At 43.6% G+C, this 72,089-nt stretch overlaps 1 long non-coding RNA gene, 1 other non-coding gene and 1 pseudogene across 2 annotated transcripts; all 3 read right to left on the bottom strand.

The window, feature by feature from the left end:
• Window positions 1-38,320: 38,320 nt before the first annotated feature.
• Window positions 38,321-38,425, bottom strand: LOC116563091. The gene has a single exon (XR_004274219.1). It is a non-coding gene; the product is annotated as a U6 spliceosomal RNA (small nuclear RNA).
• A 9,411-nt stretch (window positions 38,426-47,836) lies between these two features.
• On the bottom strand, window positions 47,837-58,060 carry LOC116562669. The gene is made up of 3 exons (XR_004274049.1): window positions 58,050-58,060; window positions 52,569-52,572; window positions 47,837-47,919 (listed from the first exon to the last, which is right to left on the bottom strand). It is a non-coding gene; the product is annotated as an uncharacterized LOC116562669 (long non-coding RNA).
• A 7,607-nt stretch (window positions 58,061-65,667) lies between these two features.
• Window positions 65,668-65,797, bottom strand: LOC116563045 (annotated as a pseudogene).
• Between the last annotated feature and the right edge of the window lie 6,292 nt (window positions 65,798-72,089).

Raw genomic sequence — 72,089 nt, 5'->3', positions numbered from 1 at the left:
GACTGTGATGGTTACTAGAATAATTAGTTAACAGTGAAGCTCCCTAAACTAAAGAGAGGTTTCAAGACAGAGTCATAATCAAATATTACAAACGCAAGCTGGTAAGAAAGCAGACAGTCCAGGGTTCAAATACGGGCAGCACTAGTTTTCTGACTTTGTAATTTTGATAAAGTGACTCATCTCTGTGGGTCCCTGTTTCTTCACGTGTAAATTAGCAACCACGATTATATACAGCGGCCAGGCGCAGGGTCTCACACCTGTAATCCCAGCACTTTGGGAGGCCAAGGTGGGCAGATCACCTGAAGTCAGGAGTTTGAGACCAGCCTGGACAACATGGAGAAACCCCCATCTCTACTAAAAATACAAAAATAAGCTGGAAGTGGTGGCACACACCTGTAATCTCAGCTACTTGGGAGGCTGAGGCAGGAGAATTGCTTGAACTTGGGAGGCAGAGGTTGTAGTAAGCTGAGATCGCACCACTGTGCTCGAGCCTGGGTGGTAGAGCAAGACACCATCTCAAAAAATAATAATAAATAAAAAGATTGTATACATCACAGAAGTGTTGTGACTGTTAAACAGTTCATTAAATGCACCAAGAACAGTGTTGGGCACCTAGCAAGTTCTTAATTAGGGCACAGGCTTGATTATGAATTATTATTAGTTATAGAGTTTCTGGCACATTTACCTTCACAGCTTATTATTGAGAAAGGTATTTGCATAGTGATGGAAGTGTTGGGAAATTATCTTTAAGAAAAGTTGGTAAGACTAACATTTCTCAGCAAGGTCTGGGTGAATTAACACAGCCTAGAGTCTGGCTCTCAGACTTATAGCTCAAAAACCCGATTTTTTTTTCAGTACTCAGGAGAGATCTATCTCTAGAGCAGACTCATACTAACCAAATTTATTAGACCAATGTATTAACCAGATCATAGTCAATTTCCAATGAGAAATACAGCTTTTGAAAGGATCAGAATACTCAGGTTAGAGTGATCATTTTCTCCCTGGGCTCATACCTATTGGGAAGCCAAATCTTCAAAGACAGACTACATATTATAAAACTTAGAGTCAGAGAAGTGAGACTTAGGCGATCTAAATGTAAAGTGCGTTCAGTCTAAGCTAGCCCAAGCCAGACATCTCATATTAGGGATAGCCTTTCCTGCACTGTATGTTGTGAAACTTTAGCCTCTTTGCCAAGCCAAAAATGGAAAACATTCACTGATGATTTCGACTACATAAAAAAATTTTAACTTCTCTACAACCAAAATTCCATAAACAAAGTCAAAAGACAAATGACAAACTAGAAAAATATTTATAACACATAGGTCAATCAAAAGGTTAAAATCAAATATGTAAAGAGCTTTCTTTTAAATTGGTGCAAATTTTTTACGCATCAATTAAAAAAAGACAAACACTGTGTCAGAAAAATGGACAAAAGGTAGGTATGGATAATTTACAGAAAAAGAATACAAATGATTTATCAATTGTGCAAGGAAGCACATTGCACTTATGGTGAAACACTTGATAAACATTGTCAAGCTGATAAGTGGAAATGGTATTTTATTTGTTACAATTCACCAATTTGGTTAATGAAATTTATATGTATATGGCTGTGTATTTGTATGTATATGATATTAAATTTGTAACATGATTAATAAATATTAATATATATTTTATTAATAGCTTCTATCTTTTGCTTATTTTTCTATTGGGCTATTCTTCCTTTTATTGATTAAAACAGCTCTTTATATATTCAGGTATTAATCCATTATGTATGTTAAATAAAGCCTCCTCCCCTTCTCCGGGCTTCTTGAGACAGGGTCATGGGAGAGAAGCAGAAGAGAATTCCCTTTAACTGAACATCCAGTATGCACATGCATTATCTCGTTTGTCCTTATAACATTCCTAGGAAGCAAGTGCTGTGATTCCTACTTTATAGCTGAGGATCCAGAGGCTTAGAGAGACTGACTAACTTGCTTAAGGACACATAGCTATTTGAACTCTGAAACTAAAAATATGCTCTTTCCTCTTGGTCATGCAAGTGCCTTCTCCGAAGGCTCCCAGCTCTTTTGACCATAACCTAATCTCTACCTCAACTGGGGACCCAGTTGAGGTTGCCCCAGCTCATACCTGAACCAATACCAACCAGGCAGGGGCTCCATCAGAAGCAACGGGTAGGTTAAAGTTAGTCATACTGCCCCTGCCCCAGCATCCCGTGTGTTTGGGGTGGAGTCCTGGACACCTGAGTACCCACTGAAACACCATCCCCTCTTATTTTTGGCTTTAGTTTTCCTCTCTGCCTGAGGTCAGACCAAGTTATCCTCCTACACTTAAAAGAAGAAAGGAACTCAAATTAAACAGCAGCAAACCATCGCCTCTCCTTAAGAGGAGAATTGTAATTTAATTGGTGTAAATGCTAGGTGGGATCACTAAAACCATATCCAAGAATAAGGCCTTTTCTTCTGCCTGCTGTCAACATCTGCAGCATTTGCTGTCACGTGCTCATCATATACACTCAATGTGTTAGTCCCACCCGGTTACCTACAGTGCCCCAAACAGCTTTGCTATAATCCGCCTCCATGCCTGTACACCGACTACTCTTTCCCACCTAGCAAATGCTTTTACCTCCTTCAAGTTCCGTCTCACCTCTGCCATGGAGAACCCTCAGACCCTCCCTTCCACTGTGAAGGACCCCCAGACCCTCTTTTGAAAAAGGCAGAGTTAGGTCCTCCTTGTCTGTGCTCCACAGCTCCTGTGCTCACCGCTGGCACTGCCTTGACCCTGTATTTGTTGTTGTTTGTGTTTTAGAGGCAGGGTCTTGCTCTGTCACCCAGGCTGGATTTGGCTCCATCATAGCTGACTGTTGCCTCAAACTCCTAGTCTCAAGCAATCCTTCTGCCTCAGCCTCCTGAGTAGCTGGCACTACATAGACATACTACCACACCTGGCTAATTTATAAGTAAAATTTCAATGCCACAAAAGAAATAGCACTGAAAGATAAGTCCTCTCAGCAAGGCAGTTTATTTCTACAGAAGGTTGCAGCATACGGATGGAACAATGGTGGCTGCACACTTGGACAAAGGGGGAAGGAGTACTTATGCCTGAAGGGGGTCGTCCCTAGTGCTGTGTCGGCCCCCGTTGGCTAGGGTCAGACTGCACAAGCTAGACTAATCCCTATTGGCAATTTTAAAAAGAGCAGGGGTCCTAGCTGGAGAGGCAGGATGGGTGTTTTGGTGGGAAGGATGGTTACAGGAGGGTCAGAGCAGGTAGCCAGGGGGGATCAGGTGACTGGGATGAGTCAGGATGGAGCGGGGGGAGGGGGAGCAGATATGTATTACCAATTAAAACCAGTGGAGAAGGTAGTTTACTGGAATTACAAGGAAGTTAAACTTTAAAATAGAGAATTAAAGAATAAGAGAGCTGAACATACTGACATACTGATTCTTTGAAGAGAAACTTGGGGCTCACTATAACACTTATTTATTTATTTATTTATTTTGTAAAGATGAAGTCTCCCATGTTTCCCAGGCTGATCCTCCTGCCTCAGCCTCCCGGAGCACTGGGATTACAAGCATGAGCCACCGTGCCCGGCCCTTGACCATGTTTTATGGTAGTTTCTGTTTATGTGTCTGGGAGATTTTTCACTGAATTCAAGCAGGGATTTCCTTCAGGGCAGGAGCCATAATCAATCATCTCTGCATCTCCAGTGCCCAGCACAGGGTGATGAATGATGAGGATGCCTCTGAGTCTGAGGTCTCTCCTTCCCACCTACCCTGTGCCCAAGCTCACAGAGCTGCTTTCTGCTTTGGATCTCACTCTGATTTGCTTGTTTGAGTAATTTGCTTCCTTCCCCAGCTCTCTAGAATGATTGATTTCATCTCAATCTTGCTATCAGGGCCCAATATACTTCTTGGTTTGTATCACCTGCCTTCTGGTCTCCTCATCACTATTTCTGGCTACCTGTTGGGAGAATCTTGAACCCTGGGCTTCATTGACAACCCTGCAACCTCTTAAACACTTTCTGAGCTGGCAGAGTTTTCACAGCCCCTGTCCTGCTCCTGGAGTAAGTGCAGGACCAGGCCCTAACCCTCCCAGGCCTCTCTATGATCTTATGGGCATGAGGCCAGGCCTCCTCATGACTGTAAGATCAAACCTTTGTTCTAGCTTCACTCCTATCAGTCTGTCCCTCCTACACCACTCCAGGCATGCAGAAGGCAAATCAGCTGAGTCACTCTCGAGCCAGGAGTCCTGCCGCATCACAAGAGAAATCAACAGAGCAGGAGGAAATTGGCTCATTTCACAGAGAGGCGCTTGGAGCAGCCAGGCAGCCCAAAGCCCCTGAGAAGCCAGGCAGAGGACCACCTCGGTCATAACTGTGTCCTCTCAGCTGTTGTCACTCTTTGGAGAAAAGTGTTTTTAGGACCCAGTTCTCAGACCAGTTCTCAAAGGTGAGCTACTGGATCAAGGGTTAGAGGACTAGTAAGACCGTGTGTCCTAAGTTCTAGGGGAAGAAGGTTTGGAGGTTGTTGCTGCGTTAGTCTTTAGAAACTCACTGACACTCACCCTGGCCAGCTCCAAAGATTACTGAGACATAATTCCTGCCCTAGATGGTTCATGGTCCAGCAGGTGAAGATGTTAAAGCTTTCTAGGTTGTAAAGGAAAGAGAATACAAGTAGAGGCTGGGCACAGTGGCTCACGCCTGTAATCCCAGCACTTTGGCAGGCCGAGGCGGGCGGATCACGAGGTCAGGAGTTCGAGACCAGCCTGATCAACATGGAGAAACTCCATCTCTACTAAAAATACAAAATTAACCGGGCATGGTGGCATATGCCTGTAGTCTCAGCTACTCGGGAGGCTGAGGCAGGAGTATCTCTTGAACCTGGGAGGCAGAGGTTGCGGTAAACCGAGATTGTGCCATTGCACTCCAGTCTGGGTATCAACAGTGAAAGTCTCTCCTGAAAAAAAGAAATTACAAGTAGAGACAGAGAAGTGCAAACAAAGCCCCCTGGTGTGGAGTGTAGTTGAAGGGAGAGTGCATTGGCCAAAGAGTTGGAAGAGCTGATTTCAGTTTTGGAAATCTATATTGAGAAGTTCAGACAGTTGTGGTTCAATAGGAGTAGAGGGAGATGAGGCTGGAGCGGCAGGTTACAAGCGGGGTCTTTGTTTGGAAGACCAGGTCTCTACAGCAGAATACTCACTGAGTTAAGGAACACAGGTCCTTAAAAAAGCAGACCTGTGAGTGGAGATGACATGCTTAGGTTTGCAAAAGTTGAGTCTGAAATGTGGACTGGATTGCGCCCCATTCGCTCCGTGTATTTGCCACATCCTTAGCCTTTCCGAGGAAAGCAACTCTAGACCTATAGGCCTCGTGCAGGATTCTCAGTGAATAGCAATCAGCAGATCTAATCACATCCTCATTTGGGAAGTTTGGATCTAAGAGACAAACTTAAACAGCAGAATGGCCTGGAAGTTGTGAGAAACGCGGAAAAAGGGATCACGCCTGTAATCCCAGCACTTTGGGTGGCTGAAGTGGGAGGATTGCTTGAGTTCAAGATTCGCCTTAGCAACCCAGTGAGACCCTATCGCTACAAAAAATTACTTTTCAAAAAATAGCTAGATGTGGTGGTATGTACTGCCACAGCTACTTGGGAGGCTGAGGCAGGAAGACTACTTGAGCCCTGGAGTTTGAGGCTGAGGTGAGCTATGATCATGCCACTGAACTCCAGCCTGGGTGACAGACTGAGGCCCTGCCTCAAAAAAACAAAGCAAAACAAAACAAACAGAAAAGCTGCCATGTAAGAAATGCCCTTGCTCTTCCTTCACCTTCTGCCATGATTGTAAGGCCTCCCCAGTCATGTGGAACTGTGAGTCCATTAAACCTCTTTCCTTTTTAAATTACCCAGTCTTGGTTATGTCCTTATAGCAGCATGAGAATGGACTAATACAGATACTTAGTAGCTAAAAATAGTAAATATCCTCTTCTGAGATTAGTTAGGTCTCCCTCAAGCCTAGGTAAAATTCTTCACATTATTCAACCGGCACAACCAGAGGCCAGAACCTCAAAGAAAAGAAAGAATGTGCATTTGTTTGGCCTTATTCTCTGGGCTCATATTTCTTTCAAAGGCTTGGGGAGAAGGGATGGGCAGTAGTGGCTGTCGCAGGACAGGTTTCAGGTCTCAGGAATTTTGGGCATCCTCCAAATTTCATTATCCCCAACATGACTCAACTCTTCATAGCTGGCAACCAACCCTGGCCAAGAGAGCTCCAAGCTGAGAACTGAAGGGCCAGTAGCTGTTAGGCAAGTTGGAGGAGGTGGTTAAAATATTCTAGGATATGCAAAGGCTGGGTGCATTTGAGTAACTGAAATTGATTCCATATGGCTGGGAAGGTAAACAAACGAGATACTGGGATGACATGAGCTAGAGAGGAAGGTATCTTAGGGAGTTTGGACTTTATGCTGAGGACAGAGGGATGCCATTGATGTGCTTTAATCTGGTGACAGACATGACAATATCTGTGGTTTAGGAACCATAATTGCCTTCTGTGAGAATATTGGTTCTATGAGGATGAGGGCTTTGTTTTGCTTACTACTATATCCCTAGCACTTCACACTCCATAGGCGCTCAGTAAACAACTGGGAAATGAATGAATGAATGACTGCTGTGTAGAAAATGCACCCAGAATAATCACTGAAGAGGTGACTATGTAATCCAAATATTAAATAATAGGTGACCTGGGCTGTGGGGATGAAGAGAAGTGCCCAGATTCATGGCATGTGAGGGAGCTAGAATAAATTAGCTGCTGGTAGGGGCATACTGATGCTGATGGTGGGAGTGTGGTATCAAGGATGAGATCCGGGTTTCTAACATAACACCTGAATGGCACGAGGTACCATTACCTGAGATACGAATGACCGAACGGGTAGCTCAAGGGTAGAAAGCAACAAATTCGTGTGCCAACACATTTAGTTTTAGCTGTCTGTGGGACATCCAAGTGGAAGCTTCAGCTGTTGCCAGTCTTTGCCCTGGAGAAGCACACCTAGACCCAGATGGATCACAGGTGGAGCTTTAGCCTCCCCTCTGGAGAGCAGTGCCAGGGTTTGTGCCAGCAGGGGCACCTGAGCCCAGCGTGCTGGGACTGTGACCCAGTCTCTGCTCTTGACTCTGCCATTCAATATTTGTGCAATAAGCATTATTGAGGGCCTACTCTGTGCCCTCTCCTGGCAGCCTCCACTCCCCCCACCATTCCTAGGCTCACCATTTCATTACTACTGTAGGAAGGGTGGCCAGCACTGCTTTTATGGGGACTGAGCCTGAACACTGCACCAGAACTGCTTTCTCAGAATTACATAAGCTAGAACAGAATGCAGAAGCCTTGATTTAAGACGGCATAGGCAGAAAATGGAGTTCTCAGACCATGCTTGTCTTGCTTGTGTAGTTAAAATAGCAAAGCTAAACTAAAACAAATCGCCTAACAAAAATGTTTATTTATACGCGTTCTAACACCTTAGATAAGAAAAAGAATCCTGTTTTATCATTGCACTGTTGTCACGTCACTGTGTCACTCCCACTTCTCTGGGCTCTGATGTGAGGCCAGTCTGCCTTACAGTCATCAGCAGCAAGGAAATTACAGAAGAAAAGGCAGCAGGATTGGGGAAGAACTCCATAATTTGTGTTCTTAAGTTACCAAATGGAAACTGCCCTGTTTCTTCTCTCATATCTCTGGGGCCTAGAGGTTTGGAGACACTGGGCACCGCTTCTGCCAGTGAAACCGCAGTTTGGGGGTTACTGTATCCCTTCTCCCTACAAATTTCTGTACAGTTTATGAGTACAAGAACGTGTCATCAACACAAACAGTAAAGAAAGAAACAGGTCTGTTGATTACGTTGAGAGCACGGTCAAGATCAGAGCTTTTCCTAGTCTAGAAAAGGACGTTTCTATTTTAAAAATAGGACGTTCCTATTGTGTTTTGTGTGATAATATCTAATAAGGAATTAAAATTGTGCATACGTTTTGAATCTTGATCTATACATATTACATGCTACTTATTTAAATGCTGGAGTCATTTTATTCTACACATTAAATAATACTTTAGCAAATATAATTTAAATAATGAAGCAAGTACTGTCCGAATTCTGTGTGCTCTCAGATCTGTTCCTTGTCTTCCTTCTGCTTTGCTCTGTGCCACAGTGAGACCGACCTCCAAGACTCCTTTCTCGGGCTCCTCTGCCGGCTGAGTTATAGCTAGCTTGAACATGGGAGGCAAGAGATGGGAGGACAGGAATAAAGAAGAACCCAGGTGTTTCTTCTCCTCCCTCTGCCACAGGTAGCGCCTTCAGCAGTTGCTGCATCTTCTCCTTGATGGCAGCTCTCATCAGACATACTTACCATGGTCCAGTTTGCTCCAGTGACCCTAACCATGAGCACTAGTAACATCACCTCCTTTTGTCCTTACAGCCTAAGGCTGGTAGTGGTTTCTGCTATTGCTAAGCTCTGAGTTGCTTCAGCAACTTTGATTTGGCTTATTAGCTCTTCTGTCACTTGGAAACCCAAATCTCAGCATTAAATTACCTCTTTTCAATACTTAGAATGATTCTGTTTTCCATTCTGTTGAACTGTGCCGGATAAATGCAATGTTATTTAAAAGGGATCATGGACGGAGCGTTTTTGTTGTTTAAACTGAGGATGACCACTTTCTGAAAGAAGATACAAGGAATCAGAAGCTGAAGTTTGCCTGGGTGTTGCAGGAAGGTGGTGGGGGTAGGGGATGAGCTTGAGCCTTCTGGCTCTAAAATTCACAGCTTCAGGGATACCCAGGTGGCAGAGAATGATGGGGAGAGGGCCATCTCTATCAGGTAGTACTCTTTGGTGGCAAGCAACAGAGAGATACTTAGGCTAACATAAGCAAAAAGGGATTTATTGGAAGACTATAAGAAAAGACACAGAATTATAAAGAAGGATGAATAGGTCAGCTTTTGGAAAGAGGAAAAAGGGCATCTCTGGGATCTAGGGAGTAAGAATTAGCAGTCCCTTTAGGAAGCTTGGATGGAGTAGCTGTACTATAAAGTCATCATTTTCATTCCTGGATAATTCTGCTCAAAATCCAGAGAGGGAAAGGGTCCAATGGGTTCAACATAAATTAAGTGCTCACTATTGCCCAGGGGAGAGCAGGACTCCGAGGCTATGTGCAATGCAGGCAGATATTCCCCCACAAAGAGAGAGCAGGTTGAAGGCTGTGTTATTTGCATCCTGGGCCTACCATAAAAATCAGGAGCAGGGAATGAAGAAATGGCCCAAGGCAAGTACAATAATCTTCCTCTATAGCCAAGAAACTAGCCAAGAACCCGAATAGAGGCTAATCTAAGGATCCAGTGGTGGTACCTTCAGTCACTGGCTGGGGCTCAGATGATCCATGTGGACTTGCTTCCACTTTTGGCCAAAGATAGCTCTGCCTGCCTCCAAGTAACTTGGGACCCAACAGGACTAAACCAGTCAATTCTGGGGATAGATGAGACATGGACAGCAGGGGGCGGAGGAAGATTCCCAGACAGTAGGCCAAAGCATAGGGCAGGGATACGACCTACTCACTTTGTTCTTAGGGGATGTTAGAGAATAGCATTTGTTTGTACTCAGAGCTCTTTAGCAAAGAGTTATTTAGCATGTGATGTCATTGTCCCTAAAAGCCACACTCAAGAGGCATCCAAGGGCCCTGGTCAATAAAAAAACTCCATCTTCACTCTCTGTGGTGAAATTGGTGGGTGAAAGCAATGACAGCATGAAAGGGATTACAAATGTTTTACTGGGATAAAGAGGGTATCAGCTGTGCCCACACATGGGGGTATGACATGTCTGGGTATGTCTGTACAGAGCTGTTGAGCTTACCAACCAGACATCAGTTTGCGTAAGGACTTCTTGGGAGAAAACTCACCCTTAACAAAGAGGGAACCAAAGAACAAGGTGACCTAGTAAATTGGGCCCTCATCTTGGGCAATTCTAGTTCAAAGAAGTGGCTTCCATTCCGGTTTGTGTTCAGTAAGCACATATCTGAATCTTAAGATGGTGGTGGAGGAGGGAGACAGGGGAGACAGAAGACACACACACACACATACACACACACACACACACACAGACACACACACACATTCACAGAGAGAGAGAGAGAGAGAGAAAGGGGAGGGATACAATAAATTCTGAAATCTGAAAAATAAGAACATGCTATAAATGGGAAAACTGGAAGAGGTGCTAAACTAGATACTTGGTAAAGCCCTGTCTTCAAGAAGTTCAGCTGTGGATCTTTCATCGGTTCTCAAGGCCTGGCACCTTGTGTATCTCAGCATTGGTGGCAGTGTCTGGAAGAAAAGAGCATAAGTGAGCAGATGCAGCTGTACTCACTGGAGCGTGGGTGGAACCAAAGAAGAATATATTCGCAAACCTTCCAGGATCATCTCCCAGGCTTGTAAATACACGGCCCCCTGAATGATCTGTTGTGAGGCTGTTGTCTAGAAGCACGGGTTTGGAGTTTGAAGCTACGGTCGAGAGCCATCAGAATACAAGGTATTGGAGAAAGAACATTCCAGGTAGAGGGAATGGTAGGGTGTGGAGATATTAATAGTCTGAATACATCTTCTAGTACAGGCCCCATTGCTCTTGTTTGAAAAATAGCCATCTTCATTTCGGTCATGAATCTGCAGTGGAAATACCTTGGCTGGTACTTGCAGCCATGTTAAAGAAGCCCAGTTTCTTAAAGGCTGAGTATGTTGTTCAACCTGGGGGCCAGCTGGCCTGTCTCCCCCTTTCCAAGCGCTTCCCTCTCCTCCTTTGTCTGTGTCCCTTTCTCTTTCCCTCTTTAGGCTTTTTCCTCTATGAGGCCAATGCCTTGCAGTAGCTACTTTCAGGAAAGCTGATGGTTCATGCCCTCCAGGAGAGAAAGTTCACAAATTGCAACATGGTTTTGTTTGTGGTTTTTGTTTTAAAGCTAAGCAGCAGGATCACAGAACCTGCAGGTTTGCTGTCTGCTCAGGACAAAGAGAGCAGAGGGAGGAACATGAAAGCCAAGTGGACCAGAAGAAAGGAAAACATAAAGGAAGCTCATTTAAGGGGGGAGGAGACTTTGCTTAAGATACTAGCTTGGGGGAGGGTGACTTCACTAAGCCTGTGCTGTTTCCAGGGTCCAGATGGTGTCATTTGCCCTGCAAAACAAGTAATAGACAACATGATTTTGATGCTCAGAAATAAATGTGTGAGTAAGTCATTTGGGGAAATGATGCCCGTGGCTGTTATACTTAAAACAGAAGAGATTCGACTACATTTGAAAACAACTGCCCTGCCTTGCTGGCCTCTAGTTCCTTTAAATACTGTGTTTACATTGTTACCAGCTGTATTTGCACAACTAGTACTTTCACCTGTTTGATAATTTACTTAGGGTACATATTGTATTTACATGATATAGGCCAGAGTAGGGAAACTGGTCATACCAGTTTGGGGCTGGAAAGAGCAGCAGCTAACCTGAAATTTTCATCTTGGCAGTCCCACGGCCTTTGCCATAGGTACTGGCACATAGTAAATACTAAATAATAATAATAATAGTTAACTCTGATGGAATGGTTTAAGCTATAGAGAGTTTCCTTAGCTTACCCATGGTTAAACAACTGTTATGTACGAAAGCCAGCATCTGAACCCAGGCGGGATCTGGATGTTTCAGTACTAGTTATTATTCAGCATAAAGACCTCTGGTTCGGTGGGGCACAGTGGCTCATACCTATAATCCCAGCACTTTGGGAGGCCGAGGCAGGCGGATCACCAGAGATCGGAAGTGCAAGACCAGCCTGACCAACATGGAGAAACCCTGTCTGTACTAAAAATACAAAACTAGCCGGGTGTGATGGTGCATGCCTGTAATCCCAGCTACTTGGGAGGCTGAGGCAGGGGAATTCTTGAACCCAGGAGGCGGAGGTTGTGGTGAGCCGAGATGCACCATTGCACTCCAGCCTGGGCAACAAGAGCAAAACTCTGTCAAAAAAAAAAAAAAAAAAAAAAAGACCTCTGGTTCAAGATGGCAGATTGAACAAGTAGAATTGATTACTAACCCTCTCTTCCAAAACGCTACAAAAACAATACTGCAAGAAATTCTAAAATGCTTAAATGTACAAAGACAAAGAGTGTGGGAGAGGAGACATATCCCTATCCCTAAGCAGCAATACAATTTTAGAACCTGGAAAGCAGGGGAATGAATGGTGGCTGACTTCACAGGCCCAGAAAGCTGAATCCTAAACTGCCAGTGAGAAAAGCCAAGAAACAGCAACCTGATTTCATGCAGCAACTCCCCACGGCTCAGGAATTAGTGGCACCAGATGGGGTTGAAACAGGAAGATTGGTTCAGCATCTGATATGTAGACTCCCAGATCCTTTCCTCAACCCCAGCAGAAGATTGCACGTTTATTTTCTGGTGGAGGTAAAAGAGGGCTTCTGCATCGGGGGTGCCAGGTAAAATTGAGGGCTGGGATATTCCCTGATAAGAGTAGAGAAATTAGGTGTAAGTTTGCATACTGACTGTGAGATTCCTACCCTTTTCTTCTCTTACAACTACTAGAATGCTGGTAGCCAGAATTATACCCCTGAGGCTGGAGAGTGGGAGACCCTTCTCTCTGGGAGATATGGCCAGGCTGAGAAGGAGGACCTCACAAATGGACCCAGGAGGATCACCAAACAGTGAGGCCCATAGATCACATGTCCAAGCCAACTGCAAAGAGCTTTTGATCAGGTTTCTAGTGCTTTACTCCTAAGTATGACCAGGCAACCTAAACATTTAAACCTAAGCCTAACCCAAACATCGACTTATCCAAGCAACTATTACAGAGCAAAAGGGGCTTTCTGCCTGATGCACTAGAAGCCATTACTATGATGCTGGGGTTTTGAAAAAAGAAAAGATTTTTATTGTAAGCTGACTAACAAGGAGACGGGAGTCTAGCTCAAACCTGTCTCCCTGTGCTGGCTTTCAGGCAGTCATTTTATTAGAAAAGGTTTAGTGGGTGAGTTCTGGGATTAGCAAGCGATTGATGGAAGAGAAAGGGAGATCTGGACAGTTGTTGAACATGTGCAGTTATCTTTTTATGCTACCTCGTGGAGCACATGTGCAAATTTGGGGGGAGTTAGCATGAAACATGGTGGAATTCAAGCTGCTATCCAGCAAGCTGGTTCTGCGCAGACTCTAGTTGGCCATATTGGTTCCAACTGGTTTCAGCCAGTTTTGTTATCTCATAAGCAGAGAGAAGTTCAGCATTTCAGCAAGTTGTTTCTTTTCTTATCTGTTGTTCTGAAAACTCAAGAATTTCTGTTAGTCATTGAACAGAGAGAGAGAGAGCCAATGGATGGAAATTAGCAAAGAAATAACTGAAATCTATTGAAAATGATTGAAATAGTCCAGAAAAGAAAGGCATGAATCGCCAGATTTAAAGATTCCAGAGAGTGACCTACACAAACTCTGGAGGTAGTTCCACCTTAAGTCACACCTTTCTTTCTTTTTTTCTTTTAGAGACGGAGTTTCACTCCTGTTGCCCAGGCTAGAGTGCAATGGCATAGTCTTGGCTCACTGCAATCTCTGCCTTCCATGTTCAAGCGATTCTCCTGCCTCAGCCTCCTGAGTAGCTTGGATTATAGGCATCTGCCACCATGCCTGGCTAATTTTGTATTTTTAGTAGAGACGGGGTTTCACCATGTTGGCCAGGCTTGTCTTAAACTGACCTCAGGTGATCCACCTGCCTTGGCCTCCCAAAGTGCTGGGATTACATGCATGAGCCACTGTGCCCAGCCCAAGTCTCGTCTTTCAGAATTATCAGATCACTGGTGACAAAGAGAACATGCCCAGGTATTTGAAAAAAGGCTCCAGTGTGGAAGATAAATAGCCACACTACTGCATGCAATTTTGGGGAATTTGGGATGATGTAGGGAGAAGACAATATTAGCCACTGCACCTACGGGAAAAAGACAGGATGTTATAAAAGGGGAGCTGATCATTTCAAAAAAGAGGCTGTTGAAATGAAAACAGCTATAATAGAACAGATGAAACTATTTTCCTTGGATATTTAGTGGATCTTGCCTCATGGTGTTGGGTCTGCCACTTGAGAAGTCTGATGCCATTATGATTTTTGACATTTTCTATGAAAGTTGCTTTTACTCTCTGGAAGCTTTTAGCATATTTTCTTTCTCACCAGTGATCTGATACTTCCGAAAGATGTGACTTGACATGGAAATATTTCCAGAGTTTATGTTGGCCACCATTTGAAATCTTTGAATCTGGAAACTCATGCCTTTCTTTTCTAGAATGTTTTAATTATTCTCAATAGATTTCAGTTATTTCTTTGATAATTTCCTTCCATTGGTTTTCTCTGTTCTTTATTTTTGGAATTCTGATCATTCACTTGTTGTGCCTTCCTTACTGGTGTTTAAGTTCTCTTATATTTAGGCCAGGTGTGGTGGCTCATGCCTGTAATCCCAGGACTTTGGAAGGCTGAGGCAGGTGGATTACCTAAGGGCAGGAGCTCAAGACTAGCCTGGCCAACATAATAAAACCCCTGTCTCTCTTAAAAATACAAAAATTAGCCAGGCATGATAGCAGGTGCCTGTAGTCCCAGCTACTTGGGAGACTGAGGCATGAGAATCACTTGAACCCAAGAGGTGGAGGTTACAGTGAGCCGAGATCACCTCACAGTACCCCAGCCTGCGTGATAAATCTAGACTCCGTCTCAAAAAAAAAATCTCTTATAATTCCTCTCCTAGTGTTTATCCCTTTAGCTTTTTGTCCTCCAAAGAGATTTCCTTATTTCTAGGCCAGTCCTAGAGAAGGAGCCCTAGGAAGTATGGACTGGAAGACCAGGGAGGCAGGCCCTGAAAGGAGACAGTAGCATTCCCTGATGTGACATCCACCCTCCTCTAGTGTTTGAGATGTGGGTGTGGCGAGGTGGCCTTGGAGGGAAATCCTTGCATGCCTCTTGTGCTACGGTAGTCCTGGGACCCTGGAACAATGCTCTTGTCTTCGGCCTCTCCTCAGCTTCCCCATTGTCCAATCCATGCCTTTTCCATTTTACCTCTACAGTGGAATCTAAGGATATAGAATAGGGTAATTGGGGATATGTGATTGTCTTATGAATCCTACCCTATTAATATATTCTTCTAAAGCCACTGTTCCTATTGCCCCAAAGAATGAACTGTATTCCATGTGTGCCCAGCAAATGAATAAAATTCTAATTTAAGCCTTGTCTTCTAAGAGCCAGTACCTGGATAAAAGGCAGAGATCAACCCGATAGGCTCCTATAGCAGTTTAGGGAATGACAACTTGTCAGGAATACAGGACAGCAAGATTTTTGTTAGGCCTCAGGTAACACACCGCTGTCTAGGCCTTGCTGCATCCTGGGATGCCAGAGGACTTGTTTCCTTAGCTACAATAATCATGTGACAGGAACACACAGAGATTTGGAGATGTTGCTTAGCAACCATGCTGCACCTGCTGGGGCTCTGGGCCAGCAGCTTGGGCCAGGGAGCCTGGCTTTGAACTTGGAAACTCCCATAAGGGTTGTCAAAAGGAGAAAGACCTAATTTTGGGAGGCCATTTTGGCCCTGGGCTTTTCCAGAGATGGTAAAGGTACAGAGGGGGAGCTGAGGCAGAGGGAGCTGGCCTTCTCACAGTAATGGAAAAGGGTGGTGGGTGCGGGAAGAGCAGGACAAAATAGGCAAAGACAGACTGTTGGGCTGATGTGGGTAGCAGTTCCCTGCCTGACCTACCCTAGAGAAAATCCTTTTGTCTCAGAGGATGGGTATTCAGAATCCTGAGGAGGGATATGCCTGGCTCAAGAACCAGTTCCATAGGGCTTCTTAGGGACCTGAGTCAAGTCAGAGGATATGGTTTCTAAGAGTCAGTCCAAGGAGAATTCCCTTCTGCAAGGAAGCAGAGTGCTTCACAATGGGTGACATTGATGGTGGCCAGGGAGTGCAAAGCAGTAGTCTCAGAAACTGGGCTGTTCAACCACAGGGCCACTGGGGAGCTGTCCATGGTTTGGGGTAGTCTCCTCACCAGCTCTGGCCGTCTCTCTGACCCTCTGCAAGGGCCTGGTTGACTTGATAGGCTGTGGAATCAAATTGCCTAGATTTGAATTCAACTTCCTCTCCCAAGTGCAAGGGACTAAATTTTGTGTCTGTATACTTTATCTGTCTGTACATTTGGGATGGGGATCTCAAGAACTGTTGTAAGGATAAAATGAGTTAATCACACTTCTTGGCATATATTAAACGCCTGGTAAAACTATCATCACCCTCATACCCACCCCAATCCTCACCCCCAGTTACTGACCCAAGGGGCAAAGTCTATGGCTAGGTATTCTCCAACCTTTCTTGATACCCCTGGAGCACATGAGAATTAATAATGGTGAGAATCTATACCCTCTGTATTTGCAGATAGGAGGAGCATTTCCCTCCCTGCCGAGGAGCTTGCAGAGAGTTTTGAATACCCTTGACCAGTTGACTTTGTTTTAGTGAACCAAGTGCTCCTCCAACCCTTGATGCCCCAAATACCCCAATGTCTTCACTTTGGTGCTGCTCATATTAAAATAGTACACATAGCATGGCACTTTAGGAGGCAGTGAGATCATGGTTTCAGGAGTTGAGCTCAAATCCCAGCTTCTGCTGTATCCTAACTATGAAATCTTGAACAAGATTTATCTCCTCTCTGAGTCTCAGTTTTCTCATCTCTAGTACAGGGAAGGGATAGTACCTAACCTTCTTAGTATGAGTTATGCCCAGCTCTTGATAAATGTCAGCAACGTTACCAAATTTCTCTTTGTGACTTTATGAACTTTAGGAACTGACTCCAAGTGAGAATGTGAGAACCAAGGGGCTTATAGATTCCAACTGGCCCCCTAAAGGGAGAAAGGAGGGAGTTAAAGAAGCTGATGGTTGAGGTGCCCCACCCCCCTCAATACTCCAACATGGGACTAGCAGCTGCAATAGCATCTTTGTCCTCCTGTGTTTGGACACTGACTATGCTGCTGTCTGGTGCTGAGGAAATCCCAGCCAGCCTGCCTTAAGCATTCTCCCTACCCTCCACTCCAGCCAGCCCGAGGTTCCTCAACACCCCTCCTCTCTCTAAGCCATGACAAATGCTGGCGCCTGCTCTTCCTCCTTTCTCAGCTGAGCTTGTTCCCCAGATGACCCTACAGCTGCATGGTTCTAAAATTAGCTGGATTCCGCATTTGACTCTGATAATTAATTACCCAAATAGAGAAAATTGAATAGTTAACTGGTTCACAGGAAGATAATTAGCTTTTCTGAGTCCCTGTTACAGGCAAATAAAGAGGAGGATTGTTTCTCAATTGCCTTCATTAAAGGGAGTCCCTCTCACCCAGGAGCCCTGACCCAGAGGCCCTTGGGGGCCCTGAAGGGTTCTGTAGTGCTCCTGGTGCTTTATCTCAAAATAGAGAGGCAGCTGGTACAGTGTAGCCAACACAGGCTTCGGACTCTAAGCAAGCTTGGGCTCAAGCTCTGCCTCTACCACTGTATTATCTATGAGACCTTGGTATTACACTAAACCTCTCTGAGCCTCCCTTTCCTTATCTGAATATGGGAATAATGCTGTGGAACTCACAGTGGTGTTATAAGCATTGAATTACATAATGTCAGTAAAATGCCCTGTTCTGCACTCATTGATAGATTTTTCACTGATGAAGTTCTTCATAAAGTTTATTGTTCATTGATGAAATGTTTATTGATTGGAAACCATTTTGCCATATCATGATTATAGCTCCCATCACAGCATATGCTCCCCTATCATGGAAACAAGGGAAACACACATGGAAGCCAGGGGAACAGCATCAAGATTAAATCAAGCATCCTATGCTGATTGGTGCAGAGTCGACACAGGGTGGGGAAGAATCATGAAGGTCTTCTTCAGTCTGTTCGACTTGTCTTTGTACTGATATTGGCTGTGCCCTTTGGTCCTAGGCTTTCTGGGTCACTATGTGGCCTTTCCTCTGTCAGCAGCAATCCCTCACCAACCCTCTCTCAAGCACAGAGACTTATCCCTACGTACTTGACTGCAGCCCTTTAAAAATTTTATTTACTCTGCCCAAGCCCAGCTCCCTGGATTGTTTATCACTTTCTGACACTTTCAGTACATATAGATATGTATGTAGAGGTCAAAAGCATGGGCCCTAAGCTAGAGTGCCTGAGTTCAAATTCAGCTTAGGTACCTACTCTGTTACTTACCTTGTGCCTCAGTTTCATCATTATAAATTGAGGTTGATAACAATAGTACCTATTTCATAGAATTATTATGATTAAATACATGTGAAGCATTTGGAGAAGTGCCTTGTAAGGGTTCACATTTGCTATCTATTATTATTATTCAGTTCTGAAGCTGGATTAGGGCAAGAAGAGGTCTACAGATTGAGGGAAGAAGGCCGGGCTGGAGGCCTTCACCTGGCTGTGGACTCAGAGGCAACTGGACCCTCTCCACAGGGACGATTAACTCCTCGGCAGCAATCTCACATTCTCTTAGATAACTATGTCATGCTTCCTTATTTCTTCTTAAACCCTCAACAATTCTTCCCGTAGCTCCACTCTCAGCTGATAACTTTGCATCTTGTTTCACTGAGAAAATATGAGTCATTAGAAAACTTCAAACCTCCCCCACCACATTTTCTTCCTACCAGGGTTCTGTTAGTATATTCGGTTTTCATTGTTAACTACCTGTGTTCTTTTCCGAGGCCAACCTTTTACTTATTGCTAGATCCCATCCTTTCTTGCTTACTCAAGGACATTGCTCCAGCAATTTTCCCTCTCTTTCCTGAATCATCAGTTTTTTTTCCTCTCTACTGGAACATTCTCATCAGCATAAAAACATGCTGCTATTTCTTTATTGTGAAAAAAATAAAGCAAAACTCTTTATGTCACAATGCTTCCAGCTACTACCTCATTGCTTTGCTTCCTTTTGCAGCAAAACCTATGGAAAGAAGTGGTTACTGTTTTTAACAATTGCTGCCTCTAATTCTTCCTCTTTCATTCTTTCTTTTTTCTTTTCTTTTCTTTCTTTCTTTTTTTTCTGAGATGGTGTCTTGCTCTGTTGCCCAGGCTGAAGTGCAGTGGCATGATATCATGGCTTATTGGCTCACTGCAGCCTCAACCTCCCAGGCTCAAGTGATCCTCTGACCTCAGCCCCTTGAGAAGCTGGGACTACAGGCACCCACCACCATGCCTGGCTAATTTATTTATTTTATTTTATTTTTGTAGGGACAAGGTCTCACTATGTTGCCCAGGCTCGTCTTGAACTCCTGAGCTCAAGTGATCCTCCCACCTTAGCTGCTAAAGGACTAGGATTACAGGCATGAGTCACCATACCTGGTCCTCCCATCCTTTCTTGAACCCACTCCAATCAGTCTTTCATATTTACCACTCTAGCAAGACTGAATTATCAAGATCACCAAGTGCCTCCATATTGCTAAATCCAATGGTCAGTTCTCATCTTTCTTGACCATGTGGTAGAGAGAGGTTAGTCGTTTATCAAGTCTCTCTCTTCTTTCTCCTGGGCACCAGCTGGACCACATTTTCCAGACTTATTTGTAGCTGGTGTGGCCATATTACTGGGTTCTGACCAGTGAAGTGTGGGTGGAAGGGATTTATGCAACTTTCAAGCCCAATCCACAAAATCTTCCTGTGCTGGATGTCTGCCCTTCCTCTCTTCACCTTTTCCCACTCTACTCCTGCCTTAGGAGCCTAACCACTAGAGACTTTATCAGTGAGCCCTCTGGTTTCTGATCGGGTTTAGTCAATCAGAGGTATCTGTAGGCGATTGGGAGGAAGAAGGGGATTGGGGTTAGGGTACTTATTCCTTTGGCTTCCTCTCTGTAGGGTTGCTTTGAATTGGCTGTTTCCTCTACTGAAGCTTCAGTTAGGCATCTCACCCCACATAGCTCTTCCTCTCTCCCAGTTCCACTAACCATTACTTTCTCTTGCCTCTTCAGACCCAGGGGTGGTAACATCTCCTACTGTCAACCATCTCTGGGCCATAGCAACATCCTTTGACAGCTTTCCTGCCCCTGCTCACACCTTTGTAAGTTGTCTCTTTATTAAACCTTTCTCAAATTGAGTGTGTCCTCTATTTCTTGCCAGACTCTAACCAATGCATCATCCTCATCTCTCACCTCCATTTACTGGATGGATAGAGTGACCTTGGAAGCCACAAATGGAAGATAAGGGTCAACATAAGAACCTGACTGCTGTCATGGAGTAGAGGGCCGCTGTTTCCCTTCTTTCATCACTCCCCTCTGCTGCTGAATATACTTCACATGAATGAGAAACAAAGTTAGGTTGTTGACACTACTGAGATATGGAGATGTCTCTATTACAGCATCTAACTTGACTCGACTATTCTAATTATACGGTTTTGCTCTCTGTGGCATCCTGTAGAGCTGATGATTCTCTGCTCCTGGAAACACGTTCTGTGCTTAGCATCCATGACATTGCGTTCTTCTGGTTTTCTCTTCACTCCAACAACTACTCTTTCTTAGTCTTCTTTGTTGGTTCTTCCTTATCTCCCCATCTAAATGTTGAATTTCCCCAGGCTCAGTCCTTGGTACTCTTCTCCATATCCAGTTACTTCCTGGTGACTTCATCCAATCCTCGTGGCTTTAAACACTCACCAGTTTAGATCTCCAACCCAGGCTTCTCCCAAGAACTTATGGCTCATATGTCTAACTGCCTGCTTGACATCCTCTTTTAGGTGTCTAATAGCATCTCAAAAAGAGCACGTTGAATTCCAGACTTCTTTAAAATATGCTCATCCGGTATGTTCCCCCATGTCAGCAAATAGCAGCCCATGCTTCCAGATGCTCAGGCCAAAATCTTTGGAGTCACTCATGACCAATCTTTTGGTTTCTCATCCTACATTGAATTTATAAGCAAATTCCATTAGCTTTACCTTCTAAATATCTGACAAGTCTCACCACCTCTACCATTGGTGAGACAAGAAGTAAAAGATAAAGTGCTGTAATTACCAGTAAGACTCTACATGATCTGATTCCAGTACTTCTCTGACCTCATCACCTGCTACTCTTCCCCTCACTCCACTCCAGCCATATTGACCTCCTTGAGTTTCATGAAGATACCAGCATTTTCCAGCCTCAGGGTCTGTGCACTTGCTTTTCTCTATTCTGGAATGCTCTGACCCCAGATAGACATGTGACTCATTCCTTTCACTCCTTTAGGTCTTTGCTCAATGTCAACTCATCAGGGAGAACTTTCCTGATCGTTCTATGGCAAACTTTCCCTTGCAACACTGTCTACCTCTATCTTCTTTTATTATTTTTTATAGCACTGATCACCATTTGATGTGCTGTACATTTTACCTATTTATTGTCTGTCTCTTCTTGCCATGAGAACGCAAGTGCCTTAATTGTAAGGATTTCTGATTGTCATGCTCACTGCAGTATCTGTAGCACACAGAACAATGTCTTGCATATACAAGTATTTGCTAAATAAATGGAGGTATTTCTCTTGAGTCTTATCATGTTAAAAGGGTGTCATCTCCTTCCCAACCTTGACTTCCATGATTTCAGAGCACATTCCAATATCTCAACCTCATGAGATACCAGGCTTTGAGGACAAGGGGGAAAATATGTAAAAGCAAAAACATTCTACCTCATCATAGTCACCATGATTATTACTGAATATCAACCTTGAACTCATTTGAATGTAAAGTCTTCCGAGAGGAAACCTCTTCCCCAAGCCCCCTCCAAATCTGCCTGGTTCCTCTCTCAGACACAGATCTACAGACCAGAACTTTCAGAAAACTTATCCTCTTATCTTAGCAGATGTAAGGCTATCAGGGTCTTCTGTAGGGAACATACGGCAGAGGAATGGGACAAGCACAGTTACTTTTAGGACCATTTGAACTGGCTTTTGGGTGGAGGAAAAACAGTTTTGAGGAAGAAATCTGTACCCCTATGGTCACTGGATCCTCATTTACTTTTGTTTCACTAGAGCAGAAACTAAGTTCTCCCTGGGAGCCCCAAGAACATGTTACTCCTCAGGTAGACAGTCTGCCAATCAAAGGGTGGAGGCAGATGTCCCTGGGAACTTACCTGGGAAGCCTGAATCTTATAGAAGTCAGGGTAGTTCTTTACTGACTCCTAATAACACGTTTTAAGCAGAAGAATGGTATTATTAGATTTGAAATCTAGAAAATATTACTCTGAAACACAAAATGAAAGAAAATAAAAACAAAGCAGAGATGACTGTGGGAGCTGGTGTGAAGAATGGGTTGAAGAGGGACAAGACCGAATAGGAGACCAGGAAGTTGTTTGCAGCAATTCACATCTGTGGAGAGGGTGGACAGGGTGATCCAAGGAAAGGCAATGCAAGTAAGAATGGAGAGAAATGGGTGAGTGAATTCAGGAAATGGTACTTTATTTTCTTTCTAAAAAGTAACCCTAATCTATATAACTCTTTAGTGTATAGTTCTTCCATAGCTGTCTATGTCTACCAGGGTAAAGCACAGTGCTGAGTGTGACTCTTGCTCATTGCCATGTGCACCATAAGCTCCAGCCTTGCTGAAGCTGAAAGGTGTTCAGTATCCCATAAGCACTAGAGGAGCTCAAATATTTGCACAAAAATTTCCCTTGGGCCTGGCTGACCATATTCCCCAATGTTTGTTCTGTGGCTTCTGCCCCTACCATGAAAATACTATCAGTAAGTTTATCAATGACCTTCCTGTTGCTAAATCAAAAACACGTTTTGGAATCCTTATCTTATTTAATCTTAGCTAAACTCAATATTTGGCCATTTCCTCCTTCTTGAAGTATATATATGTATTTTTCATTTTTATAGTATGTGCTTAGCACTATTCTGAAGGTCAGGGACAAGGTGTTGGCAAAGTAGACATTATTCTTGCCCTTAAGTAAGATGTGAAGAGGTCCAATCAAGGATAGATGTGGAGGAACACCAGCAACTGAAGGAGAGGAATAAGAAATAAGAAACATGGGCTGTTAATACTTATCATGGTCTTGGAGGTTCTAGAAAATGCCAAAAAATAAATATGAAATGGCTAATATAAATACTGGAAAGAAAGAGTTAAACCTACTCCCTTTTTTCTGATATTATTAACAAGAAAATGCAAGAGGTTTCAGTCAAAATAAAAGAGAGTATGAATAAGATAATTTGATAAGGCAGCTTGTTAGAAGGTCACTATACAAAAAAGATTCATATATTTTCTTTATTTTATAAATAAATACCTAGAAATGGAATGGGAAAATGTTTATAATAGCCTCAAAAACTACAGAATAGTTAAGAAGATGTTTAACAGGAAAGGCATAGGAAAAACTATATAAAAACTCTACAGTTTATTGAAAGACATAAAAGAGCCCAATAAAAAGTTTATCATGTTCTTGGATGGGAAGGAATAACACAAAAATTTTATATATCAACTTATTGTAATTTCATTTGGAATCCCGTAGGTTTTTGTTTGAATTGAATAAAGTGATCTTGTTCTATGAAGGAATAAATGGATGAGAACTATGAAAAGAAGACATAGGAGTAATATTTTGTCAGATTTGATTAACAGTCTGGGAAAAGAAAATTGAGGTAACACCAGACTGCAAAAAAGTAAAAAGGAGCTATTGCTTGTGGGGATGTGGAGAAGTGTCTCTCATACATTGCTGATGGAAATCTAAGCATTGCAGGCTTTCTGGAAGGCAATCTAGTAATAACTATTAAAATTTAAAATACATACATCCTTCACCCAGCTAGCCTACTCCTGGGATTCTATCTCTTAGAAACAAGAACACCAGTATGCAAGCATGCAGATTTATTGCTTGTTAATTGTGAGGAAAAACAAACAAACAAACTGGAAACAAAGCTAATGCCCACTAATGGGAGAATAGGGCCATACATTTTGATACTTCTTTTGACCCCATCAAAAAACATGAATTAGGCTGGGTGCAGTGGCTCACGTCTGTAATCTCAGGACTTTGCGAGGCTAAGACGGGCAGATTACCTGGGGTCAGGAGTTCAAGACCAGCCTGGCCAACACGGTGAAACCCTGTCTCTACTAAAAATACAAAAATTAGCCAGGGGTGGTGACAGGTGCCTGTAATCCCAGCTACTTGGGAGGCTGAGGCAGGAGAATCGTTTGAACCTGGGAGGTGGATGTGGCAGTGAGCAGAGATTATGTCATTGCACTCCAGCCTAGGTGACAGAGTGAGACTCCATCTCAAAACAAAAAAACAAAAAACAAAAACCATGAATTAGCATTATGCCAATGAACATGGATAATATTTCACGATGTATTGACTGAGGAAAAACAAGATGAAGAGAGGTTTTTTTTTTTTTTTCCTCCCAGAAAACAATGACAGAAAACGTATAAAACTTACGTGTGCCTACATTTGTTTGTATTGGTTTCAACATAATTATATAAGCATGGGCGGAAATATGAAGGGTTGTATCAATAGTATTAGATTCACCTGTGATCAAAGGAAACCCAAAACAACCGTGGCTCAAATAAGATATTTAGTTCATTTGTCTCTCATGTTAAACTCCGTGTTAATCTGGAGCTGATGTGGCGTCCCTCTTTCATGAAAATCCCAGGCACCCAGGCTCCTTCCAGCTTTCTGCTCTGCCATTACTAAAATGTGAACTTCATCTTGAAAGTCCAGCCTGCACACTTTCATCCGCATACTTCGTGTTCCACATAGCAGTATAGAGAAAGAGGTTAGAAGAAGGGGAAAGGATTAAAGATTTCTGAATGCAGCAACAAAATGCTCCCATTGGTCAGAACTTAGTCACATGAACACATCTAGCTGCAAAGGAGAATGGGAAATGTAGTCTTTATTTTGTGCAGCTATGATCCCACCCAAAAATTTCATGATGCTTTGCATGAATGCATTCTTGTAGACAACTTTAGAATCAGTCTTTCAAGTTCCAAAAATAATTCCTTGGGGAGATTGACTGCAACTGCATTAAATCCATAAAATGATTCAGGGAAAGCTAACATTTTTGTACCACGAATTGTGGTATACTTCTCCAACTTTTTCTCTTATTTGGAATATTTTAGAATTTTCTTGATATATATTTTCTATATTTCTGGTTATAGTTACACAGTTATTTACAGTCATTGTTGCAATTATGAATGGAGGTTCTTTTCAGTACAATTTACTAACTGGCTATTATTGGAATATAAGAAAGTCATAGATATGTATTTCTTGCATTGAACCACTTTATTGACCTCTCATTAATTTCAGTAATATTTTCTGTTGAGTTTCAAGGATTTTCTAAGAAGAAAAGACTACAGTCTGAAATACAGATAATTTGCTGTTTCTTTTACTATCTATTCCCTTTATTTTTTTCTTACCTAATGGCACTGTTCTGAGACTCCAGAAACATTTTGATTAATGGCAATAATAGTGAGCATCCCATTTAAAAGGAGTGCCTCCAGTGTTTAAGTTTTACTATAAAGCTTGCTGCTTGTGGCTTCTGATTTTAGAAAGTGTCCCTGAGCCCTCTGTTCTATGCTTACTGAAGTGTTTATCATCATTCTTGTCATCACTGTCATTATTATCATCATCTGAAATGGAGGTTATATTCTAATTAACGCATTTTGGCATATATTGAGACGATCGTATGGTTTTTTCCTTTCACTATCTGATGTATTACAGGATGCTTTGTTCAACAAAGATTTCTTAATGTTGAACCAGTCATTCTTCCTGAAATAAACACTACTGGGTCATGGTACATAATTCTTTTAATATATGCTGGGTATGACTTACTAATATTTTATTTAAGACTTTCATAGCAGCAAGAGCTTGGTTAGATTTTTGTATTATAAAATGAAATTGGATCTTTTTTGATGTTAGTTCAAATATCCAGTTTAAACAACATAGAAATGGTATTTTTAATATGATTTCCTAGAACCTACTCATAAAACCATCTGGGACAGAATTACCTAGGGGCATAGATTATTTACCTTTTCAGTTTTATCAATGGATTTTAGTATATAGGTTCCTTCTGCTTTGTTTTAGTTTTTAGAGGCATGTACTTGCTCTGTTACGCAGAGTGGAGTGCAGGGGCACTATGATAACTCACTGTAGCCTCAAAGTCCTGGGCTCAAGGGATCTTCCTGCCTCAGCCTCTCAAGCAGCTAGGATTGCAGGTGCTTGCCATTATGCCCAACTAATTTTTAAAAACATTTTTTGTAGAGACAGGGTCTCATTGTGTTACCCAGGCTGGTCTTGAACTCCTGGCTTCAAGCAATCCTGCCACCTTGGCCTCCCAAAGTGCTGGGCTTACAGGCATAAGCCACTGCATCCAGCCAATATGTTTCTTAGAATCAATGTTAAGAGCTTATACTTTTATGGCATACTATTCATTTTAGGTAAATTTTCAGGTACATTAACATAAATTTTAACATAACATTTTTGAAGAACTTAATTCTTCTTAATATGTGGAGATAAAGACCCTACTCCTGATCCCTGGCATTACGAGATTTATCTCTCAATTTTTTGCTTATGCTTAACCGTCGTTTTTCCTTTTCTTCTTCATTTCAGTCTTTTTAAAGAACAAGCTTAGTTTTATTTATCAAGCCTGTTTATTTTAACATTTTAGCTTTTATCTTAAAAATTCCTGTCTCCTAAAATATCGATGGTCTTCCCTCATACTTATTGATAGCTCTGCTAAGAGAATTCTAGTTCAAAATTTTTTTTAACAAAGAAATAAAAAAGTCATTGTTCTATTATAATAAGAACTGAGATAAAACTGTTCATATTAGCAATGTGTTAAATACCCAGTGCTGTCAAGTGTGTGAGTAAAAGCCACTTTCAGACACCACTGCTGAGAATACATGTTGGTACAACCATCTGGCAGGCAATTTGACAATATGTATGAAAACTATAAATGGGTATACAATTTGAACAAATAATTCTACTTCTAGTAATTTATGATTAGGAAATTAACTAGATCAGTAAGCAAAGATGTATTTACAATGATATCCTTTAGGGTATTATTTCTAGTGGTTAAAATTGGGAGATTGATCGAATAAATGATGGCATAGCCATATAATAAAATACCATACAGCCATGAAAAAGAATGTGATAGGCTATGTTTTGAGTTGATATCAAACATCTGGTTAAACCTCACAGAATATATGATTCTACTTATGTAATTATATTACATATAATCTGGAAGGTTGTACATCCAAACCTGAGGCGTGGCTACTTCTGGAGACAGGCAGCAGGTCTTTAACATTCACCATTTTGTGCCATTCTTTCAATAAATATGCCTTATCAAAAAAAATAATTTTGAGCAAAGAATTCCCAGCTGTTTACACATTCTGGATTATCTATAATAAGGATTTGTTACATGCTATGCTGGATAGGCGAGGTGACGAGGAAAGGGAGGGTTAGCAGGGTTCTATGCTTGGATAGTGAAGAGGAGGTAATGTTTTCGCCTAGAGAACATGGAGGAGTGATGAAAGTTTCTTCCCTGCCACCAGGTAGTAGAGACTTCAAGAGATAGGGCAGGAGTTCCCTGAAAACCTGACAAAGGCTGGGTGCGGTGGCTCATGCCTGCAATCCCAGCACATTGGGAGGCAGAGGTGGGTGGATCACAAGGTCAGGAGTTTGAGGCCAGTCTGGCCTACATGGCGAAACCCTGTCTCTGCTAAAAATACAAAAATTAACTGGGCATCATGGCGCGCGCCTGGAGTCCCAGCTACTCAGGAGGCTGACGCAGGAGAATCCCCTGAACCTAGAAGGCAGAGGTTGCAGTGAGCCGAGATTGTGCCACCGTACTCCAGCCTGAGCGACAGAGTGAGACTGTGTCTCACAAAACAAAACAAAACCATACACACACACACACACACACACACACACACACACACACACACACACAGGCCAACAAGGAGGCAGGACTCTTACTATACCCCAAGCTGTCTAGGTCTTTTGGGTTTCCTTCCAACCTTGAGATCCTGCCTCAGCTTGCTACATGTCCTCAACATCTCTCACAAGTGTCCTGAGCGTCTGTCCTTTGAGCCACCCACAATTCCTAAATATAACTTGTATCTTTGTATCTGTCTGCTTTTCCTGATGGGATCCTTCCTATGGAACAGAATATCCCACTTCTCCCTAGAGAAGAACCAATATCCCTTGATTCTTCAAGATCTGGTTCGTGTTAGATTAGATTATTATTCAGCAAATATTCACTGCTTCTCACTATGTCTCCAGGGAGGAATGTTCTTCCCTTCACCTTGACTTTGAGCTTCCTCGTGTGACTTACTTTGGCCAACGGGATGTTAGTACACATGATGTGAGCAAAGGCTTAAAATGTGCTTCCATTTTGGGCTTGGTCTCTTGCATGCCTATTTTTTGCTGTGATAACCAGGTAGCCACAGGTACAAGGAGGCCTCAAATGCACGGAACAGAATTGAACCAAATACATGGCCTGGAGCAAAGCCCATCTAAGCCTACACAAGGTCAGTCAATGCTCATCCAGTCACCTGGATGGGAAACTCGCAAATAGGTATTGTTCAACACTGAGGTTGCTGCAGTGTTTGTTATGCAGCAGTAGCTGCCACATGCATAGGTTTTAAGGTCTCTTGCCCTTTTTTCTCCCTGCAAATCCCACCTACAGCAAAACTGCAGAAAAGCCATTATTATATGATATTATCTGATTGGCGTGCCTGTATCCCACATTAGATTATGAGCTTCCAGTGTATCTGAATGTTCTGGGAGAACTTTGAGGACCTAAAAACACCCCTTTGACGCTTGTCTTATAGCTATAACTTGTGATTATTGGGCTAGTTACACCAAGATCTGTGAGCATATATTGCAGGACGTGAAACATATAATGCTTGGTGTTTTCATGTTGCCAGTGGATAACAATGAGGGGCCAGTCTATGGAGCCTATCTCAAACAAGGTAAAAGAATATGGGTGGGCACCATGGCCCATGAATTCTACCCTAGGAGAGGAATAAAAGAGGCTCAGACACCTCCCTTCTTTGAAGCAGTGAAGTGTTCTAAAAATTACAGGACATCTGAAGTTGTTTAGATACAGGGTATTTAAAAAGAGGAGACGTCTCAACCAACAGAGACCGAAGGCAGTGTAGGTGAGTGTTGAACGTTGTTCAGTGCTATCTGGAGAGAGAACAAATGGGGGGTAGAATGATCTTTGATCACATTCTGTCTCATAGTACTCAAAAACTTCCATTTTATTTTTGATTTTTAAAATACCAAATATTAAAATTGAGCCCACAAAAGGAGGGAGTTGCCCATGATTTTGGAAAGTCTCTAAATCACCAAGGTGCAGTCCAGGGTCATTACTAGGCTTGATGAACAAATTGATAGATAAATTAATATTTAAGTGTGCAGAAAGGGGATTAGGTCCTTAAGAAATCCCATAATCTGCAGAGATAGTCTCTGGGGACCCTGGAAAAACATGTGACCCCATTTTAAGTCTGAAATTGTATGACCTTAAAGAAGTCCAGTTACATGTATGACATTGCTGTAAAAACTATTTTTCCAAATAAACCTACAATAAGCCTTAAAAATGTCTGTACTCTTTGATTTAAAAATACCATATCTAGGGATTACAGCAACCTGAAGAAATTAATCAGATATGTAGATGAAGATCTAAGTAATGTTCATCACATGGTTATTTATAATAGCAGAAAACAGTGAACTTGTTAGTACAAACCGCACTGTGGCACATTACTTTCTGTGGGCATTGTCAAATTTGCTGTGTCATCTGTCTTCGGAGACATAGACCAATTTAATTTAAAGAGGCCAGGACTGTGAGAAGGGATAGGTAGAGGGAAAAAAAGATGTGCTGAGAGACAGAGGAAGGAAGGGAGAAGGAGAGAGGCAGGAATGGAGTCGGGGAGAGACAGACAAAAAAACAAAAACAGAGACAGGAACAGAGACTATTGAGTAGTATGTGGCAAATCAATGTTTGTGGAATAAAGATTCGAAAGGGAGAAAGAGTCGGAGACAGGAATGGATTCAGAGGCAGGTCCCCTGCTCCCTGTTTTCGTTAGAACTCACCGGTCCTGGAGCATCCACCGTTAGGACCCAGGCCACATGGAGGGGGCAGCTGGCAGCAGGGCTGGGGAGTGGGAGGGCAGGCAGAAGCAGGGCTATTAGCACAGGCTGCAGAGTCCCTGGTGGTTGGGGAGAGAGGAGGAAGTCCCAGGGCTGTGCTGGCTCTGTCATGGGCTGGGCCAGCAAGGAAGGGGCTCAGGTCATAGGGTAGGGGGAAGGATGCTTTGTTCTGAGTCCTACATTATGGCATTATGTGTGTGGGATTCACTGCCTTAGCTTATCCTTTCTAATTGCATTGCCCACCTTCCATTAACTCCTGTGTTTGCGGCAGGATCCTGTTTACAGATAATCATGAGGAAATCCTGTTTTAGGGTTATAGATGCCTTTGGATAGTTTCTTAGGATGATTTTAGAACTTACCCTTCAATAATTATTTCAAGTTGATCATTTGCATGCATAATCCAGATTTCAGGGGAGGTATTTGATTCCTTTCAACCTCTTGGTGGATTGGTGTGTCGTGGGAGGGGTGGGGGAGAGGTGGAGGGGGTGGGAGTGGGTGGGTGTGGCATGCTAATGGTGGATAATGTCCTTCTCTGGCTGAGAGTTTCTGTCTCCACGAACTGAGTTCAGTTGGAGGATTGCTTTGCTTTTCCATCCCATTCTTCTGTTCTGCACTGCAGCATCCAAGCAGCCTTTTCATTGGATACCCTTGCCCCAAACCTCACACCCACACAGTCTGCGTGAGCAGCAGCCTTGCTGAAGGCTCGGTGCAACAGACAGATTTCACACCCTACTCAACCCTTTTCCACCACACGCTCCCAGCTCCCTCCTCTTGTTACCACTTCCAGGTTCCCTTCAGAGGCCCAATTCTCTGCCTTGAATTTGAAGTAACAATTGAAGTCTTCCCGCTTTCCTTACCTCAGAGTCTACCTTCTTACACCCACAGCATCCTTAACATGTCTGATAAACAAAGGGCTACTTGATTTTTCAATTTTCTAGCAATGAACCAGCAAGGACTCTGAAATAGGAGGGCGTCTTAGGTTGAGATTTTGGAAGCAGACTCTGAGAAGAGGATTACTATAAAAATTATTTATCTACGAAGTGTTCCTAGAAAAAACCGCTTGGGTGTGGGTGGGAAAGTGGGACCACCCACTTTCGCAGGCAAAGGAAAGGAAAGAAGGCCAGGCAAAGGAGCCGCAGTAGGCAGAGTCCGGGGAGGGCTGCTTTGGCTTAGTCTCTCCTGGGAACTCAGGAGACACCTTCCAATTTCCCCCACCAGGGAGCAAGAGCTGGAGGATTGTATTCCCATGTTTGTCAGTCATTTGTTAAGGGCTGTCCCAGGGGGATGTTAATTCCCAAGCTCTCCACCAAGAGATGCAGGTGCAGGCAGTTGGGAGTGAAGGCACATGGGAAGCTGATGAGCACACTGAATGGTCCAGGGATCTGAGGGACTATGGGCAAGGCACCAACAGTGTCTGTCGTTGAGTCTTTCCTTCCTTCCTCCCTTACTCAGCTTCATGAGTGGAAAGGCAGTGGTGTGAACAATTTCCTCATTGATGTGAGTTCTGCCACTCTGTAGAAAGCAGAAGCAGCTTGGCCAGGTGAGGTGGCGCACATCTGTAATCCCAGCACTTTGCAAGGCTGAGGTGGGAGGATTGCTTGAGGCCAGGAGTTTGAGACAAGCCTGGGAAACAAAGGGAGACCCCATCTCTACATAAAGTACAAGATATAAAAAACAAATTATCCTGGTGTGGTGGTGTGCACCTGTGCTCCTAGCTACTTGGGAAATTGTGGCAGGAGGGTTTGAGCCCAGGAAGTGGAGGCTGCATTGAGCTATGATAGCGCTACTGCACTCCAGCCTGGACAACAGAGACCCTGTCTCTTAAAAAAAAAAAAAAAACCAAAAAACAAGAGCAACAGCTTTCCCAAAGGATGTGGAGTCAGCTTGCTAACTCAGGAGGACAAAAGCTACTCTTCCAGGCTCTTCTCCCATTTTCTGACTCCCATCTGGCATGACTTAGCTCTCAGGATGACTGCAGTTGCCAGATGCTTAGCATCAGAAGAAAAGGGTGAGCATTCACATCAAATCAGGGGTCCAGCTCTCAGAAATTCCACGTGGAGTTGCTCAGCTCCCCTTCTAGAAAGGGGCTTCTCTGGTTATCGCTAAGAAAATGCCCCAACCCTGGGTTTCAGAGCCCTGGGCACACAGGGGGGCTACTACACTGTCCTCGTTCAGAACCTGCCCCATCTGCCCTTGGTTTGCCAGAGGCAAGGTGGCAACTTATCATCCTGTTTGAGACACAGTTCTCCTGCCTGGGGCTCTCTGTCCACACTGGAAGCAAGGTAGTGGGTGTAGTCATTTACCACGTCCTACCCTTATGGGGATCCCTCTGACTGGGGATGAGAAATCTGCTGTTTTCCTCCTTCAGGCACTCAACCGTGGGTGCTGGAGTCATGTCCACCTTGACTCCTGGAGTCCGAGCTGGGGCTGCTATTATGAACTCTGCTACCCTGGGGCTATTTCTTAACAGCCCTCAAGATTGCCTCCCTCTCCTCCTTCCCCAGAATTAACTCCAGTAAAGAGGGTTAGCCAGATCTTGGCAGTCAGTGCTTTTCTGGTACATTTTTGCTTGCATGAACTGAGGTGGATTCTTTTTCTTCAATTCAACAGCACCTTCCTTAGCTGCTTTTTGTGAAAGTGTCACTGGTTTGAATACACATGCAGAGCATTCCTCGTGACTTGCCACATTACTGAATACCGACTGTGTCAGACAGTCAGCCAGCGGTATGGAGGCCCCTGAAAACCAGAGGCTGCTGCAGACATCGAGCGAGGCCCGCAGACTGCCTGCAGTTTCTTGTGCTTCTCCCCTCAGGTACTTGCCCACCTTCTAACATCTCTGCATCATGGGTAGCGACATTGAAAACATATGCCTTTGTATCTTCTTCCTTCTCAAAGCCTCAACATGACAGTGGAGACATGACAACAAAAAAAACCCTAAATGTATAAAGACAAAGAGTTTTAGAGAGGATATAGAAATAGATTACGAATGCCAAGAAAATTTTGGAGGGTGATCAATCAAGTCAGTGGTAATTTACTTAGAAGAGCAGAGAAAGTTGAAATTTAAACCTGAAAAGGAGGGTGGTACCCAGTGAAAAGGAGCTGGTAGATTTCTTACTGAGGGACGCCTATTGGAATACCCCTGAAGATGGGGATGAGGTTGATATAGGAGTTAAAAAGGAATTATTTAGAAAGGTAAGGAAGTCCTTGGTAAGGTTTTCCTTTTAATGAAAAGCAGCCTCCAAATCATTTTCTTTTCTAACAAAGAGCAGTCAGTAAAATCAAGCTGCAGACGTAGAAAAGCAGGCTAGAAGCTTGCATGGGTGAATGCTGGCAGTTGTGTCAATAGGAAAGGGGCTACTTGGGGACTGGTTCTGTTCAAAATGATGACTCCGTCTTCCCTTTTCCTTGCCAACCAAGTGTGCAGTTGGGAGCAGACAACATGGCCCTGGTCAGGCAAAGACTCCATTTGCCTAAGAAGATTAGGATGGGGTGGCTGGACTCCTCACATGCTATATAAACATCACACTTGGTCCAACCAATCTTGGGACACTATGTAGATCAGACACCGCTTCCTCAAGCCTGTCTATAAAACCCTGTGCACTCTGCCATGAGCCAGAAGTCCCATTCGGGCACCCCTCTCTCTTGCAGAAGAGAGAGCTATTTTCCTTTCTCTTTCTTTTGCCTATTAAACCTTCACTCTGAAACTCACTCCTTGTGTGTGTCCATGTCCTTGATTTCCTTGGCATGCCACAATGACCCTCGGGTATTACCCCAGACAATGATAAAGCTTCAAGGGGTGGGGCTGAAAACAGGACACACATCTTGGCTATCTGTCTGAGGAGCAGTGAGACTCCCAGATGTCTATCCCATTTCTACACAAGCTGGGCAACTATCTCCCCTATAGTGGGAGGGGATGAGACATTCAAATGAGGAGATGCTAGTGTTGGAGATGTCAGGTACAGTTGAGAATAGGGCACTATACTGAAAATGGGCACTAAGTGGACATCTACCTGTGGATGGCAAAACCTCCAGCTAGCTTTTCCTGCTCAGCAGCCAGCATGATGGCAGACAAGCTTATAGCCTCCAGGAAGAAGAATGGAAGATTCCTCTGGGGATACTGACGAGGGCAAGAGAAAAGACCTACTAACAAAGTTTCCCCAATGAAAGAGCTGGATCCCCACCTGATCAGCCCACTGTGAAGTCCACTGGCAGATGAGCCTCACCCATACACAAAAAACTTGAAATTACCATTTTGGTTCCTTTACTATTATGTCTGAGTAGATAGGTTAGCACCACTTGACATCAAAGGGGAGCTTCTAACATGAAGGACAGAGACATAAGTGAATCAACCACCCAACCAGCCATAGTAGAGGAAAACAGACTGCAGAAAGCAAAATAAAATTTCAAGAAAATCCTAAACCTTGTAAGTCTGGTATCTATGAACACTGTGAAATAGTAAGCTATAAAATGGAATATCCAAATCAGGCATGGTGGCTCATGCCCGCACTCCCAGGAATTTGGAGGCTGAGGTGGGTGAATTACCTGAGGTCAGGAGTTCAAGACCAGCCTGGCCAACATGGTGAAACCTTGCATCTACTAAAAATACAAAAATTAGCTGGGTGTGATGGCATGCACCTGTAATTCCAGCTACTTGGGAGGCTGAGATGGGGGAATTGCTTGAACCTGGGAACTGGAGGTTGCAGTGAGCCAAGATCACACCATTGCACTCCAGCCTGGGTGACAGAGCAAGACTCTGTCTAAAAAATAAATAAAATAAAAACAGAGAATAAAAGCCCTTGAAAATTCAAAATATTATGGAACAAAAAGGGAGCCCACATAGCCAAGTCAATTCTAAGCAAAAAGAACAAAGCTAGAGACATCATGCTACCTGACTTCAAACTATACTGCAAGGCTACAGTAATCAAAACAGCATGGTACTGGTTCCAAAACAGAGATATAGACCAATGGAACAGAACAGAGGCCTCAGAGGCAATGCCACACATCTACAACCATCTAATCTTTGACAAATATGACAGAAACAAGCAATGGGGAAAGGGTTCCCTGTTTAATAAATGGCGTTAGGAAAACTGGCTAGTCATGTGCAGAAAGCAGAAACTGGGCCCCTTCCTGACACCTTACACTAAAATTAACTCCAGATGGATTAAAGACTTAAACATATGACCTAACACCATAAAAACCCTAGAAGAAAAACTAGGCAAAACCATTCAGGTCATAGGCATAGGCAAGGATGACTAAAACACCAAAAGCATTGGCAACAAAAGCCGAAACAGACAAATGGGATCTAATTAAACTCCAGAGCTTCTGCACAGCAAAAGAAACAATCATTAGAGTGAACCGGCAACCAACAGAATGGGAAAAAATTTTTGCAATCTACCCATCTGACAAAGGGCTAATATCCAGAATCTACAAAGAAATAAAACAGATTTACAAGAAAAAAACCAAACAAACCCATTTAAAAGTGGGTGAAGGACATGAACAGACACTTTTCAAAAGAAGACATATATGAGGCCAACAAACATATGAAAAAATGCTCATCATCACTGGTCATTAGAGAAATGCAAATCAAAACCACATGGAGATACCATCTCACACCAGTTAGAATGGTGATCATTAAAAAATCTGGAGACAACAGATGCTGGAGAGGATGCGGAGAAATAGGAACACTTTTACACTGTTGGTGGGAGTGTAAATTAGTTCAACCATTGTGGAAGACAGTGTGGCTCTTCCTCAAGAGCCTAGAAATAGAAATTCCATTTGACCCAGCAATCCCATTACTGGGTATATATCCAAAGGATTATAAATCATTCTATTATAAAGACACATGGACATGTATGTTCATTGCAGCACTGTTTACAATAGCAAAGACCTGGAACCAACCCAAATGCCCATCAATAATAGGCTGGACAAGGAAAATGTGGCACATATACACCATGGAATACTATGCAGCCATAAAAAACGATGAGTTCGTGTCCTTTGTAGGGACATAGATGAATCTGGAAACTATCATTTTCAGCAAACTGACACAAGAACAGAAAATCAAACACTGCATATTCTCACTCATAGGCGGTGCTGAGCAATGAGAACACATGGACACAGGGAGGGAAGCATCACACACTGGGGTCTGTTGGGGGGAACTAGAGGAGGGATGGGTGGGTAGGGAGTTGGGGAGGGATAACATGGAGAGAAATGCCAGATATGGGTGATGGGGGGATGGAGGCAGCAAACCACATTGCCATGTATGTACCTATGCAACAATCCTGCATGTTCTGCACATGTACCCCAGAACCTAAAGTGCAATAAAATATATATTTTTAAAAAAAGAAAATTCAAAATTCTACCTGTTGGGTAATATGGTCACTACCTGGGTAAAGCGATCATCTATAACCCAAACCTCAGCATCATGCAATATACCCATGTAACAAACCTGCACATGAATCCCCTGAATCCAAAATAAATGTTGAAAAAAGGAAAATTTGAAATATAATAGCAGAAATTTTAAAAATCAACAGAGCTTAGCCCAGAAGATCCAATAACTAACTAAGTTTCACAGAGAAGAGAGAAAATGAGGGAAAGAAATGATCACATTTGTAGACAAGATAGAATTTGAAAAAGGGGGAATAACATAATGCCTGCCTTTGAGAAAATGGATAACTAAATTGTGGTGTCTTCACACAACAGACTGCTATGCTGCAATGAAAAGGTAATGAACTGTAGCCATGTATACCGGTAATTCTTAGGAACAACGCTGAATGAAAGGCAAACCATGGAAGTGTGCCATCTCTGTGCAATGCCATTTCTACAATGTTCAAAATCAAGCACAAGTAAATAAGCTATAGTTTAGTGATGCATACATATTTAGTGAAACAATAAAAATAAGCAAGATAATTGGGGAAAAAGTCATGAGAATGATTGTGTAGCTTGTGGGGGTGAGGCATGGCAGGCGAGGGAGAAGATGGAATGAGATCAGCAAAAGTCAGTACAGATGTTTTGAGGCATTGGTCAGATTCCATTTCCTAAGTTGGGTGACAGATTCTTGGGAACTTGTTTAACTACTATGTTTTGTAACTTAAATTACCTGTATGTTAAGTCTCTCTCTCTCTCTCTCACACACACACGCACACATACCCCATGTAATGTAATAAAGTCTCCCTGAATTAAGGATGTGAGTTTTCAGATTTCCATTTTTAGGTGTTTTATCTCAGTGTATTCAAAATATGGTCCTTGAACAAGTGTGGGTTGGTGATCTGGTCTGCCATGAAGTAAATATAGAAATGAGCCTAAGGGTTTGGGAACTTTTATTGCAATTTTAGAGTGATTTTATTTATGCTGAATCAGTAATTTTAAAAAATGAGGCTTGTATTTTGCATTCTATAATTTACTGTAATACTATTATTTTCTAGAAATAAACTCTTCTTTCACAAAAACATTGGTAAATGAATTAAAACAAACAAAAACCAACTTATTTTTCACAAGTAGTTTGAGATACATTCCTCTGTCTTACTCAAAATTGACGTGTGTGTAATTTCTTTTTCTATAATGTCAAGTTTTGGGATTTTTGTTGTTGTTCTTTGGGGATCTTGTGCTCTACTCCTAAAATATTAATGTCATGTGGGATTCCAGAATTGTTCTCTTTTGTTCCAGATATTTGCCTGGCATATATAAAGATGTGGCTATTCTTTGCATGCTTTTTCCCCAGAGACACATGTAAATGGAGTTGTAATTTCCTGTTGGTAAACAGCAAATATTTAAATTTAGAATCAGGTGGTAAGGTTGATATGTAGAAGGGTAATAAATTGGATTGCCTTCAAAGTGATACCTTTTACAGTTAACTGTTAATGCACCAGTTTACTGCTTTTTCTTTTCTTACTTTATTTTTTCTCTTTTTGTTTTTTTGAGACGGAGTCTTGCTCTGTCACCAGGCTAGGGTGCAGTGACACAATCTCGGCTCACAGCAACTTCCACCTCCCAGGTTTAAGCTATTCTCCTGCCTCAGCCTCTTGAGTAGCTGGGACTACAGGCACGCGCCACCATGCCCAGGTAATTTTTCTATTTTTAGTAGAGACGGGGTTTCACCATATTGGCCAGGAATGGTATCAATCTCTTGGCCTCGTGATCTGCCCTCCTTGGCCTCCCAAAGTGCTGGGATTACTGGTGTGTGCCACCGCCCCCTGCCATTTTCTTTCTTTTTTACGCTTCATGAATCTGTGTGCCATCTTTGTACAGGGACTATGTGCTAATCTTCTCTGCACTGTACCAGTTTTAGAATTTGTGCTGCCAAAGCAGGCATGGCTTTTCTTAATGACATCAAATATTACATGATATGTGAAAACAGTATAGATCTGGCTTAAGTTATTTCAGGGATGACAAATAGACCTCATGTTACAGAGAAATGAAAAATATAAATTAATAAAACATGATCATGATAAGAATAAAACCAAACTAAATCTCTCCAGTGCTTGGCAGTACACTCCTGAGAGGATTCAGGCTGTGTGTGGCCCCCAGCAGGGGCTCAAAGATGGCTTAATGGCCTCAGTGACAACTGGAGCCCAGACTGCATGGGATTCTGCCTCTGCACATGCAGAACAGTCGGAGCCTCTGATGCACCCAAACGTATCTGTTTTGGATCTCCATTTCTCCTCAAGAAGAGACTCCTTTTTAAAAATTATTTTTTTTGAAGCTGGATTACTTACTGATTTCCAGAGTCCTCTTACACCTGCCACTTCTCAAGGGAATATTTTGGCATAATCTTTTAATCTTTCTGGAAAGCTAATAAAACATTACCTATGAGCTTAGGAGTTTGAGATCAGCCTTCCACCAGGAATACCCCATTCTTTCCGTCATAGTGCTTTTTAAAGGACTTTATCATTTGCTCTCTGGGTTCATTTAACTCTTAACTTACGCTGATTTAGTGTCTTTGCTATATTTCCTTGCTATTTCTTATTTCATTCTTTATATGTTATGTTACATTTCTGTTTAAGTCTTTACAGTATCTTACCAACTTGTCTTTCTAGAATATTCTCACAACTAATGTTTTGGTTTGTTTTGAGATAGGAGATCAGCAGAACTTGTTTTCTGAGCACTGGTGGGGGTCTAAATGGTATGTAGCAAAGAAACTGGCCAAGGCCAGGTAGGACTAGCAATTATAATGCATTTGCATAAGACACTCCTACCAGCACCATGACAGCTTACAAATGCCATGGCAATCACTTGGAAGTTATCTTATGTAATTCTGGGAACTCTCTTCCCCTTTTGGCTGTACACTGTTGCTCAAATAAACTTGCTTTCTTTCACTGTCGGTTCACTCTTGAATTCTTTCCTGGGTGAAGCCAAGGACCCTCCTGAGCTAAGCTCTAGGGTTTGCCTGCATCAGTCTGCTGACCCAGATGGGACAAACAGTGGAAATAAGGCGAATGGGACAAAGGGACTCAGTGCAGATCAGAGTTGTGGAACTGTAACATTATGGAGCTGTAACTCTAGGGCAGGTTGTGCTGTAGAGTTCCACCTCAAGGACTCTTTTCAGAGCCATCATCTTTCCTGGCAACTCACAGGACAAGAGAGCTGAGGGAAACCTTCACCCAAACCCCAAATTAAGACAGATTGGCATCATTTGACTTCTATGCAAAGGTAAGTCTTCCCTGCATTCCCCCTCAATATCAACCTTTTTGGGTGAACCAGGAAATGGGAACTGAGCCTCTGGCTTAGTAGTTCATTGTCCCCATCATGTGAGTGTCCAGAATGGTAGTACACCTGGCATGTCCTTGTCACCCTTTCTCCTGGACCTTCTTTTTTCTCTTTAGTCTCTAAAAATCACCATATTTTACTTTTATATTTATTTTGTTGTTGTGTTTGTGGTCTTTCCTTTAGCTTTTTGGGCAATTGTTTCTGTTCAATGTAAGGCAAGACACTTTCCTTGTTTGCTTTTAATGCCTTCTTTTCTAATTTTGAGAGGTCCCCTGTTGTCCTGATCCTGGAATGCCTGACTCTGGTCTCGAAGTCCTGGGCTCAGACTTTGAGAGTGATCCACCTGTCCCGGCCTTCCAAAGTACTAGGATTACAGGTGTGAGCCACTGTGCTTGGTCAGTTGCCTTTTTCTATGTCTGATTTGGATTTATGCAAGGAGAAATCTGGTTGATTTTCAGAGGATCCAGGGAAGTTTGCTCAGTTGATCATGTTCTTTGACTTAACTTGGCATGACTTGCAATTATTATTGTCTATCTGCTATACTGTAAAGGAGAAACAAAGGATTCTGGGTACTTCTCATGAATATGCAAATGAAGTGGCAACTGGTAACTAAGGCCACGCCATTTATCATGTGAGGGGAGATGCAGCTCTGGATCTGGTCCCTCAATGGGATTACCGGAGGGGTTCCCAAGATCTTGAACACAGAAATCACATGGCAACTTGTTTAACAGGAGGTATGAAAAAAATGTGTGGTTAAGCCAGTTAATTACGACAAGGTTAGAGAAGTTAACTCAGAAGAAGGACAAAAATCTCACTCTGTTTCAGGGCTGTTTGGTTGAGACATGCAGAAAATATACTAATGTAGACCCAAACTCCCAGGAAAGGTGAGCTTTCCTGGATATGCGTTTTATTACTTAATACACCCTTGGCATTAGGAAGAAGTTACAAAAGGCAGAAATGGGACCTCAAACTCCTATGAGTCAACTCTTGTACATGGCCAGTGGGGTTTACAACAACAGGGACAGAGCAGAGGAAGTGGAGAAAACCAAAAGAAAAAGCCAGAAAGCCCAGTTGTTAGTGGCTGCCTTAAACTACCTGCTGCCTTAAGGTTATGCATCACAAAGGAATTGTTGTAAGATTGGTGTCTGGGCTGCCCAGAGGACAGCCCCTGGACTTGCTGGCCCCTAGGCCAGAATCAGTATGCCTACCATAAGCAAGAGGGCCATTGGAAAAGGGATTGCCTCAGGTTCCAAGGGGAACCTGGGCCAACCAAACCTGTAATGGGCAAGACAACAGAGAACTGACGGGACCTGAGGTTCCCCATGACTCCCACTGGACACCTTACCATCTCCACAGAGGAGCCTTGGGTAACTCTTGTACCTTGTACAAGGTACAAGATTGATATCCAGCCAAAAATTAGGAGATTCACCCATCCCCTTGGTTGCACTGTGGGAGACTATATGTTTTCCCACAGGTTCTATCTTATGTCTGAGTGTGCTATTCCTTTATTGGGAAGATGCTTTTCCAATTACAGTCCACAGTTCAATTTGGAAAGCCTCACAAAAAGGCAACAGGCTGGGAAGGGGCGCCACTTCTAGCTCTAAGTGCTTGACTTAATACAGATAAAGAAAAGACCTTCCTTCCATTATGTATTACTTCTCAAGTAGACTCTTCTGTTTGGGACAAGAAGTTTCTCATGGAGCTGTTAATGTTTTATCCATGGATAAAAAAAATCCTTTGAGACCTGAAGCAAAAAGAGGGCCTCTGATAGAAAAGTTTCTAAAGTGAGGACTATTACAACCCTGTCAGTCTCCATGTAATACTACCATTCTGCCTGTAAAGAAACCAGGTGAGGGATACAGGTTTCTTCGGGATCTGAAGGGAGTTAGTGAGGCATTAGTTTTAGTCCACCCAGTAGTTCCCAACCCTTATACAATATTGACCTAAGTCCCTGAAGATGCTAACTGATTCATGGTATGAGACTTAAAGGACGCTTTCCTTTGTATACCTTTGCATCCAGACTCCCAGCATATTTTAGCTTTTGAATGGACTGATCCAGATGGTCATGCTACATCTCTGTTTACCTGGAATGTCCTTTCCCAAAGCTTTAGGGTCAGTCCTCATCTCTTTGGGAATGCATTGGCAAAAGAATTCAGGGAACTACATTTAGTGAACGGATCCCTCCTATAATATGTGGATGACCTATTAATTTCCAGGCCTGATGATTCTGATAAAAATATAATTCAGGTCCTTAATTTCTTGGGAAAACAAGGGAAGTGGTTATTCCCCCACAAGGCCCAGATTTCTGTTCCAAAGGTTAAATACTTGGGATACATGGTCATTCCTGGGATAAGGACAGTAGCCCAGGAATACCATTCTGGCACTCTAGCGCCATCAGACTAAGAAACAGTTAAGAACCTTTTTGGGAATGGCTGTATTCTGCTGTATCTGGATTCCCTGGCATGGGGTCACAGCAAAACCACTCTATGAAGCTCTGAAAGGGAATGATCACGAGCCTTTGAACTGGGATGGAAGCTGCCAACAGGCATTCCTAACCTTAAACGAAAATCTGGGAACGGCCTCTGCTTTGTGACTCCCAAACATAGAAAACCTTTCACCATCTACATGGCCGAAAAACAAGGGACAGCTTTTGGGTGTTCTAACTCAAAGGCTAGGGAATAATCCTAGACCAGGGCTTATTTCTCTGAACAGCTAGACCAGGTGGTGGCCAGATGGCCAGGACGCTTGTGAGCTGTGGCCACCACCATTCTATTGGTAGAAGAAGCCAGGAAGTCTGCCTTGGGACAAAAATTAGATGTCATCACTTCTCCCACTCAATCAAGTACATTAGTTCCTAGAGTAAAAGGACATTAATGGCTAACAGAGAGTCAGTTGCTTAAATAGTAGACCCTTCCACTCTACACCTAAGAGTTTACCCTTAAAGTGTGTCAGGTTTTAAATCCTGCTACCCTGTTGCTGGACTCCATGTCCCAAGAACCGTGGAAACTGTGGAATAGACCTACTTTAGCAGGCCTAACCTTAAATATAAGCCCCTGCCTAACCCTGATGTTAAATGGTTTGCTGATGGGAGCAGTTTATTCCTGAGAGAATAAAGAAGGCAGGTTATGCTGTGGTTAGCCAACAAGAAGTTATTGAGGCCAAAGCTTTACCTCCTCAGACTTCTGCTCAAAAACTGGAATTAATCACTCTAATTAGGACCTCTGATTGGGAAAAGACTTAAGAGGCAATATATTTACTGATTCTGGCCAGACATAATGGCTCATGCCTGTAATCCCAGCACTCTGGTAGGGCCGAGGCGGGAGGATCATCTGAGCTCAGGAGTTGCAGACCACCCTGGGCAATATGGTGAAACCCCCATCTCTACTAAAATACAAAAAATTAGCTGGGCGTGGTGGTGTGTCCCAGCTGCTTGGGAGGTTGAGGCATGAGAATTGCTTGAGCCCTGCAGTGAGCCAAGATTGTGCCACTGCACTCTAGCTTGGGCTACAAAGTGAGAATCCACCTAAAAAAAAAAATATATATATATATATATATATATATATATATATATATATATATGTGTGTGTGTGTGTGTGTGTGTGTGTGTGTGTGTATGAGTATATATGTGTGTGTGTGTATTTACTGATTGTGAATGTGGCTTCCTGGTACTTTGTGCCTATGCTACCATATGAAAAGAAGGACTGGGCCCCTGTAAAACATCACTCTGTGATCTTGGAACTTTTAGACGCTGCTCAACTCCCAAAAGACAAAGCAGTTATTCATGGCAGGGGACACCAAAAGTGAGAAACCTCTATAATTACAGGAAATGCCCTGCCAGCCATAGCAGCCGAGGCCACTGCCAAAGGAAGATTGGTACTACCGGCTGCTGCACAAACACCTGGTACTCCATTCAGGTCAGCGGTGCCAAACTACACGCCTGAGGAAATTAAAGGGGCAGGACAGAAGGCTTACAAAAGGATCCCCCAGGGTGGTTGCTAGAAAGCAACACACTCTCCCTGAGGCTGAGCAATGGAAAATAATTAATCATTTCCATGACTCCTCAAATTTGGGGAGATTCTCTATTCAAATTGAATCTCTATTCAGATATTTGTGGGGAAGGGGCCACTGCAGACCATAAAAAGGGTCACAGGGCCTGTGAACTCTATACCCTCACCCCTACTCGAACCTGTATAACACCGACGAATATACGTTAGGGAAGACTGGCAAATAGATTTCACCCTGATGCCACCTTACAGAGGACTAAAGTATTTGCTTGTACTTATAATACTTTCATCTGGTGGACAGAAGCTTTCCCCACAAGAACAGAAGAAGTACTGGAAGTGACCACATTGTTACTTAAACAAATCATCCGAAGCCTTGGATTACCAAAATGTTTGCAGAGTGCTAAGAGGCCTTCCATCACAGCTAAGGTGATCCAGCAGGTTTCCTCAGCCTTAGGCATTATCTATCATCTTTACTCCTCCTAGAGGCCTCAGTCCTTAGGTAAGGTAGAAATAGCCTATCATGTTTTAAAAAGGACATTACCAAAACTCTGTCAAGAGACCTCAGAGACCTGGGTCTCTCTTCTCTACCCATTTTGTGCATTAGGATGGCTCCGAAGGGAACCTTAAAACTTAGCCCATTTGAAATGGCTTATGGGAGGCCTTTTTTTCACTGCAGACCTCCTGTTTGATGAGGAGACACACACAATGCTTACTCATATTAATTTAGAACTGGTTCAAAAGACCCTTCAAGAATATGAAAATAAGGTATTGCCCTTTTTCACAAAGGAAAAGAATAGCTCCCCCGTGCAATCAGGAGACAGAGTTCTATCAAAAACTTGGAAAGAAGGAACCCCCGAGGATCAATTACAACCAAAGTGGAAGGTACCCTACCAGGCATTGTTAAGCATCCCCACAGCTGTTACACTTCAGGGAGTCACTAGCTGGGTACACCTGTCCAGAATCAATCCTGTTTCTCATAAATCCCCACAGGCGCAAGAGGAGGACACCATGACGTACACTGTGAACCCCCAGAAGGCTTAAAGTTATTGTTTAGCAAGCATACAGATAAGTGACATGCTGCTGCTGTGCATAAGCATAAAAGCAAAAATGTTCCCCTTCCTCCTAATAGTAATTCTTCTATTCTGTAGTTCCAGATAATTTTCCCCCAGTAAAGACCTCTTTTGTCTCTGCGGATTGAATTCAATAAAGGTATCTCTACTGTCAGGTAGTTGGTTTTCACCCTTCTTAGGACCTCTAGTGGCTATTTTGTTACTACTAGTCTTTGACCCTTGCGTATTTAACCTCCTTGTAAAGTTTGTGTCGTCTAGGTTACAACAATTCCATGTGAAGATGATGCTGGCACAAGGCGTCTGACCCATCCTGTCTTCTGACCTGGTAAGTAAAGATGTTCTGCCTTTGGGCCCTTTAGATTAGGCATCTAGAGATTTTTGCTACTCTAAAGCTAGGCAGGGTTTATGCCCACAAAATCAGTAGGAGGCAGTGACAGAAGATGGTTCTTCACTCTTTTACAAACCTTTAAGATTAAAGAGGAGTATATAATCTCTGTGGGGGTAATGATGTAGGAGATCAGCAGGACTTGTTTTTCGAGTATTGATCATGGCCCTGCTGATCAGAACAGGATGTAGCAAAGAAACCAGCCCAAACTCGCTAGGACTGGGAATTATACTACGTTTGCATAAGACACTCCCACAAGTGCCATGGCACTTTACAAATGCCATGGCAACAATCCTGAAGTTATATGGCTCCAGGAGCTCTCTGCCCCTTTTCTAGAAAGTTTGTGAATAACCTGTCCCTTATTAAGCATGTAATAACGAGTGAATATAAAGATAGCTAGCCAGCAATCCATGAGTGCCACTCTGGGCACTCTGCTATGGGATAGCTCTGTTCTGTCTATGAAGCAGACATTTTCCTGTACACTGTTGCTCAGATAAACTTGCTTTCTTATACTGTTGGCTCACGCTTGAATTCTTTCCTGGGTCAAGCCAAGAACCCTCCCAAGCTGAACCCCAGTTTTTGGGTTTGCCTGCATCAGTTCTGCATTTCATTCTTATGCCATTCTAGTACAAACATGAGGTGTAGGAGCGAGATAGGAGACAATAAAGACAGTCCTACCAAAGCCTTGTATTTCCACCAGGACGCTTGGCAGCAGACCCCTTCTGTCTATTGGTTAGCCTCCTTCCCCACCACCACCCCGTGCTGAAACCAGCTGGTTGAATTTAGGGCTTAGTTGAAGTCTGAAACCTTGACTGTAATGGCATCAACCTGTGGGATTAGGCGATGTATTCCCGCCCTCCAGCTGCAGCTCGTAGGCCCAAATAGGCAACTGTATTAATCCAGGGTTTGAGGTTGTTACAGAAGGAAATAAAGCAGGAGAGGATTCTTAGGATCTAGGTTGGCTAGGAGAAGAAATGAAACTAGGAGAGGACTGAAGAATGCAGAAGGGTCCAGGACTTAAGTTTCTGAGGGACAGTCATGGGTGAGTACAAGGAGTGTGAACAGGTAGTGGAAAAGGTCCCCAAAGATGAGGCAATCAAATGACTTGGTTAATGGTTTATTCCCTAAAGCTCTGAAGCACATGGAGTGGCTCATTTTGCCTGCCGCAGAAGCCATGAGGAAGAGAACATGGCGAGGTCCTACAGAGCCTACAAGTCAACTCCAAGTCAAGGACAGCCAGAAGTTTCAGTGTCTTTAAAGATCAGTGCCGGTTTGAGCAACAGGGAGGACGCAGAGACTGCGTCGACTTCTAGGGGCTAGTCCAGAAATCGAGGGCAGGCGATGGCAGCAGCTACTCCCCAGACCTGGGCACCTCTCACAACAGCAGCTCAGGCAGAACAGCCGGCTGCACAGGACACGTGACGCGCCCGAGCCCGGCTCTACTTGGCAGCCGGAGGCGCCTTCCCAGAAGCCTTCCTGGAAACTATATTTCCCAGAGGGCTTTGCGGCGCCTACTTCCTCCTGGCTCCCTAGACGTGGTCGGTGCCGTGTTGACCCTACGGTTTCGGGAACTTCACAGACTGGCGGAGAAGAGCGAAACCTGCTCGATTAAAACAACCCGCATCTCAAGGCAGGGAAGCGAGCCACGACTCAGCCCCTCCCTTTGTGAGAAGACTGAGGCCGGCCTCGGGGTCTCCTGGGCAATGTGGTAACGTGAGTCTCCGGGACTCGCTAGCAGTTCGGGGGTTCCCGAGTGGGACTGGAACCAGAGCGAAAGAGGCGGGCTGGGCGGATCTTCCACACCAGCTCCTCCCTCCCGCCAGGGGGTGCTGCGCATGAACGTTTTCCCATCTCTACCTCTTGGTTATCCTTCAGCGAAGATTTTCCTTCTACACTGTAGTTTTCAGCTTCCCTCAAGCTGGTATTTCTATTAAACAAATTTTAGAATTCTGAGAAATGGCGAAAGTATGTAAAAGAAACAAATGATATTGGCCCTAAATTACCCCCCCAGCCCCTGCTGCTTATCGGACGCTTTATGAGGTTACAAAGAACCATGGTGTTCCGCATATGGGGGATCCATTTTACCCTACGGACTTAGATCAAGCAGTCACTTCCGCCCTCGAGGAGCGGGTGCTGCTCTTGCAGGTGTGCTCATTTGAGCTTTCACGATCCTCGGCCTCAGCCCTAGCATTGTTGTTTCTGCGTTTGAGGACATTCGCTCAGCCAAGCTGCAAAGGGGTGGTTCTGATTTTACGAGGAATACTGAGGGCGTGGTGGATAAAAGGTGGTTGACCTGCCCAGGCAGCTAGAAGTGCAGTTAGAACTCTGTACAGGCGGAACTGATTCGGATTCCTGTCTCAGACTGTTACCAGTGGAGCGTGTTCAGGTTCCTGGCGTCTTGAACAAATAATTGGACAAAATGGCATAAACAAAGCAAGGAAAGAATGAAGCAACATAAGCAGAGATTTATTGAAAACGAAAGTACATTTCACGGGGTGGGAGCAGGCCGAGCATAGGGTCTCAAGAAGCGGTTACAGAATTTTCTGGGGTTTCAATACCCTCTAGAGGTTTCCATTGGTTACTTGATGTGCGCGTTATGTAAATGAAGAGGCTAAAGTAAAGTTACAAAGGCATTTACTAGTTGTATAGCCTATGTAAATACAGAGGACCTTTCTTCCTTCTTTTTCTTTCTTGTCTTGTTCTGTTGCCAGGAGTGCAATGGCACGATCTCGGCTCACCACAGCGTCTGCCTCCCAGGTTCCAGTGATTCTCCTGCCTCAGTTTTCTGAGTAGCTGGGATTACAGACATGCACCACCGTGCCCAGCTTATTTTTGTATTTTTAGTAGAGACGAGGTTTCACCATGTTGGCCGGGCTGTTCTTGAACCCCTGACCTTGTGATCATCTCGGCCTCCCAAAGTGCTGGGATTACAGGCGTGAGCCACCGCTTCTGGCCTCATAAAGAAGATATTTCTTATCATAGCTGAAGTGTTTCCTTTGATTTAGTTCTAGCAAGTTCTTAAGTTCTATGCCTCCAGGCTATATTCTGCCTCAAGACCTATCCTGTTTACTTCCTGTTGCATTAGCCTCTTCGCTCCAGGTTTGCTAGTACTTCCTTAGGTTAAGCCATGATCATCTCGGCTATTGTCACAGTCTCATAAGTCCTGTGTTTGAGTGTTAGCACAGCGCCAGGCATTGTGTTGGGTGCTGGGGACGTGGTGTTGAATGGGGGCAGACATGGCCTCGTGTTCATGGTAGTTTACAGCCTAATAGGGAAGACAGCTATTGATCACTTAATACAAATAAGAATAAAATGTCAAATTGTGATAAATAGAACACTCCCACCCCCAGGATGCTACAAGAGAATAATGGAGGGAAACTGATATATTAGATTGATTAGGGAAAGAAAGAAATGCTTGGTCTGAAATGCTTGACATAAAGGCTGAGAAGAAGGAAGCTCTGTAACAGCCAAGAGAAGAGTGGCCCAGGCAGAGGGAACAGTAAGTGCAAAGGCCTTGAGGCGGGGAAGAGCTTGGTATTTTGTAAGTCAAGGAACTCAGAGAAGTCCCTTGTGACTGGAGCACAGTGAAATGGGGAAAGTGGAAGAAATTGAGTCTCACTTTCCTTTTACCAGTCTTACCTCTTCTTCTTTTTTTTTGAAATGTATTTTTGCTTTTATTGCCCAGGCTGCAGTGCAATGGCGTGATCTCAGCTCACCCAACCTCCGCCTCCCAGGTTCAAGCGATTCTCCTGCCTCAGCCTCCCGAGTAGCTGGGATTACAGGCATGTACCACCATGCTTGGCTAATTCTGTATTTTTGGTAGAGACAGGGTTTCTCCATGTTGGTCAGGCTGACCTCAAACTCCTGACCTCAGGTGATCCGCCCACCTTGGCCTCCCAAAATGTTGGGATTACAGGCATGAGTCTTGCCTCTTCTAAACCATATCCACACTGGCAATGTAGAAATATGTTCAGTACTCAAATATGATGACTTCCTTTTAGAGGCTTTGTGTCCCCTACAAGTTTGAGCTCAAACTCCTTAGCACAGTGCTCAGAGACCTTCATAATTGGATTTACCCTGCTTTCCAGTCTTCCGTTTTTTGCATGTGCTGTTATCTCTGCTTAGCATGCCCTCTCCCAAATGCTTGCTGATCAGGCAAACTTCTGTTCACACTTTCTGTCTTAGCTGAAATATCACCACCTCTGTTCTCTCTCCCTGTGCACTCTCAATTCACTTCTTGGCCCCCTACTATATAACTATTGGTTTGCCTGCCAATCTTTCTCATGGGACAGTGTGTTGGGGATGTGTTTTCCATCTTTGTATGATGCAGAACACGAGGCCAGGCAGTTGCTGCTTTGTTCGTTCTTTCTTTTTTTTTTTTTGAGATGGAGTCTTATTCTGTCACTCAGGTTGCAGTGGGGCAATCTCAGCTCACTGCAAGCTCCGCCTCCCAGGTTCAAGCAATCCCAGCCTCCTGAGTAGCTGGGATTACAGGTGCCTGCCACCACACCCGGCTAATTTTTGTTTTTTTTTTTAGTAGAGACGGGGTTTCATCATTTTGGCCAGGGTGGTCTCGAACTCCTGACCTCGTGATCCACCTGCTTTGGGCTCCCAAAGTGCTGGGATTACAGGCGTAAGCCACTGAGCCTGGCCAGTTGCTGTTTTCATAACAAATATTCATTAAGAGAATGAGTAGAACAGCTAGGCATGACTAGCCTCCACTATGATGAGAAGGTGACATGTGGCTCATATCCTTGGCAGAGGGGAAATTAGCATCCAAAAGGGCAGGAAGAGATGAGTAAGAAATCTACACTTAACCATGAGCCAGACACTGTCTCATCCACTGGCTTATTTAATCTTCGTGACTATCATAGTTCTCAGCTTTTTGCTGGCAAGAAAACTGGTGCCCATAGGCTTTGCCTAAAGATTATCCAACTAGTAATGGAGAACCTTGATAGGAAATTGGGTCTTTCTGATCACAAACGTTGAGCCCCTCAATATTCCTTCTGTTCTTTTTGCCCCATCTGGCACCCTTTACCAGCGCAGAAGCCTGGAAAGTTTAAGAAACAACTTCAGATGCCCTCTGTCTCTGGTGTGTCATTTGTACCTCTGAGGATATCAACTTGAAACAGCCATTGTACCAGAGCTCTGCCTCTTCCAGGAATCAGTGGCTCATATCAGTCTCTGCTTATGTCAGTCTTTGCAGGGCGTGGGAGAACTGGTAGGACTCAGAGGAACAGAAAATCCAGGAAAAGGAACTCTTGGCTAATGCTATTCAATAGAACCCTCTCAGATGATTAAAATGTTCAATATTTGTACTGTTGAGTATGGTAGCATCTCAAGTTCCTTTTTAGCCAGTATCTCCAGCCCGCTCACTGGTCCCCATCTTCAGGCTGTTTCTAAGACATTCAACTTGAGACTATAGATCCCTGGGCTAGATCTTCAAGGGCCCTCCAGATCCAAGCTATGCATCAGTTTTAGCTGAAGCTGTGTCCAAGAATGCACGTGTCAGGGCACGGAGAGATAGGACATGTATAGCTCCAGACATGGCCAGTGCATTGTTGATATTGCCATCCCAGCATCCCACCCGGAACCTGGCCCAGAGCAGATGCTAGGTTAACACGGTAGAGGAGTGAATTTGCTTTCTCTTCCCCAGACTGGGGCTCCCTCACCTACTGTGATTGGCTTCTGGAATCCTTCTCTATCATTGTGAACTGATGACTTGCCACATGGTGAAGATGAATGAAGCCAGTGCTTCAAACCACCACCCTGACATTTTGGGGGTAGGCCAAGGGGGTAGCTAAAAAACCAGCGAGTAATAATTTATTGAAAATATGCTGGCTCCAGCATTTTTATGTGATGACCTCATTTTTATTTTGAAACCCTGTATGCAAAATGAAAGCCCAAATGAGTGTCTGCTACATATAGTTAAGAGTAGCATAGTGCTGGGGAAGGAGGACTGGTCTAGGAGTTACCCTGGACCTGGGACTCACAGGCTGTGTGACCTTGAGCAAGAGGCTCAGTGCCTCTGTGCCCCAGTTTTCTCTCACGTAAAAGAAAAACACTGGACTCTAAGTTTCTTTCTACAGTTAATGTGAATGTTTAAAAAATGGCCGGTCACATCTGCAATCAACCTACATTAAGTCAAGTGATTTGCTTGAATCAGGTCTATTTTCATTGTTTACTTTTCCTAATACTTTTTTTTTTCCTTAACCTTTTTGCTGCCAGTGCCTTCCTCATTCTTCACTATTTTTTTGACTGTTTCTTCAAATTCCAATAAATCATCTTCAGTTCTAGCCATTGAATCACCTGCTCCTTGGCCCTGCCTAGAGTCCCTTTAATCCTCAGTAGTCTCAATTTCCTGACAAAGCACAAAGAGCGGTCCTGGTCTCCCTCCTCTTCCCTTGCCCACTACTCCCCTCTCCATCAAAAACACATCTGAAAAATCAGGGAGGTTTCTGTTCTGGCAGTTGTCTCTCTCACCACTAGATGGCACATGCACGTCATTAGTCTTTTGGGCAAAAACTAATTTGTGTATTTAAACTCCATCTCGTCGGGCGTGGTGGCTCAAGCCTGTAATCCCAGCACCTTGGGAGGCCGAGGCGGGTGGATCACGAGGTCAAGAGATCGAGACCATCCTGGTCAACATGGTGAACCTCATCTCTACTAAAAATACAAAACATTAGCTGGGCATATTGGCGTGTGCCTGTAGTCCCAGCTACTCAGGAGGCTGAGGCAGGAGAATTACCTGAACCCAGGAGGCGGAGGTTGCGGTGAGCCGAGATTGTGCCATTGCACTCCAGCCTGGGTAACAAGAGTGAAACTCCGTCTCAAAAAAAAAAAAAAAAAAAAAAAAAAAAGAAACTTCACCTCAATTCACAGAAGCTTTGAGGGGAATTACAAAAGTACAAAATATACAAAAGGACAAGCCAAAAAGCTGAGGGAGTTGGAGAAAATAGAAAACAAGTGGAAGAAATAACTCCATGATGACATTAGCTCAAAAAAGATCAATACCCACAATGGCTTACATGTTTGGCTCTGAGCTTCCGAACAGCCAAAGTAAAGAGGGAAATGTGAGTTGTAACAAAATTCTAGAAAAACAATTGTTCGGGAGAAGCTCAACTTTTCCTGACCCTGAGACTAAAGAGATATTTTTCTCCCAGGGGTCAGCTGACTGAACAGTGATGCAATACAGCAATGACTTAATTGGAGCTCTTTCTTATAATGTCCTTCTATGCAGGCCTGTGGCATGATGCTCAAGTATAATTGAGGAAAAGCAGTTCTACTGGGCTTAAAACATGAGTTACCAGGACAGAGTACATTCACTGTTTGCTGTCCTCTGTATTTTGAGACAGTGACATTTGCACACCTCCCTGTTCCAGAGTTTAGGTGGAGTTTGGGAAGAAGGAGTTCTTCTTGGAAACTGTGGTAACCAGTTTCTAGGAGTGCCACCAAAGATCCTGCCTCCTGGTTTTCAAACCCTATCTGGTCCCCTCCCATGTGGTACCAGCAATGGTCTGTGTCACTAGCGAAATGCAGGAGAAGCAGGGCCGGGCACAGTGGCTCATGCCTGTAATCCCAGCACTTTGGGAGGCCGAGGCAGGAGGATTGCTTGAGCTGAGGAGTTCGAGACCAACCTGGACAATAAAATGAGACCTTGTCTCTACAAAAAATACAGTCCAGCCTTCAGAGACTGAATCCCTGGCTAGCACCTTGATGGAAAGAACCCTCATGAGAGACCATGAGCCAGGCCATCCCGTTAAGTCACTCCCTGGCTCTATGAGATGATAAATGCTTGTTATTTTAAGCTGTTAAGTTTTGGAGTAATTCGTTGTGCAATAATAGATGACTAATATAGAGGTGAATCGAAATCCAAGGTTGCATCAAGGATAATTTTACACGGGTGAGTCTACTTGGTTTCAGAGATCAAGAAAATATTTCAGAAGCAATTCAAATGGGCATTTAAAAAACTTTAATATAATTTTTTAAAAGACAAGTCACATTTAGCAGTGGGGAGTTGCATACCAATTTTAGGGACACAAATGTTAATAGATTCTGATAACACACTACCATTAGACCTGCGCATATAGGCTTTAAGTCTGATAGATGTGGGCTCACATTCAGTCTGTGAAGTAGAAAGACAAAGGCAGCGGGATCCATACAAAATGTCTGCAAAGGAGATTTCTCTGCAGAAGAACTGTGGGGCAAGGACTTCAGCTTTCTCATTCACTGACATCATCAGTGCCTAGCACAGAAACTGGCACATGGTAGGCCTTCTACAAATCTTTCTTTAATGAATCTGTGAGTGGTGCACTACAACCTTGAGTGAAACATTCATGTATGTGGGCAATCATCATTTATTAAGCTCCTACTGTGTGCCACGTACATGATGTCGGTTAAGTCCCAGGGAACTTTTGTGTCATATACAGATTCACATCCACCTTGTGCCCCAACTGCACCTTCTTTCACTCTGTATTTTCTCCTTGAAATTCTTTATCATTATTACTTTTTTTTTTTTTTTGAGACAGAGTCTTGCTCTGTCACTCAGGGTAGAGTGCAATGGTGTGATCTTGGCTTACTGCAACCTCCACCTCCCTGGTAAAAGCGATTCTCCTGCCTCAGCCTCCTGAGTAGCTGGGATTACAGGCACCTGCCATCATGCTTAGCTAATTTTTGTATTTTAGTAGAGACAAGGTTTTACCATGTTGGCCAGGCTGGTCTTGAATTCCTGACCTCAAGTGATCTGCCCTCCTCAGCCTCCCAGAGTGCTGGGATTACAGGTGTGAGCCACCATGCCCAGCTGAAATTCTTCATTATTTTTGTAGAGATGGTGCTTTTGCTTCCACACTAAACAGTTATGGAAATAATGTTCTTACATCACCATCTCAAGTAATCTGGTGGTTTTTCCAGTATGAGAACCAGAGTTGCTCAGGACATTGGGTTTATTTTGTGCAGTTTTGTCTTGGGGCCTGTGCTGCTGCTTTTTTCCTGTTTGTTTTTGCTGAAAATGACCTGAAATGATTGCTGTTAACTAATACCACTTCAGTTGTACTATGATGACAATTTTTTTTTTTTTTTTTGAGACAGAGCCTCTCTCTGTCACCCAGGCAGGAGTACAGTGGCACAATCTTGGCTCACTGCAACCTTCACTTCCCAGGCTCAAGTGATCCTCCCAGCTCAGCCTCCCAAGTACCTGGGTCTACAGGTTCACGCCACCACACCTGGCTAATTTTTGTATTTTTTTTTGGAGAAACGGGGTCTCATCATGTTGCCCAGACTGGTCTGAAACTCCTGGCCTCAAGTGATCCTCCTGCTTTGGCCTCCTGAAGTGCTGGGATTACAGGCATGTGACAGGTCCTCTCAACATGGACTTTGGTGCTGTTGTTAACCAAATGTTACAGTAATGGAGATTCTTTGGGGGTGAAGGAGAATCAAACAGAGTGATTTGCTTCAGATTCCGTGTCCCACCTTTCGGTAAAACATTCCTTTCTCCATGGTTGACCCTGCACTGCTTCCTCCTCCTCCCCGACACGGCTATTATTTATTGTCTACTCCATGCCCATCACTGAGTTCCACAAGTGTTATGTGCATTACGGAATTTGTGCTGGGAACTGTGAATTGCCTTGTCAATTTTTGTTAGTCAGCTACTTTGAGAAAGGGATACCAAGATGGGATGAAACATGCAGTTGTTTTACAAGGGGAAATGCTTGTGTGAAAGGAAGGAGTGAAGGAGCTAGAGAAGGCCAGGAGAGCCACCAGCCCCCAAGAAAAGGAGAGAGGGACAAAAGGCTGGGTTGTTGGCATTCCATATTGCCCTGCAGTCTAAGGAAGGTGCGTTCTAACAAAGGTTCTGCAACCCCCTCAGGGAGCCCTTGAGCCAAAGTCAGCTAGCGAAGGCGTGCCTTGTCTGTCAGGACTGGGTCTGACTCTGTACTCGGCACTCAGGCGTTGGCAGGGTGCATCTCCAGGGTAGGTGTGGCCAATAGATTGCAAAGCACAGCAGCTGGTGCCCTCAGCTCCCTGCAGTGAGAACTTAGCAGAGGCACATTCTTGTGACTGAGACACCAAAAAAAATTTTTTTTTTAGAGTCTTGCTCTGTTTTCAAGGCTGGAGTACAGTGGTATGATCGCGGCTCACTGCAACCTCTGCCTCCTGGGTTCAGGTGATTCTCGTGCCTTAGCCTCCCAAGTAGCTAGGACTACAGGCACGCACCACCATGCCCCGCTAATTTTTTATATTTAGTAGAGATGGGGTTTTACCATGTTGGCCAGGCTGGTCTTGAACTCCTGACCTTAGGTGATCCACCCACCGCTGCCTCCCAAAGTGCTGGGATTACAGGTGTGAGCCACTGTGCTTGGCCAAAACACCAATATTTATTCTCCTTAAAAAGAAAAAAACAACAAAACAGAAACCTGATTTATTTGGGGTAGCAAAGATCTGATATTGAACAAAAAGATCCTAGCCTTCTTTGCAGCTAGGTGTGGGCCTGTATCTAAGTTCTGGTTAATGCAATATAAACTGGAAGTATCAGGAGGGCCTTCCAGATATACTCCTTAAGGGGATCTGGACTGCCTGGAGGTGAATTCCTTCTTCTCTTCGCTTTACCAAGCCTGTCGACAAAATGGCTGCAGCCTCAGTTGCCATTTTGTGTAAAGAGGCAATGTGTTACTGATGAAAGGGCAGACAGACAGCAAGAGTCTTCCTCTTTGTCTATTCTTCCTCCCTAGACAGCAAGAGTCTTTCCTCCCAGACCTCATACCTGCCCTGGATCGCTTACCTCTAGACTTTAAACTGAGACAAAAATAAACCCCTATGTTTAAACCATTGTTGATTTGTTTTTGTTATAAGCCGGTAATTCTAATCCTAATTGGTACAGTATCTGTTCTTCACAGCAGCTCTGCCAGGCAGGCACATTTATGCCCATTTTATAGGAAAGTGAAGCTTAGAATGATTAAGTGTTAGAACTTAAATTAGAGCCCAGGGTAGCACTTAGGATACTTTTAGCTGTGAATAACTGAATACAGTCTCTCAGTGTTCTCTGAAGATAATAATTGCCTGGGAAACTTGCCAAATATACATAACAGACTGCTGGCCTTCCCCGTGGAAATGCTCTTTCAATAGGTCCAGGTTAAGGTCTGGGAAGCTACGCAAACAAGCAGTCCAGGCTGTCTTTATCCTCAGGAAGCCCATGTAAATCCTAATGTGGATGAAGACCAACGACAGGTAGCTCAAACAGTGAGGAGGTAGATGCTTTACCTTAGAAGACTTCCATGAGCATAGGAAACATTTGCAGAGCTTGATAGTATCATTTGTGGGGATTTCAGATTGTGGGCTCCAGTTTTTATTTTTAAAAAGTCAGTATATCTTTTGTGGAACCTGGGCATTTGGATTTTTGAAAAGCTCCCCACCTGAGCCTGTTGCCTGTGATTCATAGAGTTCGGCTTGAGGGACTCTGGCTTAATAGGAGCACAGGCATTGGAGTATGAACTGGGGTTTGAATCCCGTTGCTGCATTTATTTGCTGGATGACCTGTAGCAGGCTAATTAAGCCCTCTGAGTCTCAGGTTTTATCATTTTTGAATTGAAGAAAAAAATATAAGGCTTACCTCATAGAGTTATGGTAAGGATTAAATGAGATAATTTATGTAAAGCTCTTAGCTTTGCGTAAATACGTTCTCAATAAATGGTGGCTATTGTTATTATCATACCCCATGCACACATCCTGAAAACAGTATGGGCACAGAGTTCTATTACTCTGGATAATTTATACAAATCTTCAGGAAACCACAATTCAGCGAAGGCTGGTACGGCAAGCTGGGACTCCCCTTTCTCTCTCCAGCTACCTCTGGCCCTGAGAGTGAGTGACCTGCCTGTGCACACAGAGGTTGAGTAAAGGTTTTAAAGGATACGCTGTTATGTGCCCCAGCAGCCACGTTCCACTCTCCTTTTTCTCTCTCTTCTTTCCCAATCAGTCTGTCCAAGAATTACTGTTTGTACTCAATGGCTCGATTTTCTTGCTTCCCATTCCTTTCTTGGTTCACTGCAATCTGAATTTTGCTGTCACTGCTTTACTGAAGTGACTCCACGAGGCCACCAGTGGCTTCCAGGTTGCCAAATCCACTGGCTCTTTCAAAATCCGCATCTCATTTGAGTCCTCTGCAGCTTTTGCTGCTTCTGTCTGCTTATCCCTTCTTGGAACTTTTCTCTGTTGGCTTCCTGGACTCCATTGCTGTCTTTCTCCTTCTAAATCTGTGATCACTTTCTTTAGCTTTTTGTGGAAACTGTGCCTCATCCATGTCTTATATAGCTCTGTTCTCTATCATTTTTATCCTTCATTTGTTCCTAGTTCCTTTTTACTGTTCCTTTTTTTTTTCTGACCAGAGCCCACTATCACTAAACTCTTCAAAATTCTGGGTGTTAATAAATTATCTGCCTTCTTAGGATATCCTGGTCTAATGCGACCGTTTCCTTCTTTTCTCCATGGGGCAGCTTAAGGCAGGCCCAAGCAGTGTGCCCCAAAGCCTCCTTCACAGGTTTTCCTAGGCGGCTCAGCAACACCCATTAAAACAGAACCTGGAATCTCCTGCAGATTAGGTCCCAGGGTGACTCTGAGATACCCTTGTTTCCAGTTATACTGCTGGAGGAGACAGAGTCATTCCATCCATCCCCTTAGCTCAGACCCTAAGGCCTTGTGTCCAGGTCATTGTCCTGCTGACACCCAATGCCTTTCAGAGGAGTAGGGCCCCTTCCTGCACTGACTAATCAGACTTTGGGCCCTGCTTTTACCTTTGTGGTTTTTGCCTTTCTCATCAACAAAATGTGAAAATTGGACGACTCAATTTCACATTGAATACCCCATTATTTTTGATTTAGAAGTGACTCTGAGGTTACTTCCAGCTCTCTGGCACCATCGTGACCAGCTTTTTCATCAATTGCGCAACCTTGATACCACTCCTAGGACTCTCCTACAGAAATCCTCTCCCAAGTGCACAAAGACGTATGCATGCGAGAACGTTCACTTGTGTGAACCCGACTGCTCATCAAGAGGGGACTGGTTAAATAACTATGACAGTACATGCTCTGGGGCTGTACTGCTCAAAATAGACAGTCTGTTGTTTGTTACTGGTCTACTAGGAGATAAGGAATTTGAGCCAGAATATAAATCAATGACTTTATCAAGAGAGTCTTTCTGACACACAAAAAAATATTTACAGTTGACCCTTGAATAACATGGGTTTGAACAACACAAGTCCATTTATATGTGGATGTTTTTCAATAAAAGTTATACTGATTATGCCTGCCTGTCCTACCTCCCCTTCCACCTTCTCCGCCTCTTCCACCTCAGAGGCAGCAAGACCAAAGCTTCCTTTTCCTCCTCCTCCTCCTCCTTAGCCTACTCAGTGTGAAGATGGTGAGGATATAGACCTTTATGACAATCCACTTTCACCTAGTGAATAGCAAGTATATTTTCCTTATTGTTTTATTAATATTTTCTTTTCTCTAGCTTACTTTACTGTAATAATACAGTATGTAATACGTAACAAACAAAATGTGTCAATCCACTGTTTATGTTGACCAGTAGGTTTCCAGTCAAGAGTAGGATATTAATAGTTGCGATTTTGGGGGAGTCAAAAGTTGAGGATGGATTTTGATTGCATAGGGGCCAATGCTTCCAACCCCTGTGTCGTTCAATGGTCACCAGTATGTATTGCCAGAAATAAACAGTGTGCTTAAAGACATAGTTGATTCTGGTGCAAGCTCCTCCCTTATCTTTTCTCAGACCTGTAGCAAACAGTTTCTGCACTGGCAAACAGACCAGATTTTGAGTAGCATTGCCAAAGTGTAACAAAATGAGCTACAGATGTAGAGGAAATGATGTCTAGAAGTCTAAGATACGTTGTTTGTTTTGAGACAGGGTCTCACTCTGTCTTCAGGTCTGGAGTGCTGGATCATAGCTCACTACAGCCTCAAACTCCTGGGCTCAAGTGATCCTCCCATCTCAGCTTCCTGAGTAGCTGGGCCTACAGGCGCATACCAGCATACCTGAAATTTTTTTAGTTTTGTTTTTTGTTTAATTTTATTTATTTATTTATTTATTTATTGGTAGAGACAGGGTCTCGCTATGTTGCCCAGGCTGGTCTCAAATTCCTGGCCTCAAGTGATCTACCTGTCTTGAATATGCTACAGAACAGTATGGTGTTTTCAAAAGCAATGCTCTAGACAAAAAGGGATATATAGGCACAGAGACATGCTGATACAGGCATGAAACATTTCTGGAATAAGTCCTAAGAAATAAACAGTGGTTACCTCTGGGGAGTGCAGCTGGGGGTCTGGGGTGAGAGGCCTCTTTCTTTGTTGTAGTTCCAATCTGCTGTGCAGTAGGTACTCCCCAGGACAGCACAGCGGCTTGGAATCCCTCATCCTGATTGGTCTGTGCCCTACTTGCAACAGTCATTAAATGTTTTGAATGTCACTTGTTTTACTGTTTGAACAACAGCAACCACAAAAACCAAAAACCAAAAAAATACTACATGCATGCATCACTTTCTTTCTTTTTATTTTTTGACTTGGAGTTTCCCTTTTGTTGTCCAGGTTGGAGTGCAATGGCGCCATCTTGGCTCACCGCAACCTCTGTCTCCCAGGTTCAAGCGATTCTCCTGCCTCAGCCTCCTGAGTATCTGGGATTACAGGCGCCTGCCACCATGCCCAGCTAATTTTTTGTATTTTTAGTAGAGATGGGGCTTCACCATGTTGGTCAGTCTGATCTCGTACTTCTGACTTCAGGTGATCCTCCTGCCTCGGTCTCCCAAAGTGCTGGTATTACAGGCATGAGCCACTGCACCGGCCATCACTTTCATATTTAAAAACAAACTATAAAGAGAACATTGATCTCTCAGAGCTCCCATTTGCTGAATAACAAGCCTCCTCTTTTAATTTTTCACAAATGTTTCTTCCCTCTCTTCTCTCCACTGGGTCTATGAACAAGGCTTTGCTCTCTGTCAGTGCTTTGGCGTTCTTCTCCTGGAGATATAGTCACAAGAAGTCATCTTGGTTCACAGCCTAGTGATGAAGAGGACTCAGGGGCCAGAGGGCTGATTATGGTTCTAATTTGCAATTATACAATGATTTTTCACACTGCCTATGAATCCTGACTTCCTCCCTGTTTGGGTTGGAGAGTTAGAGGGATCTGATTTGATGAAGTAGTATAGGCTGTGATTATCATAAGAATTTGGCATAGTAAATTGAATTGGGAAGTACTGGGCAACAAATGTAAATCATTTCCTTTCATTTGTCACTCCCACACAACTGTATATTTACAGTTTGTGGCTGACCCTGTGTAGCAAAGTGAAATGACTTATCCTAATGCCTTTGAAATGGGAACTGTTGAGACACCTGAGTGGTTTCTTTAAACTCAGGATATAAACAGATTGTGCTGCTGTTTCAAGGCCGCCAGGAGCTGAAATGATATCCCCGGAGTCTAGTAGGTTTTTTTTTTTTTGATTCAAGTGCTCTAGGTCTACCTACTGTGGCTCTAGATGGATGTTTTAAATATTTATATTTAAAAATATTTTTAAAACTCTTTCTGTGTAATAAAAATTTGGGTGGGCACGAGGGCTCACGTGCCCAGCACTTTGGGAGGCCAAGGTGGGCGGATCACCAGAGGTCAGGATTTCGAGACTAGCCTGGTCAACTTGGTGAAACCCCATCTCTACTGAAAATACAAAAAAATTAGCTGGCCTGGTGACTGGTGCCTGTAATCCCAGCTACTGGGGAGGCTGAGGCAGGAGAATCACTTGAACCCAGGAGGTGGAGGATGCAGTGAGCTGAGATCGTGCCACTGTACTCCAGCCTGGGCGACAGAGCGAGACTTTGTCTCAGAAAAATAAATAAATAAAAATAAAAAAATGAAAAAGTTGGCTGGACTTTGTCCTGGGTTCTTAACAGGTAGATAACCTGTAAATAATTGGAATTTTCTAAATGAGAGGAGTGTCTTTGTTATTCACAGTGGACCTTGATAGTTTAAGCTAATGTGTGATGTTGTGCTGACCTAGAGCCAGAACATGAGCAACGCCATTTTATAAGATAAAGCTGTGTTTAGCTTCTGTAAATAAAGCTGCTAGCTTGCTCTGAAAAATGCCCACTATGTAAAGCTGCTTAAATTTTGCTTATCAGTAACTGCTCTCTGTGGCCCTAATGTGACAGGCAAGCAGTCCTAACCCACGCCATCTTGGCTCCCGCAACTTGTAATAAGTAACTAAGGTCTGTTATTTCCACCTTACCCAGATAATGTGTAAACAAATGTTTATCTTGACTTCTGTAAACCACTTAAGTAACAAAAGGAATGACAAATGTCCCCTGGCCCTTGGAATATCCAGAGCCCTCATCTCTGCCCAGGAGGTTATTTACGGAATCCACTAGCCCTCAGAATGTCTGAAGCCTTTTCATCCCCATCCCCGCTCCTCACTCCCACTCCCAAGGTGGTTTTTCGGGTATAAAAAGTCTTAGCACCCTCCTTTCGACGCCACAGGTTGGAGAGACGTGAGTCCTCTGTGGTCGCCGGCATAATAAAGACCCTACAATTTGGCATACTTTTGTCTTGGTGTTAACTTTTGATGCTCGGTCCAGGATAACAAATGAGATGACTCAGACTGGGAGCAGGCCACTCTAGGAAGAACCATGGTGTGATTAGAGGGATGGGGCTTTTAGCCATGTGATATCAGTCCAACCTCCTGGGAGAAGGAGACGGGCATAGCCAATGATTTAATCAATCATGCCTACAAAGTAAGACCCCAGTAAAAGCTCTGGACACTGTAATTTAGGTGAGCTTCCCTGACTAGCAATACCTTGTGTACTGTCACGTATTAACGTGCGGGGAGGGGAATAAGTCCTGACTCCACTTGGAGAAGACAATGGAAGTTTTGCATCTGGAACCCTCTCAAACCTTGGCCTATATATTCTCCTTGGGCTGGTTCTGATTCATATGCTGTGCTATAATAAAACTAATTGTAAGGACAGCACTTTCCTGAGTTCTGTGAATCATTCTAGTGAATATCAAACTTGAGGGGTTAATGAGGACTCCTGAGTTTGTAGCCAGTTGGTCAGACGTAAGAGCGGCCTGGGGACTCCCAAACTTGCAGCTGGTGTCTGAAGAGAAGGCAGTCTTGCGGAGGACTATACACATAGCTTGGGAAGGAAGATTGGCTTAACACTGGAGAGTTGGTCTTAGATGTCATTGCAATTTCATTCACTTTTCATCTTGAAAAAACTAAAGAAAATTTACAAGAGTAGTGCAATGAATACCCATATACTTTTCACTTAGAGTGTCCATTTGTTAACACATTGCCATATTTGTGTCATTTCTCTTTCTGTATATACTTGTCAGGTCTCCATATGTAAGCCTGAAAGTCTGAAGTCCTGCTTGCCTCGGCTGATGTCTCCCACCCACTGCCTGCTTTCGCCATTGTCCCTGTTCACCCAGTGGAGCTTCACCAGACAAGCCCCTCACCCAACCCTCCCTGCCATCTTAACTGTTCTTATGATAATGTAAATACCTCTCATTGTAACCCTGCCATTGTAACTGAACTTGTGGTCATATATACTCCTTGCCTCTGACCCCCACCACTGTAACTGATCTTACTCTGCAACATCCCACCCCGCAAAAAACTACCCAAACCTATAAAACTAACTCCTATCCCACTGCTCTTTGCTAATGCCCTTTTCGGCCTTAGTCCACCTGCATCCAGGTGAGTATACAGCCATGTTGCTCACCCAAACCTGTTTGGAAGGTCTCTTCATTCAAAGAGTGTGTTTTTCAACAATACTTTCTTTTTTTCTGAACCAGTTGAAAGTTGCAAATATGTCATCCCTAAACACTTCAGTACATACCTCCTGAGAACCAGGACATTCTCCTACATAATCCCAATAGCATGATGATCCCCATGAATACCATGTTTCAATTTCCCCTATTGTCCTTAAAATAACCCTTATAATTTTTTCCTTTCAAGTTAGAAGGATCCAATCAAGGGTCATGTACTCTTTTGGTTGTTCTGTCTCCTTGGTTTCCTTAAATCAAGATTCCAGAAATGTCTCCTTATTTTATTTATTTATTTTTTGACAAGGAGTCTTGCTCTGTCGCCCAGGCTGGAGTGCAGGGACATGATCTTGGCTCACTGCAACCTCTGCCTCCTGGATTGAAGCGATTCTCCTGCCTCAGCCTCCATAGTAGCTGGGATTACAGGTGCCCGCCACCATGCCTAGCTAATTTTTGTATTTTTAGTAGAGATGGAGTTTCACCATGTTGCCTAGGCTGGTCTTGAACTCCTGACCTTTCAGGTGATCCACCTGCCTCGGCCTCCCAAAATCCTTGTTTTTATTTTAATTTTGTCTTTAATGAAATTAACACTTTTGAAGAGGCCACACTACTTGACTTGTATCTTGCTCCGTAATCTCGATTTATCTGATTGATTTCTCATAATTAGATTCAGATCATATATCCTTGGCAAGAATACAAACTACATAGATGATGTGTTGATGAAAAGTTTGGACTGGTATGATGTCACCAAGATGGCAGAGTATAAGGTCCCTTGACATCACCCCTTTCAAAAAAATACAACTAGCAACTATTCAGAACCAGAATACCACCCTGAGTTCACCAATATACCAACACTTGGAGGAGAAGCAGAGAAAACCCCGGACTCACAGTGTTGAGAGCATCCATGACCACTAAGGGAAGTCATCATTTCAGACTGTGCTGTCTCCTCCCTAGCCAGGCAGAATGCTATGAACAGAGAATTCCCCCGATCCATGATTTTAGGAGTTAGAGGAGGGAATTGGGGGTGGATGTTTGATTTCCCTGTGATCTGGGAATCTCCAAGGGAAGCCCACTCTGGTCCTGTCCCATGGGAACCATTGGGAGTGCCAGGAGGGCCGAACCACCTAGGGTGAGTTAGAGACAAAAAGCAGGATGCTGATTGCTGCACTGGCATTTGGATCTGGGTGGCTACTGTGTGCTTTGATTGGTGGGGATGCCATATTGAAGAAACTGGCTAGAATCATAGGACTGCAGGGGGCACAGTCCATGGAAAGGCCCAAATGCCTAGCCAGATTTTCCATAATGCCCAGGTACTTGCTGAAAGCATTTCCTTGGCCCAGAAACAACTAAAAGGTCAGGATTAAGCTCCAGTACCTGCTTAAGTCTTCCTCAGACTGGGAAACTATGGCAGGTGGGCATATAGTTCTGGGGCAACATTTAGCCTCCTGTGCTTACTGTAAGTTTTCCCGAGACCAAGAAACAGTGACAAAGCAACAATTTAGCCTCGGTGCAGTGTTTTAGTTCCAGTGCTCACTGTAAGTCCTCCCCAGAAAGGGAAGAAACAACAGGCCAGTGTTTAAATTCTAATACCAAATAGTAAAGGTTGAACACAAGCAATGAACACCTCCAAAAACTGAAAGAGGTGCCTGTTTCCTCAGATATGCAAGCATCAATGTCAAGATGCAAGGATTGTGAAAACTCAGGGAAATATGACATCACCAAAAGAAACCAACAAAGTTTAGACAATAGGCTCAGAAGAACTGAAGATCCATGAAATGAGAGAGAGAATTCAGAATCTTCTTAAACAAGTTAAGGGAATCACAAGAAAATACAAATAGAAAATTAAATGAAACTTGGAAAACAGTCCTGGTGCAGTGGCTCACGCCTGTAATCCTAGCACTTAGGGAGGCCGAGGTGGGCAGATCATTCGAGGTCAGGAGTTTGAGACCAGCCTGGCCAACATGAAGAAACCCCGTGTCTATTAAACATACAAAAATTAGCCAGGTGTGGTGGCATGGACATGTAATCCCACCTACTTGGGAGGCCGAGGCAAGAGAATTGCTTAAACCCAGGAGGCAGAGGTTGCAGTGAGCTGAGATTGCACCAGTGCACTCCAGCCTGGGCAACAGAGTGAGACTCTTGTCTAAAAAAAAAAAAAAAAAGCAAACTTGGAAAACAATCCAGGAACAAAATCGAGAAATTTGACAAAGAAATAGGAATAATTTTAAAAAATCAGAGAAATTCTAGAAATAGAGAATATAATAACTGAACTGAAAAACTCATTAGGTAGTTTCAACAGCAGACTTGATAGAACAGAGGAAAGAATTACTGAGCTCAAAAACAAAACATATGAAATTATCCAATGAGAGGGCAAAAAGAAAGGTTCATACTGGAAAAGAGAAAAAGTACATCAGCAGTGAGGTGCAAATATATCACACATGGCACGTGGAAGAACTGCACAGGCCAAGGGCCACAACTTGTGGTGGAGACAATTTTATGGAGCTGGAATGTTGGAGTTGCCTGAGGTTCGTTTTATATTCTCCTCTTCTTTCTCTTTTTATTTTTATTTTTTTCAGCTGTGACTCCAGACATGATTCAAAGGGGAATTTTACAATATTGTCTCTGGGTTTTATGGAAACTTACTTACTTACTTTACCTTTCTGTGTTAGGCTCTTAAAGCACTGTGTCAACCTTAATAGGATACAGGAAAGGGCTTCTCACTTTTCTGACACCATGTAATCCCAGCTCAATCGAAGGCTGGGTTCTCACATGTCCATCTCTAGCCCAGCCTGCTTTCCTAAACACAGGCCTGACATCTCAAAGGTCCCTCATGCTAACACGTTCAACATGGAACTCTTGAGTCTCTACATCCGTCCCCTACTCCAGCATGAGCCTGCTTCTCCATGGGTGACACCATCACCCACTCAGTTATGTGAGCTAGAAACCTGGACATCATTCTTGATGCCAGCCTCTTTTCCCCCTCCTCCTGTGGCCAGTCCATCACCAAGTCCTGTTGTTTTGGCCACCTAAATAATTATCAAATCTATTCATTCTCTGCATCTACTCTACCACCAACTTAGTCCAAGCCACGATTCTACTACAGCCTCCTAACTGATCTCTTGGCTTCCACACAGGCTTCCTTCTGAATCTCATCTCCATATAGCAGCCAAAATATCTTTTAAGAGCATTAATTTGATCACCTATCCCCTTACTTAGGATCCTTTAATAAATTCTTACTGCTCTTTCAAAAAAGACCAAAATCTTTTCTAAGGCACCTGGCCACTGTCTATAGCAGTTGAGTATACCAGTATTCCTCTTGCTCTCTGCACTGCTGACACACTGTCTCTCTGTTTCTTAAATGCCAAACAATTTCTCTCCCTTCCTGCTTCCCAAGATACACACACACACACACACACACACACACACACACACACACACACATTTTCTTCATGTGTGCTCTTCTTTCGTGTCTTTGCTCATTAGTCTCTTCCCTTATGGAAGCCCCCTCTTATACATTCTTAGAATACTCTATTTGTACTCTGAGCCCTTATTACAGATTATATTTCTACAGTTGTTCAACATTTCATTAATATCTGCCTCTCCTACTTCCAAGCTCCAAAGGACAATGATCACATCTGTCTTCCTCTGGGTAGCCTTACCATGTAGCACAGTGCCTGATACTAAGTAAACTCTCAATAAATATTTGGGGATGCATGAATGGTCTCCAGGAGGCCCAATGAGAATTCCAAAGGGCATGTGCACCCATGCAAACATTAAGGAATTTATTCATACTCTCTTATAATCTTGGTAAGTTCGAGAAAATATCTATTTTGTCTGCTCAGTCTGACTTCAAAAGTCCATAGGGGAAATTTTTATTTCAAAGCAGTTTCTATATTTAAACTTTCAAAAAGGAAGAAAGACTAGCATTTCTCCCATATTTCCATTCTGTCTTGAGCCATCTGAGGTCGGAAGTTGGCCAAGGCAGCAAATGAAGTGAGAGGCCATTGATATGCAAATATGGCCATTATGATTGGAGGCCACACCCCAGACCTTCATCTCAGTTCTTTCACAGTCAAAACCAATTTACATTAAATAAATTAATTTTCCAAACATGAAATTAATCTCCAAAGCTAAAATGCATAGAAATTAAACTATTAAAACATTGCATTTTCAATAGAACACATTGCTATTTTTTGAAGTGAGAGTTGGCTGTCTTCCAACAATTAGGTTCTGTTTGGCTTGTGAAAGAGGTTCTGGGTTGTTAAGGATGGATACTCTTGACCTTGGACTGATCTCTGCAGTTTTCCTGGAGCATGGACAGCCAAGCAGTTCAAGTAGACGCTGCTGGAGATATTGCTACTGTTTTTGAGTAATGGAAGCTGAGACCCAGAGAGACCACGTGATACACTGAAGACTCAAATCCAAGTCTTCAGATTCCAAGTACTGAAGTCCTTTCTTAACATTTTCTCTTAAAATGCTAGGCTCTTTAGGGCAGAGCCCAGACTCACCAATGCCACACATGCCTGCCATTTGCCCACTAGATTTTAGAGGATCTTTGGAATGGATCTGTAATCTCACAGAAAAGAGGTAAAACAAATTCCTTCCAGGTAATAGCAAGAGGGTTGGGTGTTCTTTAACTTTCCTAATGCCTAAATTTGGTTTTACACAAAATCCCCAAGTTGCTGTCAAATCACTTTGGTAGCTGGATGCCAGGGTCAGAATGGATGACTTGAGAGGCAGAGGAGCAGAGCTTCTGCTCTGATCTCAGGAAAATGAGATGTGGCTGCTGAAGCCCAGAGCTTGGCTACCAGCAAACCTCAGCCTGGTTGCCCATGCCATCTTCCCACTGCTGAGGGATGATGGCCCACTGGCTCCTGCACCTGTGGATAGCTCTGACTTCTGCTTTCAACCTGTAGCCACGTAGCTTTTGGATTAAAATATTGTCCTCTGATTCAGATTATTATTTTCTTCTCTACAACAGGGACACCGTAGGATATATGCAGTAGCTAGTGTGGGTTTCGCTGCTCACTAGCTCTCTGGTCTTTAACAAATGATGTCTTCGACCTTGGGTTTCCCCTTCTGTAATAATAGACTCTGTGCAGAAGGTTTCCTGTGCAGTGGTTACCAACTGGTCTGAGTCTGGTGAGACAGAACACCAAGGATCACAACAAGTTTATTACTTACAGACAGGCAGGCAGCAAGAGACAATAGAAACCTAGGATTCATCGCTAAGTCAGTCCTCCAAGGTTCAGGAAAGCTACCTGGGTGAATGGAATCTCAACTGCACGTGCTCTGCTTTCATAGTAGCTGAGGGACTTCAGAAAGCAGCCCACACTGAGTTTTATACCTCAGGGTAATAAGACTCCTGGGCTAAGCATTGAAGGACATCTAGTTTCTAGCGAGGAATTGGAACAGAGCCTGGACTGTCCTGGCCAGTTTGCCTCTAATCTCAGGATGTTTTATTTCCAGCACGTCCTGCAGTTATTCTGGAGAACTACAGGTAAGGAAAGGGGGAGAACTGGGTTGGTCTAAGGCCACCCAGAGAACTACGCTGCGGATCCCATGTCTAGAGTTTTCTTGAGGATCAAATGAGATACTGTAATGGGAAATGCTTAGCTCAGTACCTTATATACAGCTTTTTAAAAAAGGTAGCTGTTAAGTTAGAAAAGGGACTCTCTGCAGGATCTCTGCATGGGGCACTGCATGGGGACAATGCACGGGGACATTGCATGGAGATGCTTAGGAATGTTTTTTTTTTTTTTTTTTTTTGAGATGGAGTCTCAGTCTGTCGCCAGGCTGGAGCGCAGTGGCACAATCTCGGCTCACTGCAACCTCTGCCTCCTGGGTTCAAATGATTCTCTTGCCTCAGCCTCCTGAGTAGCTGGGACTACAGGTACGTGCCACCACACCTAACTAAATTTTGTGTTTTTAGTACAGATGGGGTTTCACCATCTTGACTAGGATGGTCTTGATCTCCTGACCTCGTGATCTGCCTGCCTCGACCTCCCAAAGTGCTGGGATTACAGGCATGAGCCACCGCGCCCAGCCATAGGAATGCTTTGTGACAAACAAAATTATGGGAGGTTGTAGCTCAAGAAAGTGGGTCATACTTGTGCTTTTGAAACCTTGTGAGCAATGTTAAAGCAGAAATATGAAAGGGAAAACCTTTATATGACAGCTTTATATGTTTTGCCGACATCCTGGCTGAGCTGGCTCTCTGACCCAGGTCTGGCTGACTCTAGGGCTTGTGAATAATTATTATGTTGCACAAGGATGCACCAGGGAGGACCACACTCTAGTCCAGCTGGTCATTCAGTTGTGTTGGGAAGTGCTGGTCCATTCCAGGGATGCCAGTTCTGATGGAGCAGAGGAAAAGGGAAGGGAGAAGTTAAAATGAAAAGAATCTCAAGCCCAGGCTATGACCAGGAGAGCCAATCCATTTTCATTTGGAGGGCTACCTCCTTCATTTGCAGGTTGCCCAGAAACCTGCAGGTACATGCAAGCCCCTGGAAGTGGCTCCAGGAAGCCCCTCTTGGGCTCTATGTTGCTTTTTTGAGTTAGACTCTTCATCATAGACTTTGCCGTTGAAAGAGGATTTGTAAGTAGCTGTTCACTTATTCTTTTACTCATTCATTCCACATTCATGGAGCACTGGATTAGTCAGGGTTCTCCAGAGAAACAGAACCAATGGAAGCAGAACCAAAGAAACGTATTATAAGTAATTGGGTTACACGATTATGGAGGCTGACGTGTCCCAAGATCTGCAGGGTGGGTTGGCAAACTGGAGGCCCAGGACAGCTGATGGTGCAGTTGTGGTCTGAAGGCTAGCAAGCTTGAGAACTAAAAAGAATTGATGTTTCAGTTCTAGTCTACAGGCAGGAAATACCCGAAGTCCAGTTTGAAGACTGCCACATAGGAATAATTCCCTCTTACTTGGGAGAGGATTGGCCCATTTTTCTATTCAGGCCTTCAATTGATTGGACAAAGCCCACTCACACAGGGGACAGCCTGTCTGCTTTACTCAGCTCACTGGTTTAAGTGTTAATCTCATCCTAAAACACATTCACAGACACACCTGTAATAAGGTTTGACCAAATATCTGGGCACTCCATGGCCCAGTTAAATTGAGACTTAAAATTAACCATCACAGGGACGAACAATGCCTTCCCCAACCTCTCTCTCCAGAGATTTCCCAGACATTCTTTAAGACCCAGCTTACATGGCACCCCTTCTCCAAAGCCCTTCCAGAATTATCTGGGCAGTGAGCCAGCCACTCCTCTGTGCAGCCACAGCCCTTTGTAAATACACTAATGCTCAGGTTGATTAGCTGCATTGTCATTTTACAATTTGGAGCCTCTCTCATCCTCCTCTACTCATCAGGGCTGCTGTCTAATCCTGTCTCTGTCCCCAGCATCCAGTCCATATTGACCATATGAACGTGTGCTGAAGGTTCTGATTGAACCTCAGGGCTGACTCTCTCCAGCTTCAATCTTCCTTGACATCTCCTCCTCCCTCCTAAACTCTCCACCTGTGTTACTTATGGCCAAGCTGGACAGGGAGCTCTAAACTTTGTTACACCCCCAGTACGAAGTTTTGGGCCTTGGAAAGCCTGCATTAGAGCTTTAGAAATAGACAAATACACATTGTTCTGTCCAGAATCCCATTTCCAAGGTGGATATTCATCAATATTTTTGACCAGTCAGCATCTAATCCCTCTTCTTCAAAAGACCTGATTTCCTCTGGGAGGATCATGATAAAATCCCTTTGTAACTCTTTTATGTTCCAGGACTGTTCTAAAAGCTTCATGTTTATTAACTCACTTAATCCTCATAATAGCCCTATTAGCTGAGTGCTATTATTATCCCTAGCAAAAGGGGCATAGGGAAGTCAAGTAATTCACCCAGGGTCACACAATAGCGACAAGCAATCTAACCTAATCCTTGCTCTTTACCACTGCTTTACCGTCTGGTATGCAGACTTGATTTGCTCTCCCACTGCAAAGTCGAAGGGTCTTACCATTTCTTCAGTCAAATCCTTCCCCTCATATCCTAGTAGAGCCAGAGGGTGGGCAGATGGCCGAAGTTAGTAAAGATGAATCTTCCGGGACTTGAAGTTGAGAGGATGTAAGGTGTGGAGATGCAGCAGCCATCTTGGAACCATGAGGGTCACATTTAGTTGTGAAGGCAGCTGAGAGCAGAAGGTGAATAGAGATGAGTGGAGAGGCAATGAGAAGTGGACTCTGGCTGTATTCACTTCCTATTGTGGTTGTAACAAATTACCATAACCTTAGCAGCTTTAAACCACACAAATGTATTATCTTATAGTTCTGGAGGTCAGAAGTCTGAAATATATTTTGCTAGGTGAAAGCCAAGGTGTTGGCAGGTGTCTTCATCTGTTTGCACAGCTGTCTTAGTCTGGGCAATTTATAAACAACATACATTTATTACTCATACTTCTGGAGGCTGGCAAGTCCAAGATCAAGGTGCTAGCAGATTTGGTGTCTGATGAGGGCTTGCTCCCTGCTTCAGATGGTACCTTCTGGCTGTGCCCTCACATGGTGGGAGGGACAAACAAACTCCTTTAGGCCTCTTTTATAAGGACTCTGTTCCCTAAAACCATCATCTTGGGATTGGGATTTCAACATATAAATTTGAGTAGACACAGACATTCGGACCATAGCACCAGGGTTCTGTTTCTTCGGGAGGCTCTAGGGGAGAATGCATTTTCTTGACATTTTTAGCATCTAGAGTTCCATTCCTTGGCTCTTGGCTGCTTCTTCCATCTTCAAAACATAGCATCTTCAAATCTCTCTTTGCTTCTATTGTCACGTGGCCTTCTCTGACTCTGACTCCTTCTCTGTCCTTCTTACAAGGACCATCGTGATTACATCGGACCCACCCAGATGTCCAGGATGACCTCCCCATCTTGCAATCCTTCGCTTAATCTCCTCTGCAAAGTCCCTGTTGCCTTATCAGGTAAGATTTACAGGTTCCAGG

The sequence above is a fragment of the Sapajus apella genome, unplaced genomic scaffold, assembly GCF_009761245.1.
Source record: "Sapajus apella isolate SASKATOON/1434 unplaced genomic scaffold, GSC_monkey_1.0 scaffold33, whole genome shotgun sequence".
Taxonomy (NCBI): domain Eukaryota; kingdom Metazoa; phylum Chordata; class Mammalia; order Primates; family Cebidae; genus Sapajus; species Sapajus apella.
Note: the sequence above shows the minus strand (reverse complement) of the source record. Positions and strands in the feature narration are given on the sequence as shown.